Below are 55,000 nucleotides of genomic sequence, written 5' to 3'. Positions count from 1 at the left end.
TCCGCCTGCCAGTGCAGGGGACACGGGTTCGAGCCCTAGTCCAGGAAGAACCCACATGCCGCAGAGCAACTAAGCCTGTGCGTCACGACTACTGAGCCTACGCTCTAGAACCCACGTGCCACAACTCCTGAAGCCTGCGCGCCTAGAGCCTGTGCTCCACAATAAGAGAAGCCACCGCACCGCAACGAAGAGTAGCCCCCCGCTCGACGCAATTGGAGAAAGCTGGCGAGCAGCAACGAAGACCCAATGCGGCCAAAAATAAATTTATAAAACAAACAACCCTACGAGGAAAGAACGATCACTAACTCCATGTTATTTTACAGATGAGGGAAACAGAGGCAGAGAAGTAGAGTAAGTAGAGCAGCACAGCCAAGGTCACACCACTAAGTAGCAGAGCCACACTGTGGACTCAGGAAGCTGGCTGCCATTCCTGCTCACGGAGGTGGTAGTCTTCCCTTCACCAAGGTCACTGAAATAAAATGAACACTGATAAACTATCTTAGGAGTTTTAGGAACTAAGACACTTCGGTCCTGGAAGTGGGGACACTGCTTGCAATAGGCAGAATTCTGACAGAGCCCCCAAGATGACCACTTACTGAAGTACACAAACCTTCCACTTATCCAATCAAACTCTAAATGTAGGTGCTGTAGTGAAGGGATTTTGCACATGGAATTAAGGTTCAACATCAGTTGATCTTTTAAGATAGGGAGATTATTTTAGGTGGATGTGGCCTACTCAGGCACCCCATGAAAAGGACCTGAACTCTTCCTGAATTGAAGTACAAAAGGGACAAGAGGGAGACTCTCCATTGCTGGCTCTGAAGAGGTCCAATGCTGCGGCAGGGAAGGCAAGCGAGAGGCCTCTAGGAGCTGAAACTCTCCCCCGACTGACAGCCAGCAAGGAAATGGGGACCTCTGTCCTGCAACTGCAGAATCTGAATTATGCCAACAAGCCGGAAGAAGCCTGTAAGGCATTCTTTCCCAGAGCCTCTGGACGCTAACACAGCCAGACTGACATCTTCATTTCAGCTCTGTGGCCCACACAAACTATGGTGAACATCCAACGTTTGGGGCTCAATATCTTACACTTAAATTTCACGTGCTTTAACACTCTCAGGAGGGAACCCACATGTTCCCATGTGTATCTGAGCAGGAAGCCCAGTCACGCTGTGCCTGGACTTCTGACCTACAGAACTCTGAGCTAGTCAAATAGGTATTGTTTTCAGTCAGTAAGAGTGTAGTAAAAGAATTAATATTCTACTCAACCTCCAGGTTCGTGAGCAAAATAAATGATTGTCATTGTTTTAGGCCACTGTTTTGGGGTGGTTTCTTATGCAGTGATAAACAATCATAATACCTATACTTATGAAAACAGTAAGGTATATTTATACATGTTAACTGCTTTGAACAATCACTTAAAGAATGAGGAACTCTATTACCTGCCATCATTGGGAGAGGAGCTGGTATCACTGTCTGGACAGTAGCTTTTGGTACCTAACAACAATCCTACATCAGGAGTTTACCCTAAGGAAATCAAAGATGTGGGCAAAGATTTATCTACCAACATGATGTCATAAGATTGTTTATAACCAAACCCTAGAAGAAAGCTAAGAGCCTCCGAATTGGAACTGGTTTAAATAAAAACAGCTCATCGTCTGAAGGAATGCGCTATGAAGCCACTAAGAATGACAAGAGGTCTCAACCAGAGTTCATGAATGGGCTTCAGGAGTGCTACATTCAAAATATATCTGTGCGTTTTTCCTGGGAGATGATGCATAAGCTTAATCAAATTCTCTGATGTAGAAGAGTAGTTAGTGACATGGCAAAATATTTCGGATACTTTTTTAAGACAAAAGAGCAGATTAGGTGTGTGTACATGCAGAGGTGGCTTTTATTTCCTTCAAGAAGTTCATTGTTTTCAAATATTTGCTCAATGAACATATATTTTTATATTCAGAACATGTTTAAAAAATTGAGAGTCTAAGAACTTCAAATTCTTTAATGGTTCATTACTAAAGCCAGTCAAGTTTTCAATGGGGAAAAAGGGAAAAAAATTGCAAAATTCCTCTACTTTTAATATAATGGTTTAATCAATCTTCTAAAACTGATTTCAAAGAAATTCTAAACAAATAAACAAAAAAACAAAAAACCCTCAGCACGGTCAGAGGAAGGTAGATTAAAATTCCTGACTGGTTCTAAATAGCACATCAAAGTGCAATTACATGCAACAGTTTCTCCCTCTAATGGAGGGAATTAGAACACAGTGTTCAATTTTTGTGAAAAAGTGTACCCTCCTCCTACAAAGTATTCAGAATTCATGTCCCTTACATGGAAATATGGAACCAAAAAAGTTAGAAAGTAAAATTGCTTGATATTCTATTACTTAAGTAAGACTAATGATAAGGCTTTGGAATAATTTTCCTTCCTGCCGTCTGCTCTCCATTCCACCCTTCTGTACACCAGCTAGGGTGATTTTTCTGGGACAAAGCTCCCATCATATTGGATATCAAATTTTATGTTCAACTTTTCTCCATTTAACATTGAAATCAATCATTTCTCATATAATCAGGGGATTCATAACCTTGATTTTTTTGTGCGGGCTACAAAATATTCCACTGAGTGGGTTTACTGGTTAACCATTTTACACATTTAAATTCTTTCCAACTTTTCAGTATTATCAGACAAAATAACCGTTTTTATGCATGAAGGCTTTTTTCCATATTGAGAATAACATTCTTACAATAAATCCATAAAAATGAGTTTGAGATCAAAGCAAATGAACATTTTTAAGGCTCTGAGGTACCTATCTCCAGACTTCTTTCCAAAAGATTTCTGAGATTTTACACTGCCATCAGCGATGTATCACTTGGTATATAACCTCTACTATAACTGTTGGCTTACTTCCTCACTTAGAGTGCAAGTTATTTGAAGATAGGGGGTGTATTTTATTAAGTGTTTATCCCCAGCACCTGTGCCTAGCACAACGTAGACGGTCAATAAATAATTGCTTAATAAGGAAAATCCCTGCCACACACGTACATATAAGATGTACGAGTGTGAAAGACAGACTGTGTGTTTTTCTCTAACTGGATAGATGAAAACTTGTCATCTTCTTTAGTGTGCAATTTTTTTGCTTATAATTAGTCATTAAATTTCTCTTTTAGATTATATTGTAAATATTCAGATTCTCTGAGGCAAATGGGCCTGGCACTACCCATTAGCTACATAACCTTGGACAAGTTCTATAACTCTAGGCCTCAACTTCCTCATCTATAAAATGGAGATAAGCTCCCATATTACAGAGCTCTTGTGAGAATTACATGAGTTAAAACACATATAAAATTAGAAGAGTGCTTGGTACATAGAATATGTGCAATTAATGCTGAATGAATGAACATGCGAATGCAAACAGTAGTGAAGGGCTTAAAATGAAACGGTCTCATCCCACTCCCACATCCAGCACTCAAGAAGCGACCGATTCTTTACGCAGTTTTTAATTGTAAAATACGATATGTATACTGAGAAGTGCACAGAACAAAACTGTGAATGTGACAAATAAAAAGAGAATACTTACATAAGCACTACTCGAATCTGAAAGTATTGATACTTGTCAGCATCGCAAAAACCCCCCATATCCTTTTCTCATCACAAGCTCCTTCCCTCTTCCCGGTTAAACACCAACCTCACTTCTTGACAGTCATTTCCTTTAACCTGCATGCATCCCTAACAAAAGAGTTTAGTTGTGTCAACATCTAACTTTATGTACAGGATCATAGTATATGAAGTCTTTTCTATCTTATTTCTTTCTCTCAACATTGGTTTAAAAAATTCATCCACATTGCTGCCTGTAGCTCTAGTTCATTCAATTTTATTGCTGGATAGTTTTCCCACTGTACAAATACACATCATTTATTTTTGACTGTTAATGGACATTTGGTTTGTTTTCAGTTTGTGCTAATGCAAATCATGGACAGGAATCCTGCTGTGCCCGTTATTCTGGTGCATTTACACAGGGCGGGGGTGAGGGCTGCTGGCTCACAGGCTATTTATATACCTTCAGTTGATGGAGAGGGCTAAATGCTTTCCAAAGTAGTTGTGTCGATTTATACTCCAGTATAAACAGGGTAGAAGATTCCCATAGTACTTCAGGCCTACAATACCTGATACTACCAGACTTTTTATTTATGTATTTGTCAATCTGATTGACATGTAGTTTCCTTGGTTTTGACTCACTTTTCACTTATTACTTAATGAAGTTGTACACTTTTCTCTGTTTACTGGCTGTATGGATTTCCTTTTTTATGAGGTTTACGTCAAATATTGTTATTTTTTATTATTTTATTATTATTATTTACTTTTGGCTGTATTGGGTCTTCGTTGCTGCGTGCAGGTTTTCTCTAGTTGCGGCGAGTGGGGGCTACTCTTCATTGCGGTGGCTTCTCTTGTTATGAAGCACAGGATCTAGGTGCGCAGGCTTCGGTAGTTGTGGCACATGGGCTCAGTAGTTGTGGCTCACGGGCTCTAGAGCACAGGCTCCGTAGTTCTGGTGCACGGGCTTCGCTGCTCCGTGGCATGTGGGATCTTCCCAGACCAGGGCTCGAACCCATGTCCCCTGCCTTGGCAGGCAGTTTCTTAACCACTGCGCCACCTGGGAGATCCAACTATTGTCATTTTGAATTTTTCTGCATTTCCAAGTAATACTCTCACATGACTATTTTCTCACTAAATTGGAGGCATTATCTGTTCACTTTCTGAATTACTAACAAGTAAGGGTTTAGTTCCTCTACATTCTTTCCTATGTCCACACTGCTCAGTAAAGTTATGTCATCATGAGTTATTCCACTGCTCATGATCTCTTTGACATGTAGTGATATACTTAAAAACCTACATTGTTGATCAACTAGAAACTCTCTCAACGTCACGCTTTGTAAAATAAGGACATTCATACCATCTTCCCTTTTTTCAACCTCCTGTCTACCTTCCAAACCTAGCTCTTACATTGTCAAAGTTGAAATTTATATTCTATTCTATGTGCAGTTAAGTCTTCTGTTATTTGAGAGTCAGTACGGAGTAAGGTTTAAGAGAACAGGCAGAGAGCCTAAACTCAAAGCCTCGATCCAACCTTAAATTAGGTACAGCCTGGGCAAGTTCCTTCCCTGTCTTAGCTTCCTGTTCTCAAAAGTAGGAATGATATTAGCACCAACCTCATAAGGCTATTCAGAGGATTAAATGAGTTAATATATGCAAAAACACTTAGAGCCTAATATATACTAAGTACATACCAGTACACAATACATTTCAGTACATACCAAGTTAATACTAACACATACTAAGTATAGTTTACTTTAGTTATTTGTGATTACATGCACGTTGACAATAAAAGCTGCAAACCAAGACAGTATTGCCATTATTACAATGAAATTAATATTGCCCACTGCAGATGTACTGTGTCTCTGTGTATAGACTACACCTCGTTCCATACTGTGCCAGTGTCACTGCCCTTGTGCAGGGTGACCACATACCCCAAGCCGCCTTGGGCTGTTCCAGTTTATACCTGTTGTCCTGATGTTACAGCATTAGAGTGCCTCCTTACACTGTTGAAGTGTAAGGAGTTTGGACAAGTTCCGGTTTGGACAACAAATTAGATAGGTGGTCATTACCCCTGTGTGTCACTGAAAAGGGGGACATCTATAGTGTCAAGCTGAAGTGGATTCTTCCCTTCCTCACCAATAGTAGGTTAAAAATCAACCATAGTCTAGTGTGCTTCAGGTTTATGTCCATAGAGCCTTTTCTCCTCTGGAGTTCAAGTTCCTTCTCCTCTTCCTCTCCCTCCTCCCTTCCAACAGTGCCTAACACCTAGTAAGTACGATATGCCTCAAGGTGTTTCGAAGCTCTCAATCACACAATCAATAGAAGCCTCTCCATTCTAGACTAGCTGCAATCTGCACTGAATCCCCTATTACCTTCTTTCTTGGTTTATTGCCTCATTTTGCTGGATTATTTCTATAAATAGCTTAAGGTGTAGCACAGGAAGTCAATTTTTCAAATTTCTTTGGGTACAAAATATCTTCTTCAGCCTCCACGTATGACTGATAGTTTGGCTGGATACAAACCCCTAGGGTGAAAATTATGTGCCTGAAAAACTTTGGAGGTATCTTTCTAATGCCTTCCAGGATCCATGGTGCTCATGACAAGTATGATAAAGTCAGATTTTAACCTTTTTTTTAGGTGACCAGTATTTTTCTCTCTGGAATGGATGTATCCTCTCAGTATTTTATTCTATTTTAATTTATTTTTTCAGTATTTGAAAGTTTCACAAGGAAGGGTGCCTAGGTATGAGTCTATTCTTGCTCATCTTGCATAACTATTTTCAATCTGAGGCCTGATGTCTACTTTCAGCTGTGGGGAATTTTGTTGCCTTTTGACAGCTTCCCTCCATTTTTTTTCTGGGTCTGGAGTTTCTAATAGTAACATGTGGGATCTCCCAGATGCAGCCTCTCTAACATATTTCTATCACATTTTCCATTGTGTCTTTCTTTTTTATATACTGAGAAATTTTTTAAATTCCTACTGAATTTATTTCAGCAACCATATTTTCATTTCCAGGAGAACTCTTTTGCTTTCTGACCATTCTCCTTTTCTTTAATACCCTAGTCTTATTTTATAGTTGCTAGCTCTTTTTAAACCTCTCTCAGGATACTAATTAGGGTTTTTTCTTAAATTATTCTGTTCCCTAAATTGTCCCTGGTCCTACTAGGATATGCTTTCACTCTTTTTCCCCCTCTCTCATGTTGTAAGCTTTACTCAACTAACAGGCAAATGACAGTTATTTTCTATTTAAGAATGAGCGCAGAAAGCTCCCTGAAGTCAACGATTGATAGGCTTCTTATGCAGGAAGAAGCGGGCAGTAACTGTAATAGGATCTCCCCCAAACACAATTTTCTAGCGTGTAAAAACACACTAGCTGCCCCAGTTCTCGCCAGTTTCACTGTTTTCAAAATGAAATCATCTCATTTCAGGAGGGTGAGGGCGGGGCTGGGAGTCCACTCCTCGAAACACAACCCTTCAATGAGCTCCCCTATTTCAGTCACACTTTTAACTAACTCCACACTCTCTCCTACATGCGCATCAAAGCACGGAGCTACTTCTGCAGGTGGGGTCAGAATCCTCCTCAGTTGCACGTGGTCCCTGTGCATATTCTAGGTGATGCTTTTCCTCTGTTCTACTGCTTCAGTTTCACACTCTTCCACCTGTCTTCTCTCTTTCAAAACTATGTTGAAATCTCTTGATTGTTGTGGGCATATATACTTAAACACTTTGATACCATCATTGTAGTGTCTTGTCAAAACAGAGAAGAGCTAAAAGGGTTCTCAGTGTATTCTGAATCTGCTATTCTGTGGTCCCAGTGTTTAAACTTCTTGGACTTCCCCACTGTCTATTACTGCTTTTACAAATACAATCTCGTGGTCTATTCGTGAAGGAAATGAATACACCACAACTAAAAGGACAAGGAATGGGGGTTAGATGCTTTAGGGTCTTGTCATACTCTGCCATTTACTAATAAACCACTTACGTTCTACAAATTGTAGGTGCTCATTTATAAAACGAAAGGGAGTAACTCTACATGAACTATAGATTTCTCCTACTCTAACATTTCATAATTTTCTAAGTTATTTTCTTAAAATTTCTCTATATTATCATTAATTTTAATTAAAAAATAAAAAACTAACTCTTTTCAAAATCAAACAGTAATTCCCGTAGTCCTACAATAATGGGATAATTAGTTCTGAAACCTGTCAAGTGTCATGTTTCATATGAAGAGAAAATCATATTAAATAATTTTAAAAAATTAAACGTGGACTTTGTAGCACAAAGACAAGGTCCCCCCGAAATGGTGTTCCTTTATTTACTAGAAATGTTCAGCTCTGCATTAAGGTTGAAATAAAATAAATATATTAACTTTGAGGTGCAAAAATTTCTTATAAAAATCAATTTTTATTTTCTGTCCATACAAACAAAAGTATGGAATGACATTAGAGGTCAGGTTTATTTGGTAATAGAACGTAGCTTCTTGATATTTTTGATTTTAGGAAAGGAGAATATCAACATCAAAACTTTTTTCAACTTTACTTTTATTTAAAATGAGGCCATATTTTCCTCTTATAAAAAGAGAGTTCAACTAGAACTGTCAATTTTCTCATCTGTAAAACAAGAGCACTGAATCAGCTGACTGTAGTCATTCAGAACTCAATTTCCTTATCTTATGATCACTAAGCTTCTCCCTAAATCTAATATACTAAGCTTCTAAGGAAAGGAAAATATATTACTAACGACATGTTTTGATTTCCGTTTCTTAGAGTTCAAATGTCCACCATTCACCTTGGTCTAAGCTTAAGGAACCATTCAAGGGGATACAATGCAGGTGGGAGGAGAAAACAGAACCCTCACACAAGCTGTGCTGTGTTGCGATCAGCCTTCCGATTGAAAAATAATCTTCTCTATAGCTTTAAAGTGATAACTTTGTACCTGCAATGCTTCTTGTTTCAAACGGATTTTCTCTGGCTCCTCCTGAACACGTTCTGAGGAATCGTCGACCTCTTCGATTTCTGAGGAGGAAGGACTCTCTACTGTCACAGTCACAGGAAATTCTGATGGACCTGAGTGTCACAAGAAGAAGATAGGAAACCACAGAGTTGTTACACTAAAGTGCAAAGAAAGAAGACAAGATTGTATAAAAGACAACACAAGCCAGATACCAAATATCCAAATATTAGAGGACATTTAACAAAAGTGATCTGAGGTATCATTATTTATAAATGTCTCTCACTGCTCTTTAGTGTAAAACAGGCAATGACTAAGTAAAAGTACAGGAACTTATTTTTGCTATGTTACTGTACAGACCTCTGTTGTACGTGGTTAGGATTAGTAATGGGAATTGCCCATATTATTTTATTAAGTTTCTTTCACAGAAGCCAAGTGAAGATCCAAGGTAAACATTTCTTCTCAGATCAACTTTATACTGCAAATGAAAAATTTATTCTTCACCATCAGACAAAAACAGTCTGGAAGAAAATGTAGTTTTTCAGAGGAAAATACATCAGTAAAGGGACTGATGAATAATCAGGAAGTCAACATATCTAAGCTGTGAATAACAGACATTAGAATTTTAAAAGATAACTCACATACACACACACAACTAAAACTGACCCATCAAAAACTTCATCTTCTCACCACCCTTAAGCCAAAACCAGGGCAACAATTCTCCCAGCAAGCTTCACTGCCACTGCAGTGTTGTTCAACAGGACATTTCCAAACATTTAAAACTGACCTGGCCACAACCCCATAACAGTCTACACATCATAAAGAGCTGTGCTGGGATTATATAACCACGCAGAAGACAAGTCACTAGGACATCATGTTGACAACAAGCAGCAAACCCTGCAGCCTAGGAAAACCCTAAAGGAGAACGAGGTGCACACCCCTCTCTCCGGGAACGCAAGGCCAGGACTGACACCCAAGATGCTCTTCTCTCAACCTCAGCAGTGGTGCCTTTCACAGAGCAACTAGGCAGTCTCCCAAGACCACTGGGAAGGAGAATCTGATACTGACAGTATTCACTTGCCACGAGGCCATAAGCGAGGGAATGTGTGTGGCCTTGGTGAGAGAGCAGAGGTTTGGGAGATGTTGCTTTATATTGGCTTTCAGATCAGGAATTTGTACATACAGCCCGCAAACAACGTTTCTTGAAAACATGAGAATATTCTTGAGTATGACAGCTCCATGTGAGGGGTCAGAAATGGCAGTCAAGTTCGTTTCACTGGGTAACAGCTGATTTGCGGACTGGAAAACAGGCTTCCTTGTTTACAGACATAGCCACAAGGCTGCCCGTTGTGTGCCAAATCCACACAACTACACAGTTGCATTGGGAGAGCGACCAAACATGTTTTACATGGATTTATTTCAGAGAGGGAAATGCTTCTTGTAAGGCTCTGTCAATTTAAAAAGCAAGAAGAATGACCATCCACCTTTCCCAATTCAAGCCCTATATATCATAAATATGATAGCTACACACCACCAACTGATTACATACATCACCAGCTTTGATGAATGGAAAGCCCCTAAAAAGATAGCAACAAAACGAAGTTAGATCTTCATGTAAATACATCACCAGTTAAACCCAGTTAATACAACTATTTAGTAGTATGAACAGTATCCATACAGAATTGTGTATAAAAATAAATAAGCTCAAAACAAGGACCTGGAGGGCTCTGCTACGGAGAAAACACAACAGAATTCAGCCTACTGGCTTGGTAATCACTCTCTGAACTGCTGAGAGGCCCCTTCAGCTCCTATGTTCAGGATGGTTGAGATTTCAGTCTCTCTTCTTTAAATGGTGATATTAATCGTTCTCTAATTTACCCCCCTGTGTGACGAGGATGGACCTGCGATTAAGTGTCTCAGGAAGAAGACAGGAAACCACAGAGCTGTGAAACTCAAGTGCAAACACTGGGGATTCAACACTATAGTTTATGCAACAGCAATTCACATTACCATTTGCAAAAAAGTAGTCGGTTGTCCAGTGGGGAGTAGAAACATCCATTTAACATGAGCAACTGAACAGATATTTTACACAGGAACTACTTCAAGTACTATTTAAAATCAATTCTCTTTGTTTTCTTAAGCAATTGTTAATCCCCAATTTCCTGATTACTACCAAGTAAGTCACCTGAAGATCATCTAGAGCCATCTATTTCACTTAGCAAGCCTAAAGCTATAATTCAACCATTTTATTTACTGTTCTGTGACAAAAATTACTATGAACAGCTATCCCCTGGATAAGAAATCAGGTAATGCTAGTTTGACTCACTAAATCTGATTTACTGAGTTAATAAGCCAGTTCCTTTAGAATAGCTCTAATGCATATTTTTCATCCATTCTGCATTAAACTATTTCCCATGCCTAAAATGTCTTTTTTCCCACTCGTACGTATCCAAATTCCTACTTCTGTGCTGTAGGGCTTCGCTCAACTACACCTGCCTTTAATCAAACTTTTCTCACATGCACAATTGGTGATCATTTTAGTCTCCTCAAGACTCCCACGGAGTTACCTCTGTTGTGACACTTGAGAAACAACTTGAAACTCCCAATTACTTTTAATTTTTCTTCCTTAGAGGGCTCATTAGGCAGAAGCCAAGCCATGTGTGAGTTACCTTTTTTCCTCTACACAAAGCACCAGAGACCACCCACATAATACAAGTTCCAAAATAAAGAACTCTAAATGACTGAAAAAGACAGGGAATGCAAACAGCTTACCTGTTGCTTTTTGCACTTTCTGCAGGACACAATGGCCGGAAACCAGACACTCCAGGTGGTAGTGCTTCAGGAGGGTAGCATTCTTTACCAGCAGAGTGTTTCCTTCCATTACTTACAGGCTTCTTTGCGGCCAAGACTACGTTTGACAAAGCATGAAAACAAGGAATCAAGATGCACCAAAGGTCTACAGAGCAACTGTCACACGTGCACACGTCGAAAGGAATCAAAAAGGCACTTGACAATGATGCCAAGCCCATTTAAAAAGAGGATCGGTTTTGTACAAAGGTTTTACATAAGCCAGCATTTTTTTTTTTTTTTTTTTTTTGCGGTACGCGGGCTTCTCACTGTTGTGGCCTCTCCCGTTGCGGAGCACAGGCTCCGGACGCGCAGGCTCAGCGGCCATGGCTCACGGGCCCAGCCGCTCCGCGGCATGTGGGATCTTCCCAGACCAGGGCACGAACCCGTGTCCCCTGCATCAGCAGGCGGACTCTCAACCACTGCGCCACCAGGGAAGCCCTAAGCCAGCATTTTTAAAAAATATAAGTTCTCTACAGTAACAAGTTATTTTAACTAAAACAAAAGTATTGACATGTGCAGAAATGCAAAAATAAAGTTTAAAAAAAGATCCCAAAGTATGATACATTTTATGTATCATGCAGAAACACTCAAGTTTCCTGAATCGTAGAACACCTTTGGCATTTCTGAATCTCAAGGACACAGAAACACAGATATACCCATGACTTCTGCCAAACAGAATCTTCAGAAGTAGACCAAAAGTTAAATTTAAGATGAATTTTTCTATGTAAAAACAATACAAGTTATAAGGCTGCAAGTTGCTGGGGGGTAGGTGAGTCAATTTTACCTTCCTATAAGCCTGTCAACCTTCACTGCTCCTTTGATTTCATATAGAAAACACAAAAAAACCAAATGAAACCCACTGGATGAAAGAGTGAAATGTGGAGACTTACCCTATATTTCAGTAGTAAAGAGGCAAGTATCTTTATATGAAACATTTGGTTGCAGAAACTAGACCTACGTGTTAATATTTTACTTAGAACAAGCCATATATTAAAATTCACATTTAAATATTTAATTTGAATTTACTGAAAACAAACATCATAGGTTAAAATGGTTATATTTATCCTTCACAGCTACTATATTTTATTTTATTTATTTATTTTAATAGATCTTGATTGGAGTATAATTGCTTCACAATTCTGTGTTAGTTTCTGTTACACAACAAAGCGAATCAGCCATATATGCATACACATGTCCCCATATCCCACCCTCTTGAGCCTCCCTCCCACCCTCCCTATCCCACCCCTCTAGGTCATCGCAAAGCACCAAGCTGATCTCCCTGTGCTATGCTGCTGCTTTCTACTATATTTTAGCAGCATTAGGATGCAGGGTAAAATGGAGTGTATGTGGTAATATAGGACAAATATTTCATAGAGTGTAGCTTATTGATAATCACCACACGATCCTGTGTGATTTACATGCCTCTTAAAAATATATAGGAGCTCAGTTCATTTTGTGCTATTTTATTGTGTTTTTTAACTTCATTGCCATCAAAAAAAATGTTTGTATGCATACGGTTTGTATGTGTATACCCTTCCTTTACTTTCAGAAACTAATGCAAATACATTTGTATTAAAATTTTTTAAAATTACACTTTTCTTGTTAGGAGATTAAAAAATTTCTAATAAAAGTTCCCATCTTTTATTAGGCATACATAAGTACAATACAAATGTGACACAATTCACACCATTATTTCACTCCTATACTCACCTGGATCTAGGTATATACCCAGATACTGATTTGGCTTACCTCTATGTCTCCAAATAACTGAGGCAAATACAAAAAAAAGCCCAAGAAATAAAATTACTCTTAAAAGAGCTCAATGAGCTTGTATACTTCAGTTACATTTCCACTTTGTTTAATCATGCTAACTAAAAAAAAATGTTTAACTGTTCTCATTCCATGATGCCCTATTATTCTGTACTAATTTTACAGAATTCCTAATATGTTTTACATATACATGTTTTATTTATATATCTTTCCATTTCTAATATCATAGCAAAAGTCAGTGTAGCTATTTTAAGAATGCTTTACATAGGATATAAATTTTTAATAATAATATCTAATTAGTGTGATATCACAAATCTTAACTTCTTTGAATGTACTATTTGATTATTAAAATATCACTCTCTTGAAATAACAATTGGCAGACGATCATAAGTTTTTTGACTTCATAAACACTCTTAACAACTTATTTAATACACTATTGTCCAAGCAAGTTAATAGAGAATCAAAAACATACAACTTGAAGTATAAAAAAAAAAAAGCTGTATTTATGAAGATGTTTACAATAGTTTATTTGAGGTTATTTCCAATTTTTCACCAATTTAAGAAACTGACCTACTCAATGAAACCTTGTGAATGCAATGTTAAAAAGTATAACTATGAATCACTGAATTTAAATTTAGTATGAAAAGAATGGCAAATTATATTGAAGCTATGTGGAATTATGTTTATAGACAGCAGGAAGAGAAAATTAAAATGTAAATATTGCTTGATAGGATAATGGGATTAGAGGTGGTCTTTTAAATTTTTCATTTTTATGCTAATACATACCTTTATAAAACTCAAAAATCTTCAAACAACACATTTTTTTAAAATTGTGGTAGACTACACAAAACAGAAAATTTATAATTTTAACCATTTTAAAGTGGACCGTTCTGTGATATGAAGTCAACAAATTTTTAAAACTTTCAGAGGGCACCTGAATAAAAGATGTGCTGTCCACTGGTGATTTTAATGTATCTGGTATATAACTAAAGTCACCACAAAACTCTTTCTGGGAAATTGGCAGATCATAAAAATAAAAAATTTATTTTGCTTTTTATTAAACCTTATTGTTTTGCTGTTTCAAAATTCAAATTTACTCACAAGAAACAGTTTCATATTAGATTTGGTTTCACAAATGCTGCTCCTGCCATTCATTCTTATCACCAAAAAAAAAAGACTATTTGTGACTAACGATAATATGTTACAGAAAATAAAAAGTTAAAAGGTTTTCAATCTGCATATCTGGGAACCTAAATTAAAGCATCACACAACATTTTCAAAAACAGAAAAGCCATTTGATTTGACTCAAATCTTAGTTTTAAGATGGCAGAAAGTACCTTGATAATTTTAAGAAAGAAAGAAAACCAAGCCATTAAAGAGAAATTCTTCCGAGAGAACTGAAACATGTTATATACCTCTGACTTGGCACTCCTTCCATCTGGAGAACTTTTTTGGTAACTGTTTTCATCACAGAATGATCTAAAGTAAAATGAATTGAAATTAGAGTAATTATTTTCCAGTGAGTGGCTATTTCCATTTAAAACCAAAAGCCAACTAATTATTGCTTTTCCCATACATTTAAATATGAAATCTACATTATATAATTATACACTTATTTCCCCTTGTGTATTCTAATTTCTTCCTCAGAAACCTAAGATGCCATCTTGCAGACTGCCCACAGTGGCTACTATTTTGGCAGCAGCAAAGGTCAACTTGAAACATTTTGCATCTAAAGTGGCTTTGGATACCTTTGGATACAAAGTACAGTCTGAGCACCGTCCAGACGCTTAGATACCTAAAGAGCATCTAAGATATCAAACCAGGGCATCCAAGATAACAAACCAAGTCCTGATATTCCCTCAAAAGCTGCTCCTCCCATCAGCCCCCTTCTTCTAAGGGATACTACCCAGTTGCACACATAATCATCAACGACTTGTCTCCTTGTTACTATTTCTTTCATACCTCACATCTATCTGCAGGTCTTGATAGCTACACCCTCAAAACACAACCTGAATTCAACCACTTTTCACTTGCTGCAAACTTCCAACCTAACCTAGGCCATAAACATCTCTTATTTGGAGCACTGGGATAGTCTCCTAACTGGTCACCCTGTTCCTCTTTTTTTTTTTTTTTTTTTTTGAGGTACACGGGCCTCTCACTGTTGTGGCCTCTCCCGTTGCGGAGCACAGGCTCAGGATGCGCAGGCTCAGCGGCCATGGCTCACGGGCCTAGCCGTTCCGCGGCACGTGGGATCTTCCCGGACCGGGGCACGAACCCGCGTCCCATGCATCGGCAGGCGGATTCTCAACCACTGCGCCACCAGGAAAGCCCCGTTCCTCTTCTTTATCCTCCCAAGTCCCTTCTCTATACCAGGTCACCTTATTCAGATACGATTTGCATCATGCCTTTTTCCAGTTCAAACCCCTCTACTCATTTAGAATAATCCACATCTTTACTCTGGCCTTCAAGACTTTACAAGAGCAGACCCCTGGCTAGCTCCTTGACCTCATGTCATACCACACTCTTCTTCACTCGGTACTCTGCCCAGATTGGCCTCCTTGCTTTTCCTTAAATACTCCACCCACCTACATGCCTACATACTCATTGCCTCCTTGTCCTGGAATGTGCTTACTCCACATCTTCCATGGCTTGCTCCTCTCTTCATTCAGGTCTCCGTTCAAATGCCACTTCTCCAGTGAAGCTGTCCCCTAACAAATCTATCCAATGGAGTCCTACCTGCTCTCCCTCACTCTCCTTACATTAAGATAGTTTTGCACTTCCTACTCTCTAAAATTATATGACTTATCTATTTACTCATTTCTATCTGATCTCCTTCACTAGAATGTAAGCTCCATGAGGGCAAGACTTTTGTCTGTCTGGTTCACTGCTTTATCCCTAGTCCCTAAACCCGTCTCTGGCACACAGAAGATGATTACAAAATTACTTGTGAATCTGACAAATGAATAAAGTACTCCTGGCAAGAATTCAGAGGTTGCACAGGAAAGAAAGAATGCTCTTGGTGGAAGCAGGCTTAGTATCTAGGTTCACCTCTATTCAGAGTAGAGATAAGAAAAATTGACAAGTATAATTCACTTTAATTAGTACCTTAGCTGCTAAAAACATAAGGGAAGTGCAACACTAGAAAAGTACAGTTGAAGCTTGAACAACATGGGTTTGAACCTCACGGGTCCACTGACACACGCATAGTTTTCAATACATATGTACTATCGTCCTACATGATCCAAGGTTGGTTGAATCCACACATGTGGAACCACTGACTATAAACTTATACCCAGATCTTCAACTGCGTAGGGGTCGACACCCCTAAGCCCACGTTGTTCAAGGGCCCACTGTATATGATGAGGAAAGTTAAACACATTAAGTTTTAAAAAACTGTCAATACCTGAACAAATTTTTTGTTTTGCTATGTGTTTATCAATTTAAAAAAAGTGACCACATACCAACAAGCAGATTTTTTCTTATATCCAGAACGAGCAGAGTTCTGTTGGTTTCAAGGGCCTTTAGGAAAGCCTTTGCTCCTTCACTGGTGAGGCCGCACTGCTGCAGGTCAAGTGCTTTTCGATGAAAGACAAAAGGTCACTTGCTAACTCTACAGATTTAACATATAGAAAACTCTCATTTTCTCACGTGTGGAAGAGTCCTGCACAAGACAAGTCATGGCAGGTTTGTAATTTTGGGTATGGAAAAAAACAGAAACATATACGCACACACATAATGCATAATCCAATTTAAAAACCTCTTCTTGGATGTGCAATGATAACCCTGGCTTAAGTAACAATAAATCAGACAACATATTTTACAATTACAGAACTGAAGAATAACTGTATATAACCTATGAGCAAAAAGCATCACAAAATGAATCTCAGTTCATAATTAGCAAGGGCGGCAGGGGCGTGTAAACCTCACAAGCAAAACCTGGTGGAGCTCAGAAATGCACTGCATTCTTCTGATCATGATCTTCAGCTCCAAATCACACTTGAAACTAGTTCAAAGGGGAAAACAAAATAGAAGAAATGTAATAACTGTTAGTTTTAGAGGAAAAAAAGACAAGTCTAAGAGGATACAAATAATAAAAACTTTCAACAATGTGTGAATACAGAATACATACTAAAAACCTATCATGAAAGTATGATGGTCAAGAACCCTCGCAGTAAAAGGTCAGACAAAACCCAGAAAAACGGATCATGAATTCTAGTAGTTCTGGGGCTGAACAACCTACTACTCATTTAAACCAAAGGGATCATCACTAAAGCCCAGGGATTAAAAAATATTACATGAAAGGAAACTATCATGAGTCTTTTGTTTAAGTGTTGTGTGGACCATCACATTAAAATAACTGGAGTCTTTCAACACCCCCATGACACACAGAAATAGCAAGTCAGACATACGGATCTGACAGGATATGATACAACCCTTACAAGCTCTCACTACAGAAGAATGGACACAGGGTATAATTAACCAAATAGCCAAATTAATACAAACAGCCTGTAAACCTCACCAGTCAATCAAATGAATACAAAATAAAACACAATGTGGTTATTCTCCTATCAGATGAAGCCAAGATTCTGTAAGAAAAGCCTTTAAATAATGTCTATACCCTTTGGATCCAACAACTCTCTTTCTAAGAATTTAACCAAAAGAAATAGTCAGAGATATAGGTAAGGATATATATCAGAGTACTATTTGTAACTGAAAAACTGGGCAAAGCTTATATACAAGAATGGATAAGCTATGTGCACTGTGGCATATTCATATAATGGAATACTGAACAATCACAAAAAATGATGCAGGAGATGCAAATTTACTGACTTGCTAAAATGCTCATACTAAATTAATTGAAAAAAGTTATAAAATTTGGAGTAATCCCACTTGCATAGAAAATGGAGAGGTACTCATTTTTGTAGTTTTACATTTTTTTACAAGTGCTACAGGCCAGTGTTTGTGAGAGGCAGGCTTCGCATCTACTGTTGGGGTGGACTACAAATTGGCATAGCCTTTCTGGGTGGTAATTTGGCCATGTGTATCAAATGTCTTAAAAATAGGTCACACTTAGTCATTCCACTTGTAGTACCTTATTTTACAGAAGTAATCCCGATGGACACAGAGATGTATATACAACGTATTCACATTGTTTCTGACAGGGAAAAGCAAACTGTCTAAATAGAATTGCAAAGAATCGATTAAACTATGGGACATCAATACGACACAATACTACATGATACATCATTAAGTGAAAAAAGCAGGAATATGAAATAGCAGGTATACTACAATTCTATTTTTGTAATCCCTAAGTGTACATATATATTTGTAGAAAAAAAAAAGACTGAAAGTATATACGTCAAAATGAACAGTGATTATATCTGGGTATTAAAATTATAGGTAATTGTTCTCTTGTTACTCTGTATTTTCTATAAAGGATATATGCAACTCTTAGAGAAAGTTTAAAAGCAAAATAAAAGCTATCAGTAAAATGAGGCTTTAAAAAAATCCTATCACAATAGTATCATGCCAAAAGCTAAGCATATTTCATATTAAAAATTCAATATTTTCAATTTTAGAATTTCCCTCTAAGCCATAAATCCTCACTAAGAGATTCTGCCAAAGCACTTGCACCCAGGTCACCAATGAGCATGTTGCAGTTCAGAGTGATGCGCCTCAAACCAGTCATGCAGTCAAGATCACGTCTCCTGGAATGAAGACTCTCAGCCCAGGTTTCTTCATGCCTTCTGGTAGTCTGATACTTCAAAGATTTAATGGGATGAAATTAAGATGCTTGAATAAGGAAACAGGGTGTGCCTGAGTATGGCTTATTCTGTCAGAGGTTTACACACACACACAGATCAAGCATATATGCCAGGAGCATCAACCTGAGAAATTCAACAGTCACTTCTGGTTTACGAGTCCAGTGACCCAGATTCTGCTCGGTCAGTGATTAGATTCTAGCCACTGCATTTCCTGTTTCTGAACACTTATGTAAAGTTGGACAACTCAATTACAGTCTATGAATTATTTTCCTTATCTTCTAAGTCAGGGAATTGGTTCTAAATCCTATCTTTGCTGAGGCCCTATATTTCATCATCCTGTCCTCCAATGGCCTCCAAACACCTCACTGGGCAAACCATAAGAAAACTTTTTAATATGCATCTTATTTATTAACAAATTATATACACAAAGTTCCATACATAGAATTTATGTACATGATAAACTACACAGATTTTTAAAAATAATACAAAGGTAAAAATGTTCTCATATTTTCTTTTCCTAACTCCTAAGGCATTATTTTATTTTATTTATTTTTTTATAAAGATTTATGTATTTATTTATTTGTTTGTTTGGCTGTGCCGGGTCTTTAGTTGCAGCATGCCGGATCTTTTAGTTGTGGCATGTGGGCTCTTAGTTATGGCAGGCACGTGGGATCTAGTTCCTTGAGCAGGGATCGAACCCAAGCCCCCTACATTGGGAGCACATAGTGTTAACTGCTGGACCGCCAGGGAAGTCTCAAGCATTATTTTAAAAACTATATTTACAAAATGTATCTCACATGCTACCTTGGGTGTGCACACAAGCTTTAGAGGCCTGGACTATGCAGAGCCAGTTTGATGTGCCTTGGGAAAATAATGGTTTGACATTTAAGCAAAAGTACTGTCTTGAAGACATTCAATTCTTTTTTTTTTTTTTTTTTTTTTTGCGGTATGCGGGCCTCTCACTGTTGTGGCCTCCCCCGTTGCGGAGCACAGGCTCCGGATGCGCAGGCCCAGCGGCCATGGCTCACGGGCCCAGCCGCTCCGCGGCATATGGGATCCTCCCAGACCGGGGCACGAACCCGTATCCCCTGCATCGGCAGGCGGACTCTCAACCACTGCGCCACCAGGGAGGCCCGACATTCAATTCTTTATGTTCATAAAGTAAATTTTGGTAACAGGGAACACTGACTGTAAATGAAAAAAGTCTTATTACATTCCTGAAAAAGTAAAAGACTCAAAGTGCCTTTGTTACTCTAAAAGGAAAATCATTAGTGTCATTTTTCTATTAACAATAACTTATTAAAGCTCCAAGCAGAAACAACAGCAATCACTTACACAGTGCTTAGTATGTGCCAGGCACTATTTATACAAATAAGTGCATTTAAACCTCATAATGAGGCATAGAGGTTAAGTGATTTGCCCATGGTCACTAGCTATGAAATGGGAGAAAGGAATTCACTCTGTCTACAAGAGGCGGGCAGGTCAGGCGTGGATCAAGGCCGGAGAGGACGACACCTCTAGGCCACAGCAAGTAAGGGCTGAGTGCGACGCCCCAACCGAAGAAAACTGCCCCACACCGAGCGGTCTCCTGACACCCCGAGCAGGTGCTGGCCTCCGAAAACACGTGTGGGAGCAGTGGGGACAGAGCTCCTGAAGCAAAAAGGAACCGCAGTTGATTATGGAAGATTCTCACAAGAATAACGCTTCAGAGACAGCACCTCAGTCTGGTTCAACAGTTCAGGGAGCTCATATTTCTCATATTCCTCAACAGATGTCATTAAGAGGATCTGCGCCAGTGACAATTGTACCTCTTCCTGGAGAGCAAGTACAGGTTCAGGGGGTCATCCAGACAGCTCAGTCTTCTGTAATTCACCCACCACACGTGCAAACGGTATCATCTTTATCAGAAAGTGAAGAGTCTCAGGACTCATCTGACAGCATAGGCTCCTCACAGAAAACCCACGGGATCCTAGCACGGCGCCCATCTTACAGAAAAATTTTGAAAGACCTATCTTCTGAAGATACACGGGGCAGAAAAGGAGACGGAGAAAGTCCTGGAGTTTCTGCTGTCAGTTCTATGTCTGTTCCAACTCCCATCTATCAGACTAGCACCGGACAGTACATTGCCATTGCCCCAAATGGAGCCAGTACAGCCAGTCCAGGCACAGATGGAGTACAGGGGCTTCAGACATTAACCATGACAAATTCAGGTAGTACTCAACAAGGTACAACAATTCTCCAGTATGCACAGACCTCTGATGGACAGCAAATACTTGTGCCCAGCAACCAGGTGGTTGTACAAACTGCATCAGGAGATATGCAGACATATCAGATCCGTACCACACCTTCAGCTACTTCGCTACCACAAACCGTGGTGATGACATCTCCCGTAACCTTTACATCTCAGACAACTAAGACAGATGACCCCCAACTGAAAAGAGAAATAAGGTTGATGAAAAATAGAGATCCTGTAATGTGGAGAGCTGTGATTGGAACTAATAACATAGATGGGCGTCAGCCACACTCCAAGATGATGAAAGTTAAAGCGATCATTATCCATCCAGACTTCGATGTGGAATCTTATGAAAATGATATTGCGCTTTTTCATTTAAAGAAAGCAGTGAGATATAATGATTATATTCAGCCTATCTGTCTACCTTTTGGTGTTTTCCAAAGACTGAACCGAAACACGAAGTGTTTTATAAGTGGATGGGGAAGAACAAAAGAAGAAGGTAATATTACAAAAAAATTACACGAAGCAGAAGTGCATTATATTTCTCGAAGTTTTTGTAATTCTGACAAGAGCTATGGGGATAGAATTCCTTACACTTCATTTTGTGCAGGTGATGAAGATGGAGTTTTTGATACTTGCAGGGGTGATAGTGGTGGACCATTCATGTGCTACTTACCAGAACGTAAACGATATGTTGTAATGGGAATTACCAGTTACGGATATGGCTGTGGTCGAAAAAATTTTCCTGGTGTCTACAGTGGGCCATCCTTCTACCAAAAGTGGCTGACAGATCACTTCTACCAGAACTGGAAGCAGGCTCTCGAAGAGATATTTGCACAGTCATGCTCATGGCAGCATTATTCACAATAGCCAAAATGCAAAAGCAACCCAAGTGTCCATCAACAGATGAATGGATAAACAAAATGTGGTATACACATACAATGGAACATTATTCAGCCTTAAAAAGTAAAGATATTGTGTCACATGATACAACATGGATGAACCTTGAGGACATTATGTAAAGAGAAATAAGCCAGTCACAAAAGAACAAATATTGTATGATTCCAATTATATGAGGTATCTAGAGTAGTTAAATTCATAGAGACAAAAAGAATGGTAGTTGTCAGGTGCTGGGAAAGGGGGAGAAATGGAGAATTACTGTTTAATTGGTACAGAGTTTTGCATGATTAAAAGAGTCTGTGGATGGCTGGTGGTGATGGTAGCACAACAACATGCATGTACTTAATGTCACTGAACTGCATACTTAAAAATGGTTGATTGTAAATTTCAAAAAAAAAAAAAAAAAAAGAAATGGGAGAAAGGAGATTTGAACCTAGGCCATTTGGCTTCCGCACCCAAGTTCCTGACTGTTTTCTACCTCAGGGGTCAATGGACTTGCCCTGTACAGGCTCAAAGAATTTTTCAATTTTTAAAATCTAAATTTAAACATTTCCAGATTTGTGGGCTATACAGTTTCTGTTGCAACTACTCTGCCCCACTGGTGTAGGGTGAAAGGAGCCACAACTACCATGTAAACAATGGGTGCGACTCTGTTCCAGAAAAACTTCCTTTACAAAGCCAGGCGACGGGCTGGATCTGGCCCACCAGCCAGAGTTTACCTATCCCTGATCTGCACCATCAAACTATTAAAAAGCCTTCATGTCAAATTATTAACTAACTTTAGGCCTAAATACAGTCATTATAACCACTGTAAAGTTGTTAAGGCATTATTTTAAAAACTGTATTTACAAATTGCTGATGTACTGACTTTTATTAGTTTAAAAACTACAACAGCTAATAAACACTTGATTCATTTAAGTCTTGAAGACTAAAATGGCATAGTTTCTTCACAGTATTACAATAAATGTTTTCAGTAAAAAAACATACATAAAAGTATTATTAGGTATTATATATTAAATCTCTTATTTCTAAAATTAAGTGGACTATCTTTACTAAATGGTAGAATCCCAAACTGAAAACTGGTCATATTCTTTCAGCAAAATGAAAGCTGCGCTCACATGTATTAAAAGACAAAAATTAGGGCTTCCCTGGTGGCGCAGTGGTTGAGAGTCCGCCTGCCAATGCAGGGGACATGGGTTCGTGCCCCGGTCCGGGAAGATCCCACATGCCGCGGAGCGGCTAGGCCCGTGAGCCATGGCCGCTGAGCCTGCGCGTCCAGAGCCTGTGCTCCGCAACGGGAGAGGCCACAACAGTACCACACACACACACAAAAAAAAGACAAAAATTAACTGCCCTCTGTATCAATATATTAATGTGTTTCAATCACATATGTTTTCATGAAAGTTTAAACATAAAATCACCTTTAAGATCTAGGCCATGGGATCTGCTCCATGCCATGTCAGAACACACCCCGTGAAGTTTACTTAACTTGTCTTAAGTGTGATAGAATTCTTTATACCTTGACAAATAACTAAAAGGAAAAAAAAAAAAAACCCACACACACAATAAGATGAAGAGCCTATACATTTGTCAATCTTGACTTATTTGCTTTTCTTGAGTCAGTTGGAGGTTTATAGCCACATTCTCAAAATCATTAACTACAATCTTCCCAAACAGGTAATTGACGAACAGATGCATTCTAAAACTTGTCAGTAACAAAGTGCTATTCCAGTTTACAGCAAGAGTTTAATTCTATTTAGATACTAAAACTGAATACACTGAATACTGCAAACGTTATTCCCAACCACTCAGCAAAGTACTACATACTTTTTCAGATATAGGAAAAAAAAGAAAAAAAAGAAAAAGCATACGATTCTTCCTATTTTCATTTCCAAAGATACGTCCCAATCTTAATGATCAATCAGCGATTTCAACGTCAACTATAAACCCAGTATACTGCTGCTGTGCAGTGTACTAGAGCAATGGAAGAGAGAGGACCTCAAACCCTCTGTTCCCTCAAATTCAAAGGCAGGCTTCCTGACCCCTCCAGACCACTACTGGACACAGGGAAGGCACACTAATGTTTCAGGACCCCAACCAACAGTCACCTGCTTTGTGATTACTTCCATGACACACCCTCACCAACACCACTGAGTTTGCTGCTCCTACGGGACGTTACATGTATTTCCTATTTTAACACATACCACAGTGCATCATAATTATGATTGCAGATAGATGTTCTAACAATTGAAAGAGAATGATGACTTTTTTGCTCTTTACATCTTGCTATTTCCCTTCCCATAATATTTCTTGAAGCGAAACCATAAAATATAGACAAACACAAAAAACAGAAAATATACAAAACGTGTGCTTTGCACTTTAACGCAAACTTAAGTAAAATTAGTTCTGACAGTATCCAGCATGACAAACTTCCATGGTACAAATGAGAATGGACCAAGGTTTGAGCAGGTACAGGAGACAATCCAGGCATGAACAACACCAAGGCAAGGTAGACAGGAAGTAACATGGTGTGTAGGAAATCACGAGACCAGTCTGATGGGAAGAGACTTAAACAAGACTGAAACTCACTTTCTAAACCTCCATCGCCAACTGGACAATTCGCAGGACACAGGTGCACCAAAGTGGCCAATTTATTCAATCCCTTTAATATGGAGGAAGAGTTTAAAATTTTACTGGTTTAATTTGCCCCAAAAGCAACTCTCAACAGTTATGGCCTCTGTCGTCGGAGCTTTGTATGAAATTAAGTCAAAGTGTGGAGCTCCTTTGCCTTTTTTTTTTCTCCTTAAAAAAGAAAAGAAACAATTGTTCCGAGTAAAATCAAACATATTCCAAAGCATGTGTACATTGAAAAGTAAAGAAACTTTATTAACAACTTCATAAAAACTGACTTCAAATTTTAAAAAGAAAAAAACATGTTTTGAAGTCCTTCCGACTGGAGTCGTGTCTCATAGTGTCCTTTCTTTACAGAAATAGTCGTATTAGGACACATATGCACAAGGATTAACACCATGACACACTGTACACGGCGGGCCCCGGCGAGCTCACCAGTCGTCGTCTGAGTCCAGGTCTCTGGGGAGGATCCACTCCACGGATGAGCCCAGCAGAGTCTGAAGCTCGTTCATGAACTCCACCAGATCTAAGAGCTCCTTACTTTCTGGATTAAAGGACTCTAGGTCCTTGGGGCAAGAGAATAAGAGACTTGCTGACACTTGCCGGTAGATCTAGGCCTCCGCGATGGTGACAATTTCCACATTTGGGAAATTGCAGCGGAATATGCAGGAGGACATTTGCAGTTTCTTGAGCAGGTCTGAGAGCAACAGCCAGTTATGAGGCCTACACCAGAGAAAGGACAGTGGTTTGAGTTTCCGGCAAAATTAGAGGCGCTCCCAACTATGAACTACCCGTCTCCTGGCAGTGAAAGGGCCTGCTACTTCCACTTTGATTACCCCACCCCCACCCCACTTCTCACTGTCCTTAGAAGATCTACTACTTCTTTTTTTTTTTTTAATTTTATTTATTTATTTATTTTTGGCTGCGTTGGGCCTGTTGCTGCGCACGGGCTTAGTTGCTCCGTGGCATGTGGGATCTTCCCCGACCAGGGCTCGAACCTGTGTCCCCTGCACTGGCAGGCGGATTCTTAACCACTGTGCCACCAGGGAAGCCCGGAAGATCTACTTCTAGCGGGGGAACTCTGGACTCAGGTGCATGTGTTAAGAGGCCACCTAGGGCGGATCAGCCAACTTAGACAAAAGCAGGAGCAGCGCCCCTGAACGAGCCTCGTTGCAGGCCACCCCAGTGCTGCCTTGGCTCTGGCCACAACTCAGGTCACCCCTCTCCAAGTAAGTGTACCCCGTTCTAGTCACTGGGGAAAACCAGTCTGTATGCCAACCCAAGGGAGATGGCAAACACCTCTTTGACCTCTCCTCTCCTCCGGCCCTCACGGAGAGAGCATGAGAAACACTCGAGGTCACCTGGCTTTCCTTTCCTTTCCCACACCTCCAAGCCGCCCCTCACTGCTGCCGGGAGTGAGGCTTTTTCGAGAAGGGAGGTGGTAAAATCCTTCCTGATACCCTGCCATGCTTTATGATCTCTATCCCAAATAGAATGTCACCACAAAGGCAGACACGTTCCCAGCCTCAGAGTCCAAGGAGGATGCTACTCCTTAAGCACCAGGGTCAACACACAGCAGAGAAAGGTCTCCTGATGTGTTCACTCCGAAGGGTTGGTCATGGGGCACAGTGGCCCGACCGTGGGGACAAGACTCGATCTAAGCAAATCTGAAGACACATAAGATCCCAGGTGCCACATACGGCTTTCTCTAATCTTATACGAGAAGAGGGTACACATCAGTATCGTCCCGTGGACCTCACGCGCCTTGGAAGGCCCCTATGGTAGCCGTTTGGGGAGGATCCCTTCCCCAAGAGTTTACTGACTGAAACTGTGCAATTGCAGTCGCTGACTCCCGTGTCCTTTGGGCTCTAGGGGTGTGTTCCAATGAGGGCAGTTGGCTGGGGAACCCTCCCACACCCCAAACTTTTCTGGAAAAGTTCCACTGCATTATGTGAGGTCGGTGGACACTTGGTGAGGAATTCACTCACCCCCCAACCCAGCCACCCTCATCTGCTGAAGGGGATTTCTAACTCCTGCCACCCCACAGAGCAGCTGGGCTGGCTCTCGACCACACGCTGGCCACGCTCACCCCTGAGCGACGGACACCTGGACGTTATAACACGGCAAAAGGGGGTCTTCGGAAAATTCAGATTCCAATAGGTCACCATAGGCCTCGTTGCTGTCATCCTGGTCCTCCGGTCGTGGGGGATTTGCTAAAACATCGTAACCACTTTCATCATCTGGTTCTAACCGGGGGGGCAAACAAGAGAGAGGTCAGTAAGCTGGAGCAAGATTCCAGCTGTTCGCCAAAAAGGACCCTGGAAAAATTCTTTCCCAAGCAAGTCCTGCTCACAGCACCACCCCCACCCCCACAAGCCCAACTGAAACGAACAAGGCTGCTCACCACACACACAGCTGCCAGAGAACTCCGAAGAGCAACCGGGGCTACCATCGTCAGGAGCCTGCAGGTTATTTAAACAGTCTGCAGAGAGAGGGGGAGAGAGAGAGAGAGAAACAGAAACAAGATAACGCCTGCTGGTAAGAGGCAAATGCTGCTGGAGTTCGGGAACATCTCACGCTGGGGCTGGTGTCACCTCCTGATAAGTCCCACTGCACACGCCTCCAGGTATCTGACTGAAACCTCCCCACGCGTCCACCCGCCTTCCTGAGGGACTGCCCGCCTCACCGCCCCAGCCTGCCAAACAAAAGCTAGCCTGGCTAGCTAAGAGTTTTCCAGCCCCCCACCTTGCAAAACTCAAAGTATGTATCTCTTCTTTGACAGACTAACGTTGGGCCGCTTTTCCCAGTAAAGGGTCACTTACAGTAAACGGGGGGTGGGGGTAGGGGGAACCCAGGTGAAAGGCTGTGAAGTCACCGTCTAGATGCTTGAACAAGACCGTGTCTTGACCTCTGCCGTACCTGTTAAGAACTTCTCCAGAAGTTCGCTGTGGCTCACTTTCTTGATGGTTCTACCTGAGTACGTAGCCAGGGTAGGATCAGCACCGTAGGAGAGGAGCAAGCGGACAATTTCGAGATGATCATTCTTGACAGCATCGTGGAGAGGCCTAGGAGAGGTGCGGGGGATTACACCTGTGCACGCGACGCTTGCTTCTAAGGACACGGGGCAAAATCGAGCGTGTGCGGCCAAGGCTCGTAGGCGCGCTATTTCACTGAGGAGGTGAGTTTACGGTCGCTGCGACAAATTACTCTGTTATTTCAACACATAACCCTTTACGGGACAGGTGAAGGGACCATCTCAGGCCTAATTCTTCAATGCAAATCTCTCTTAATGCATGGCCCAAGGAGGAACTCAGACAACGATGAAAACGTTTCCAATGAACTTAAACAGTGACAGACTGTAAGAAGGTAACATACGGCGGGGTGGGGGGAAGAACCCCAGCATCAAGGAAGCAGATACGAGAAGCCATTGTTACACCATTACAAACAAAACCCAAAAAGTGCAGTTTGTAAAAGAAACTAGGGGCAAAGTGGAACCTCTCCTGAAACCAACTTGGAGATGAGTGATCAACCCTCTCGCCCAGAAGCAGTCGACAGGCAGGGCGAGTTCTCAGGAGGATACAGAGTCCTCCTGCCCGTGTCCGCTGGGGTCAGGAACACTGTCCGCAGTCCCATCCAGAAAGGATGCTATTTGGAAACCACGAACCACCAAATACCTTACGGTTTTGCTCATTTTATGACTGTCAGGAAAGCCCCAGTGCCCTGCCTCGTGGTGGCATCCCAGGTACAACCGGGAAGATGCTTGGGCTGACTCAGACCTGGGCCTCTGGCCAATAAACCGAGGTCAAGGACAGAGTGGGGGCCAGGCCCGGGGATGTGGGTGGACGTGGCAGGTCCTATCAAGCCAGTTGCCACTGGACCTGTCTGTACTCCTGCAACTTTCAACTCACATATATGTTCAAGATTGAGATTCAACAGACGCTGGTGAAGAGTCCAGGGTCTTAAAAGAGAACACCCCTGATTATTCATGCAGGCTCAACATTTTCAGGGACTTCTGTCCATAAAAGCGTCACAGACTTTTAAAGTTCTATGTAAATTTGCCAGAAAGATCTGTCCGATTCCATTCTAGAGGACTCCGCCATCAGTGTGCTTACATGGCACTCACTCTCCATCTTTCCTTCTGGGGTTCCCCGCACACCCTGAGAACCACTGCCTATGCCCCAGCAGGGCCAGGCCAAGAGCGCAAGACCGCCACTGACCCGGTTCCATCCTGGGCACTGCAGTTGACATCGGCGCCATATTCAAGGAGGTGTCGTACGATGTTGAGCCAACCTCTTGCACAAGCCTCGTGCAGGGCACAGTAACCCGCGTTGTCGCAGTGGTTCACATCACAAATCTTGTTCTCCAGGCAGTACAAGACCACTTCCTACGGGGAGAGGAGAGGAGAGGAGAGGAGAGACCATCAGACCACCATACAGTGAACCTTGTAAGGGTGACCTCCCCATAGCTTGGCGGTGCCCACTTTCAAAGGCATACATCCTTGGGGCCAAAAGCCCACCATGGCGCGGGCAGGCGGCAGGCATCCTGCTGGGGGGCGAGAGTGCGTGAGAAGGGCTTGGAGATGCAGACAGTGTTGTCTAAGGCTCTGCTGCACCAGTGGCCTGGCCATGGGCAAGTTACCCTTGAACTTCTCCAAGCTTCCACAGGGCTGCTGAGAGGACGCATTCGGATAGCGATGAAAGCCCTCAGCCCAGGGGCCGACGTGACCAGTACAGAGGTGTCACGGCTGCTAACATCTTAGATGACACATTGCCAAGCACAGACCATTCTCACTTGATGGGTATGTTCGGTCAGTGGCAGTGGACGATAACACAAGTTTAGATCAAAGTATGGATGACCAACACTTAAAGAGAGCTTAAATCAGCCAGAGAACATTCCCCAGCTTAGAGAAGCAGGGACATGCAGGTCAGCTACATCCTCGCGCCCCTTGTTAAGACCCCAAATCAGAATCTGGGCCTCAGATGCTCTTGTCTGTACGTTAAGTAGAGTTAAAGAGAAGCTCTCTCCCTCCATTCTCGAGGAATGACACAAAATGCCTCCAATAACCCCACCCTCTATTTTGCCTCACTCCACCCTCTCGGGGCAGAATCAGTCTTAATATTCTCATATTTACTCAAGTTAATGACAGGAACCTGATACACCACAGGCTGCAACCTCCACATTTCAAGAATCAAATAAAACGTTCACAACCCACCCCCCCAGAGATGTTCTGTGTCAACACTGTGCATTAGAATCACTGTTATTAACCTTCTTTCTTTGGCTTGTTAAAATATTAATATGAACCACTCCCAGTAAGCAGAGCAGGAACTTATTCAATGTTTTATTACCTTAAGAAAGTTTTCAGACACATCGAAAGCATTTGCCACCAGAAAACACGTTATACTGTTTATACTGGGTAAGTCGTGCCCAGCAGAGAGCCGGCAGGTTCTGAGAGCTGGGAGTAGGCAGAACGTGCATGTGGCCCAACACATGGTCTGCAGGGTAAGGGGGGATGCGATGGGGTCAGAACAGGCCTCCTTGTGACATCTCTCAGGTAACTCATCTGTTAAACCCAAAAAGGGCGTCATTCTAGCCGCCCATAAGTGCGAGATGGGTTCTGTAAAACCTTTTATGCCCTTTGGAGGACACGCCAATCAAAGGTGACCACTCACTTGGGAGCGAACTAGAATGTTCCATTTGCTTACCACGTGAACCCAATGGGGCATGCTGGTAAACCTGGCCATCGGTGCCCTGTTACTTCAGGTCACTGCAGCAGCTCCCTTCCAAAACAAGAGGAGGAAGAGAAAAGGCACGCCCACGAATGCGTTTCTCCATTTACATCCCAACCTGCCAGAAAGCCCACAATCCTCTGGGCTCCCAGGCCACCTGCCCCGAGCCCTGGTATCCAGGATACCGCATGAAGCTGCTGCGCTTTTAGCAGGCCCTCACTAGCCAGACTTGAGTGGACGGCTGCAAGCTAATGAGCTGTGTGCCCCAGCCAGGGAGAGGCCCTGTCACGTGGCTCTGGGATCAGGTCTGAAGGCCACCAACTGCTGTGCACACATCAATTTACTCAACCGCGGGTTTATTTGCTGTAACAATCATGGCCTTCACCTGGAAACCTTCATCACTACTAGGGCAGATTCAAGGGTACCTAAAAATGAAAGGCCGTCCAAGCTGGTGGGTAAGTCAACTCTCTTCTCCTGGAAGATGGCAGCAAAGGCAGCAGTAGCCCCACGGCCAGGTCAGACTTTTTGCCACGGGCTGTCCTAACTCAACCACGTTGATCCCACTATTTACACAGTGCTTCTCATTTCCCCAGATGAGGACGTCTTCTGTCACCCACAGGAACCCAGGAGATAGCAGGAAAGGAAGGTAGTACTATCCTCATTCAACACTTGGAAACTGAGGCCCAGAGATATTAAACCCCAAGTTCAATTAACATGAAGTACTAGACCTATAACTCAGGTCTTTGGTACCTGGTCAGCTGGGAAGATTCAAAAGGCCCAAGAGGGCCCCAGTTAGAGGGATGCAATCCAGCTGTGACGAGCATCCCACAGGCCTTCTCTGTTGGGGGTCAAGTGGGCTAACTACACTCTCCTAGCTAAGAGGGTGATGGCCTCTAAATGGATGGCAACCGTCGCCACCAACACTTTCTCTAACTGAAAGGTGAAGAGGCGGGGCGAGTCTGTCGACGCAACACATTCCTTGGTTTTATTTTCTCCGCTAGAAATAAACGGGAGTGTCCGAAGGGCAGCCCAGCCATTCCCAAGCAAAGTCAAACTGCTTTTGTCGGACAGCTCTCTGTTCAGCGGCTATAAGCCGAATGCCATTACCTGCAAAATGTAACCATAAAGGCCATAAGCCCGACGTTGTTAGTTAATTAAATGCCTCATTAACTTTTTAAAAAAACATGACTTATTCAATTCATAGAAAATCTAATCATCACCGCTAAAGGCACAAGCATGTGGTTGCACATGGGCATTTTAGCCTAAGAAATAGAAGCCTTTTTCCCAGGAGGGAATGGTTTGAGGTCTTTGGCCACACACGTGATCTATTTAACGCGGATCTGAAGCCAGAGTGTGTTTCTAAACTTCCAGAACCAGATTATCATGACATAAAGCTCAGACAGCCTTTATACTGCACATGGTATCTTTGGCTAAGCAGAAGAAAATAACCAAGAATGCTGAAGACAAAACTTCAGGAAAACCCTCCCAAACCACACCCTTATCTGCTTAAGCAAACTGTCCTTCAATTTTAAAAGGTTGAAGCTGCCACATCTCCCAACTGGGCCATCATCCCAACATTTAAAATTCTGCCCAGAGAAATCCCAGAAAGTTGGATTCAAAGTTGAAAGCGTTCATCTACTTGTCACAATGTTCAGCATCAACACTGGTGATCTGTGGAATCTACATATTGAAATTTACATTTGAAGAAAAAAACAAATCCCACCGTAAACATTCCCAAGGCTTCCTGTGCAATCAAAGGCCAGGTAGCCTAAAAAAGTATGGATCAAGTGCCCCTTGGTCCAGGCCTCAGAGCCACCAAACCAAAATGGAAACTGTCTTAGAGGACCAACGAGGGTCTTTTGACGTCTCTGGTCCCAAAGGGAGGCTGCTGGAAATGATGCCAAGTTCACAGGTGGGGCTCGGAGCCCCGCCCTCCACGGCGGGTGCAGCAGCACCCCGCCACCCCCATCTCCAGCATTTGCTGGAAGCGGGAGTCTACTTTCTCAACCCTAACCCAAAAGTTGGGGTTAGGGGTCTCCCCCCCACCTCCAGCGTTTGCTGGAAGCAAGGAGACTATTTTCTCAACCACGGGGGGTCTAGCTCAACACTATGTGCAACATCTGCTCTGTCCTCCTAGGCGCCCGCTCTCAGCTCTTGGGAAACCAACTGGGTGCTCCTTGGACTTCACCTGCAAGTAACTGCGATAACTACCACAAAGTGCTCTCTAGCTAATGGAGAGGTCTCCAAGAGACGTGTAGATATACACAAGAGCACATTCAACCCACAACAACAACAAAACACCCCCAAACTAAGCATAGCCCTAGTGCTTCCAACTTCCCACCCACAGTCAGGCCTTAGGGCCAAGGCAGGCACACTTCCAAGGGCTCACAGCACTATGGACCGGGGTGGGGGGACACGACGGGAGACGGGGGACAGGGGCACAGAGCTGGCTGAGGGTGTGGGCGCCAGGGCTCCGGGCCAGCCTGGGTCCTGCCACCCCAGTGCTCAGCCACACCTCCACGCTCAGCCTGCTGAACCGCGTTTTACTGTCACCATTCAACTCCCAGAGGGCTGATGCCAGCACAGAAAAATGCCTTTGCCCTGTGGGCTATCACATCACAATTGCTACTGACAAGTATGGTGGGGGAACTGCACAGGGCATGGAGAGGCATCTGTCTCACAGAGGTTTTGAACTGTAAAAAGGGCAATTCCAGTGTGAGCCAGTCTTGCTGAGGAGCGTGGTGGGCTGTGGAGCACTGCTGGATTGCTACCTGTACGGGGATCAGCTAACCCCTCTGAGGCTCAGTTTCCTCATCCGAGAGTGGGCTAGTACTCGTTACTCCCAAGTGAAGATGTTAACAGGGTGAAAGGAGTTACTACAGATCACACGGGCTTAGGCAGGTATCAGCTCTCTTTCTATGTTGCTCTAGCAATAGAGGCCATCACTGTCATCAGCCGTGCTGGGTTGGGATACAGCAGTGTGGACAGGGAGTTCTGTGCAAGGCTCAACCCCTGCTCCCCGCCCATCAGCCCTCGGCTCCCGTGCCCTCTCAGAAAGAGACTGCTCAGGTCTGCCCCACTCCCACCCCTACTCTGCACAGACGCTTCCCACCCGCTACCCCACAGGGGCATCACTCTGCCCCAAACAGCACAAGTTAGTAGAGCTAATAACTACTCTCCTTCTTGCTATTCAGAATCCAAAAGGCTCATTAAAATTCCCCTGGTCGCCAAGCCCTGGGTTAGGTCAGATTTTATATCAGAGATAAGTGAGCCAGACTGGCCGAAGCAGCCTACCTGCCTGAACGGGAACGGAACATCAGAGAGGCCTGCCTTTCTTTTCACACCACGACTGAACAAGCCACCAAAGAGCCCGCAGTGTGAGCGGGGCCAACGCAAACACCCTGCTGGAACACCCAGCCCAGCCCGCCACGTGGAGGGGGCTGGGCTCTGAGACCCGCCCCCCATCCCCAGCCAGTGTGTCCCCCACCCAAGGAGCAGCAGCCGGCGGATCCTGATCCGGGGCACCCACAAGGATGCTCACCTCGTAGCCAAGCCGGGAGGCCTGCTGTAGGAGGGTCTCGCCCGCGTTCTTACTGACAATAAGTCTCCGCGCTTCCGGTGGCATCGGGCGGGACTGGGTGGTCTCTGGAGGGGAGCTTGAGCATGTCAGCTGCGAGGCCTGGGAAGCTGGTAACAATTGCTGCAAACGGTCCAAGGGCTTCTGGTCCTGCTTGGCTGGCGAAAGATCATAGTCGGAACTGGGCTCAGGCCGCTTTCAAAATCTCCGGACGGTCACCTATCACGAAACCAGGCAGCGCACACATTTCAGGCTGTCCTTCCAACACCCGCCTGGTTCGCCTCCTCCCTGAGTTACAAACCTGAGTGGAGGAAAGCACTTTTCCTCCTCTCTGTCTGGGGGAGGCGGGGCGCGAGGAAGGGGTTGCATTTTTACTAGCTGGAAACTTCACCACCACCCAGGAGACAGGTCCCCTAGGAAGGGGCAGGGACGTTTTGTGGGGAGGGCTTCAGGAAAAGGAAAGCTTTGTCCCCAGAAGCAGAGAAGCAAGCAGGCAGGATGTGCCTGCACAGGCCCGGGGAGCGGGGGAGAGCCAGGGGCAAGAGGTACCTTGCCATCCGCATTGTCCACGTAGGAGTCCCCTGGCAGCGGCAAGCCCCGCCTGGGCTCCTGAGGGATCAAATGCTTGGTTTTGCACGGTCGCTTCCCGGATGGTTTCTCGCTGTTGTCGGTGTATTTCTGCGGCAGGGGCGAAGGCTGCCAATCCATTTCTCCGTCCGTGCACAGCACATCTGTCAGGGGGAGAAGCAGCGGGCGTTACACAGTTGTAGCCGGTGAGGAAAGAAAAGCCCATTGTTAGCACTGATCGTTGGAGCAGCTTCAGTTTTTAAAGATATACCAATTATGTTTTCAAAGCACTAATATTTTAATCATCCCACATTCAACCGGCAAATAGGCTAACCCACGAAACGCCAAATGGCAAGTCGCTTCAAAGGGCCGCAAGAGAGGGCAGAAGCCAGCCCTTCTTGCGCTCCCGTCCCCACCCGTGGGGGGCCTGGGTGCTCGGGACAGGGCGACTGGGGACAGCCTGAGGCTGGAATGAGGGCACTGACAAGCGCCCGGGGTCACCCAAGACTTCCCTTCCTGCCCAGCCGCGGGCTGGGTGATGAGGAGCAGCCCAGGAAGTCGAGCTCCCGCCTCACTGTCCATTCCATAAGGAAGTGTGCAGGCTGAAAGGACCTCATGAAGAAAACTCCCCGCTCGCCACACGCTACTCTTGTCAACTTGGATGGCGCTCAGGTCCCCTCCAGGGCCGTTTCCCACAGAGGGCGAGTGATCCACCCTCCAGGAGCGCCCCCCGCCCCGTGCGTACCTTGTTCATTGTCACTGCATTTAAGGGACTCCTCCAACCAGCTGCTGTTGCTTTTGGCCTCTGCCCTTTTCCTGCCAGGTTTCTCTTCGGAGATGCTATTGCCCTGGGGGGTGACCGCAGGCTGAACCGCCTGGGTCACTTCCTTCCTGCCCTGCCGGCCAGGTTTGCTCTCTGCTCCCCCCGTTCTCTAAGGTGCAGCAAGCGGCGCTGCTTTCTGGGATGGAGCCCTGTTAATTCAATGCACACCTCAGGTTGGTCAGCTCACTATAATGTGGCTCTTCTAAGTGGTTAGAGGAACTGTTTGTCATTTCCCTCTCAGGCCAGTCAGCTAATGGAGAAGTAACTACAAATTAATGAAGAAGCCCCCCGGGGCAGGGGTGGGGGTGGGGATCAAACTGTCTTACACATCACTAACAGGGGTGGGGGAGGGGACGGGTGTGGTCACTGTGTTGGCTGGAACTTGTCACCAAGTCTCGGGGGGGGGCCTATTTGCCTTTGGCCACCTTTGGGCTCCAGCCCCTGCACCTGGCTTTGGGGGGGTGGGGAAGGTGTGAGTGGCTCCCCCCAGGGCTCCAGGGTGGGACTGGAACTTTCCACTGCTCCGCTCCAGGACTTCCGTAGGGTGCCCTGCGGGCCCGAAGCCAAACCAAGCTCACCTTTGGAGACCCGTCTCCGCTTGGCTTTCAGCAGAGAGTCCTCTGGGAGCCCAGTGGTCTCAGTGTGGTTCCTATCGCCAGACACCTTGCGCTTTCTGTTCAGCCGGAGGGTGGGGCTGCGTGACGCGTCCGGGGCCGCCTGGTCGGCGGGGGACTCTCTGGGGGGCCCCGTGTCCATGTCCTCAGGAAGATCACTGTCTTCTGGGGCTTCAAAGCGGTCAGGTTTGCTTCCATCATAACACTCCCCTAGGGGAGGGGAGACAACCCGGAAAGGAGGGAACAAAGGTCACCAGGAGCAGGCAGGACCCCCATGCCCAAGGCAATCTGCTACCAACAGACCGCCCCCCTTTGGAGACCAGGGGCCTCACACGCCGGAAGCACAAAACCCTCAGAAAGACGTCCCGAAGGAAGGACAGCTGAACACAACCAGCAAAGAAAGCAGAAAATGAGGCGCGTAGTCCACTCACAATCCATCCTTCAAGGGTCAATGTGAGGCATCTACACCATACGTCTATAGGCATGTGAGATCACTCCCTAACTGCTTAACTCTCCAAGGTGGCTTACTTTTAAAGGGGGGTGAGTGACCTCACAGTAAGATCCAACCAATCAGGGCAGAGCTACAAATGACTATGGAAACAGCTGCTAGTCAACAAAAAAGGCTGATGTCATCAAGAGACCAAATAGCCCCCAACTGCCATCTACACAGACATAGCACCAATGTTCACTTGGGTCAGCAGGGGCGAGGGTGAAGAAAAAGGGTAGGGAAAGAATGCTGGGAGGCTGGGAAGCTGGGGAGACCAAGGCAAGAGGAGCCTGGCAAAGGGAAAGGAAAGGCTTCCTGGTGCACACACAAGGGTCAAGGGCAATTTCAAAGAACTCAACCAGATTGCTACAAGTCCGTCTGTCCTCTTTCCACACCCGTGGGGGGAAAAGCATTTCACTGCCATCGAGGGGCTGCTCCTATTTCCTGTCTAGGAAGAAGGCCCTCAGTGACACCAGTCACCCACCTGGCACGTCTCCACGCCTTCCTTCCCAGGCAACAAGCATCTAAGGACATTTCAAAGACAAGACTCCAACCCCCTTCATGGGGATGGGGTGGAGGGGGGGGTGCGGCGGGCAGGGCTGAACTGCTTGCTCCTGCCCCCTCTGCTCAATCTAGCATCCACTTGGGGCTTTTCCTCCAATCAGCCCAGCCTAACATCACTCCTCACTTTTGCTCTAGCCAAAGAAACAGTTCAACTGCTTTGCTAGTCACATTGTTTCTAACACACAAAGAATTCCATAATGATCACTGTGCTGTTAAAGAGTTCCCCGAAGATGACCCTGTGTCCATCACCGGCCGGGGGTGGGGGTGGGTGTATGAGTTTGGTATTTCGTTAACACCTGAGCTAAGCTCCCACAGCCCGTTTTTCTAGATGAAATCATGGACACACCCCTCACATGCTGCTCGCATTTCTCCTCCTCTCCCTAGACCACTTCAAGTATCACTCCCACTTCTGCCCAGCCGGCTGGTCCCCTGATCAGCCTCTCTTGGGGGCATTCCCAGCATTTAATGGCAGCCAGTTGTGGGGATGAACCTCACCCTGGCCTGGGCTAGCCTGACCTGTGTTCTCAATGGTGGAACACACTTAGCTTTTCTCCAAGGGTATCCCAAGGTGGGGCAGATCCCCATCTACTCTTGCCGGAATGGTGGAATCACCCCAACCGCGAGGGTCTCCTGCCCCAAACTCCTGGCCTGTGCTTACGGGTGATGCAGCCCAGGCTACCGCAGGCCCGGTGAAGACGGCGTGCTGCAACTCTCACTCCGGCTGCTCTGTGACCCTCTTAAACACTCGGGCAGGAATGGCGCCACTTTACAACTCGGCCCCCCTCACTTGTAAAGTGGGAATGTTACTGCTAGCCTCCCTCCAGGGGTGGGCTTCATAATCACGGGCCGGGCTCAGCACAGAGAAAGGCTGGAAAAATCCCTTTAACCAAAAGATGCCAAGACTTTCAGACCAGCCTGAATCTCAGGCCTGAAATGTAGGAAATTTTAAGAGGTGAGCCCTGCTGGTTACACCATTGGACTTCTCGGGTCCAATCTGGTCCAATCAGCCTTCCCTAAAAGCTCCGTGGGAGGGCATCCATGGAGGAATGGAAGGGCTACCTTAAGAACCCCCATGTCCAATTTGAAAGTTTCTTTTTCCAAACTAGGTCCATCCACCCTTCCCCCAACCCCGGAGCCTTTTAGGGCAAAGATCTCAATTCCCCTCAGCTAAGGCCCCCCAAGACCTTACGCTAGTGTGACCTTACCCAGGCCACTAATAACCCTGAAGGACACCCACCCCGACTGCCCAAGATGCCCATGGCCACCAGCTATGGGGTAGAGGCTCCGTGTCACTTGGAGCTTCTCAAAGACTGTTCTAACCACGACCCACAGGAGGATGACCCTTGAGGGCAAAGGAGATGGGGAGATAAATAGATACACGGGGATCCTAACCATCAGGCTTTGCCATCATTGCTACTTTTGGCCCTTCTAAAAGTGGGAAGCCATGTGCCCTTGGTCACCCAGTCTAAGCAAGATGTGAACGTGGTCCCTGCAGCATGGTCCTATGACTCACAGCACCTATATCCCAAATGCATTATGGTTGTACCACAGCATCACCTCACAGAAGCATCACCACAGCAACATTTACAAGTCACTGTGGCAGCAAAGCACCCTCACCACTGTTGAGCCATGCCCAGTGAGGCCTAAACGAGGTGAGAGGGTTCTGAGTCGCTGGAAGGCTCCCCAGGATTAAAATCCCCTTCTCTGTAGCTTAACTATAGTAGCACCTCCAGTCAGGGCTAACCTTGATCAAAGTTACACCCGCTACACAAGGGGTGCAGGGGATCTCTGTTCCAAAGTAGTTTACAAACGTGCAGGTGCTCAGCTGGAAGAGTTCCCTGAGCAAAGAAGTTTCATGAAGCCCCTCGACTGAGGCTTCCTCCAGCTCCTGGCCAGGCACTGCCACTGAGCAGGTCCTAGGCCTGTCCCAGCCAAGTGGTTGGCAAGGGAGATGGTTACTCCAAGTTTGAGAAGGAAGGGACCAATGCCTCCTTGCCCCGCCCCATCTTCAAATGCCACTGAGGGTTCCTAGTGATGAACTTCCAAGTCTGAGGAACCTCCAAACTCATTTGGTGAACTTCCAAAATAAAAATTTCACTCAGCCACCCATGTGATCATAAAGAATAAATGAGTGTCTCGGCCACTGTGTTTTCAAGTTAATTTCTTTTTTAAACAAGCCCCTAGCAACAAGATGCACCCGCACCAGGACAACCAGGGCCACGCAAACAGCACCCACCACCTTGGAAGCTCCTGGTCCCTCCATGGGTAGGGGCTGCCTCAGAAGGGGGAAGGCATCTTGAAGGCATCCTGGACCCTCTCTGGGACCCCTGCCCGCCCCAAATCCCCGCCCCAGCTCCCATGTGCTCACAGCTCGGCTCTCGGCCACACCGACACCCATGAGAAGGACCTGAGCCCGTATCAGCTCAAGACATGATGGCCCAAGAACAAGAAGGCCCGTTCATATCCAGCTGAATGGAATGAACACCTGCTGTGCCTTGGATGTGGAGGCCGTGGTAAGAACAGTGGCCCCTTCAGGTGACCTTTCCTGACCAGCTAGTTACAAACCCCACGTCTCTACAAGACAGAGGGTGGGTGGGGAACCCACCTCCATTGCCCCAATCTTTCAAACGGAGCCCCTCACCTTCCCCAACCCTTCTCCTGCCCTCCCATGGTGGCCATTCATGGCTCACTGGGCCATGTCCCGGGTGCTCCAGGAAGAGACCCGTCGGTCGGTCTGAGATTGGAGGCAGGCGGTGGGGGGAGGGGGCTTTCGGAATCATCTGGGGCTCAGGCCCTGCTCCCCATCAGCCACACCGAGTTCTCGTCTCCAAGCTCAGCAGGAAAGACTGGGAAGGACGCACACAAACGTCTCTGGGAAGAAGGGCGGGTGAGGCCACTGAGACATGAAGGGCAGCGGCCACCCTGGGTTTGGCCACGTTGCTGGAGAAAAGGGCGAGAAGACTCGAGGCCGGTTAACTGCCCGCTCCCTTCCTCCAGCCTCCCTCACCGTCCACCCAGAACAGGCAGGTCCCCTCCTCAGAAAAGTGCATCCCCGTGAACTTGGCCTTGCCCACTTTTACCACGTCTCTCTGAGAAACTTCCCCAAGAGCTGAGTCATGAGGCCACTCAGGAGAGTAAGGGCTGCGTGTCAGCTGTGAGCACAGGCAAGGAGGGAGGCCTTCTTGCTGCTTCACTCCAGGGTGGCCTGGACCCTCCGTTTTTCATTCCAATCCCGAGGGGGAGGAGCTCGGAATCGTCTACTCCAGGCACATCAAGAGCCCCATCCCTCGGGTAAGGCCGCCACTGACTAGCCCCAGAAATCCCCTTCTACGGGAGCCACGTAGGACAAACCGGTCCCGGTGTGGCTTACCCAGAACCCTGGCCACAGGCCTTTGTCTGACCCCAAAGATGAGCTGGGGCAGGGCAGTGCTCCAAGCAGCACAGAGAAGCACACGCTGCTGCTGACCACAATTTTCCCGAACTGCATCAGGCACCCACGACCTAAGCATGCGGGCGAACGCCGACCCTACGACTGGGTCCAAGGGCCTGGGCCTCCCAAACGTGCCCACCACCCCCAACTGTCCCGTCTCAGGAGGATTTCACGCCCACCCTGTCCTCGACGTTCACCTAGGTGCCCTCACTCACCATCACCGGTGAGGTTTCTGGGGTCCGGAGCAGGCTGCAGGCCACAGGCCACAGGCCACAAGCATGCACACTGAAGAAAGCGGGAGAAAGACCTCCACTTGCTGCCAACACATCTCATTAGCCCAGGAAGTCTCGAGGGCAAAGCCCGAAGTCAACCCCAGTGGGGGAGCAGCTGATGGGACCGCAGAGTGTGACTCGAGGCAAACACTAGCTTTCTCTCCAATTTGGCCTCCAAAACATAATACACCCCGTCTGGTAGGAAGAACGCCCTCGTTGATCCCACGCCCTTGGAGCGTGCTGTCAACTCCTAATGACTGCAAACAAGCCTGCCACAGAAAATAATTATGCTCATCTTTCTGGTGCCTTCATCAGCCCTCATCTCATCTGAATGAAACCTCTGCCTTTGGAGGGAGAATCCGAGTACTCTCCACTCCCTCCCATAGGAGACTGTCACTCTGGAGGGTCTGGCTCTGGCTGCAAGTGTCATTCCACTGCTACCAAAAACCCGTATCCGTACCTGCTACAAAACAGAACACATACCTGCTACGCTGGAGGTCTTGCACCGCCATTCCTCTGCTCTACTGTATCAGACTATTACTAACTACAGGACTAGCATTGCTCCGGAAAAAGGAGATGCGTGCCAGGAAACAACATTTCATAGGTGCTCCACTCCTGGATGCCACAACGCTCAAAAGGACAACCAGCCTTGCAATCCACAGCTGGGAAGGGTGGCCAGAGCAGTCCGTTCTCCGAACAGCCAGCACCCAGACGCTGGGCCGTCGGAAGCGTATTGTTTCCTCTCACCTCCCTCGGCACTGGGGGAGGAACCGCCCCGTTCCCACCGACGTGGTACCACACGCGAGCCGCCTGGGTTCACTTACATCTCTCACTGTCGTTCTGGTCGGCAATGGCCTCCTCCAGGGCGACCGACTTTGGCTTTTTGTCCTGACTTCCTTTCAGCCTTTCCCAGTCAGCGGGGCTGAATTTGCGCACCTCGGAGTCTTTGGTCGTCGGGTGGCCACCTTCTCGCTCTTTCATCTCCAACTCTGAGAAGCGCATCACTGCACGCTACAAAGAGAACGGAGATGGAAAAAAGACACACCTTACCACCAAAGCTATTTCACTGCCCTTACCTTAAAGGAAAGTATCTGCAAAGAAAAGTTTGCCCAAAACCAACCACAATTTATGATACAACTGAGATATTTTAAAATTGAACGATAAAAACGTAAGAGTGTCTATGTGTAACTAGTCACACACTCTTTATTCGTAAAGCCGTATGTATGTAGAGATATATGTGGTGTGTATGTATAGCCATACATACACTGTGGCATACAGACAGACATTCTCTTTCGAAGGTAAATAAAACAAAACAAAAATACAACGCAAAGAAAGCGAAACAAAAACACAACAGAAAAGAAAACAAATGCACAATGAATAAAGACGACCATGGCCCACAAACTTCCCTTTGTATATTTGGAAATGAAATTTAACTCAAAAGGTTTATGGAAGATTCTAGTAATAAAAATTTGAAGAACTGACCTCACAGTAAGCAGCGGGTAGACATAAAATACTGTCCTCTTGTAATCCTTCCATCTATGTAATTAAAATGGGCACTCAATGGATCATTTAGATAACTTCATCCATTTTTATAAGCATGAACCAATTTTTTTCTTAACATTGCAAAACAATTTGGCTTTATTTGTCTTTTAATTAAAAGTAAAATACCTTAAGGAAATTCCTATACAACATCTATCATTCACTAGCAAGTTAAATACATACTCTATCCCTTTAAGCAAGGTTTGTGTTTTTGGTTTTTTTTGTTTGTTTGTTTTTTTGGTGGAAAAACAAAATTGCACGAATCTCACAGACATGCGGCCGCTACACACCTCCACCAAGTATCACGTGAGGCATTCTGAGCAGCGCTTTTAGGTATATTTGTTAACGTACAGTAACGGCAGAGAAATCAAAGCGACTGATAGGTAAACGTCACGCAGTCTTTTAGACATCCTTCTCAATAATTAAAACTTCCGTTATCAGCATTCGAGTGGAGTTCGCTTAAAATCTACAGAATAACTTCAAGTATCCACTTACGTCCCCTTACTGGACACATTTCAAACATTTAAATTATCCTAAGCTTCATTAACCAAATCAGCCCGGTGTCCTGCCCTATCATACCCCCGGCCCCCTCCTCTTCACACATTAAAAAAACCTGACAACTGGTCAGGCTCCTGAAATTCGGGTGGGGGGGGCTCACCTGCAATGCCCGCTGCTCCCGGCCGAGCTGACTGGAGTCTGCGTACAGTCCGGTAGCGACACACTTGAACCGGGCACCCACGTAACCAGCGGAGTTTGCGATTCTCTTTGCCAGCTTAGATGGCTTTGGTTTCAGAACTTTGCCATCGGTTGATCCTGCCTCGTCAGCTCCGTCTTTGGTGTAGGTGGGGGTGACGTCCACACTCGGTGGGGCACTGCCCACGCAAAATGGTTTGGGATCCTCTTGGGTTTTCCCGAAAGTGACCGCAGAGCCGTCGCTCCCCAGGGTCGGCTCCAGGAATGGAGTCGAGACCGGCGTCGCCAGGTTCTCCTTGTTGGTTACCGCTGGAACATTCTCCTTGCTTAAGCCGGAAACTGGCTGGCCCGGAGCCTGTTTGAAAGTATAGGCTTCGTGGAAGTCACTGATGCGCCCCAACTCCTCTCTCAGGGCAATGAAATCCCGCTGTGGCTGTAGGGCCACATTTTACTTTTTTATTTTTAATATATGTTCACATGTTGCCATAAAGGATCCAAGGTGCCCCATAACGTAAGGACACACAATATTAGCTTTAAAAAAACATGAAAAAAAAAAAAAAAGGTAAATCATGATCCTGGAAATGGGTTGTATCCTTTTAAGGGGTGAGAATAACAGAATGAGTGAGCCAAAGATTTGGGAAAGGATCTCACATTTCCAAATGTCCAAATCTTAAAATTGCACCAAGTGGGAATGTAGCTGTGGCAGTATTAACCTGAGAGAGCTCTATGATCGTTGTCTTGACTCATCACTTGCTTGCAAGGTTATAAATGACAGGGTAAGTGAAGGAGGGCAAGTAGACAGATAAGAGTCATTTCCTCATTCTCAAAAGAAGGGGCATCACCTAAGGAAGGGGACTCCAAAATCCTACAGGAATCCTCTGGATATACTAAATTTTCTAGGTGGCAAAAGTATCTCATTTGACCCTAGCAGCCAGATGGAACTTAGAAAAGTAGTGAAAAGCTACTCAACTGAATGCACGTCATATGACTACGAGCACGTCAGTGAAAAGTTCAAGGGAAGATGCTGTGGAAGAGCAGTTCACCTTGTGCTTGAGCGTCCTCAGAACGTGCAATGGGAGGTGCAGTACCTGCTCTGTCTCACAGGGACCCTCCAACCTCTAAACGCATCTTTCCTGGGAAGCTGAATTCAAAAAGTCAATTTAAAAACAAGATAGGGCTTCCCTGGTGGCGCAGTGGTTGAGAGTCCGCCTGCCGATGCAGGGGACACGGGTTCGTTCCCCGGTCCGGGAAGATCCCACATGCCGCGGAGCGGCTGGGCCCGTGAGCCATGGCTGCTGAGCCTGCACGTCCAGAGCCTGTGCTCCGCAATGGGAGAGGCCACAACAGTGAGAGGCCCGCGTACCACAAAAAATTAATTAATTAATTAATTAATTTAAAAAAGATAAAAGTCTCTAGTAGAGAAATTGTATCAGAGCCTAGTATTAAGAGCTGTAGAGCCACAAGTTTCCCATGATACAGCCTTAGCAGAGGCTGTTAAGGCAGTGACAGAAAATTTGTACCGAGGGAAATAGCAGAAGAGTTTGCCTACAATTCACGAAAAGGATCCCTGCACTTGGCCTGAAGGAAATCAGCAAAATTTGTAACAGCTTGTGTATTTGTATGCGGGATTGAGAATGAATTTCATTTTTTAATTTCTCTGAATTATCACATAAGATTCAGAAGATGCTCTCTCTGCCTAGAAGCCACCCCACTGGGATAACTATGCCTACGGAGTTCCTTTGCCTATGACTCCGACTTGCTAACAGACTGGCAGCCTGGCCCCAGGGCCTGGTCGCTGCTCCCAGTGCAATGGTGGATATGGTGTCAACGGTTGCAAAATCAAAGCCCCTTACATCCTCTCCATGCCTCGGTCCCACCCCCCACCCCACTCACCATTGACGTTCAGGAAGGGGAAGGCGTCCTGGATGGGAACGTGGTGCTGTGACTGGTCCAGCTCATCTTCCTCATCTTCTTCATCCACATCATTATCTTTCTCATCCCAAGGAGCAGATCCAGTGGATCCTACCCGAGAAACACACACACACACACACAAAGGTCAAAAGTGAGGCGCTCACGTTGCACTGTCATCCCTGCAGCTGACCCACTGTTCAAGCTAGGCACTGCCAGCACAGAGGTTCCTTGGGTTCAGTGTGCACCCTCAATGCCAAAGAGTGGGAACCAAGGGTGTTCACCCCACTCCCAGCTCCTCCTACGGAGCCCCAGTGCAAGCTCTCATCCCCTCCCCTATCCAGGAGCTGCAGACCCTACTCCCTTCTCCTAGAAATCTTTTAATTCCTACTCTAAACCCCTTTCCACACATTCGCATCCCTTCTAAGGGCCCAAGGAGCACAGCTTCTCTCCTTTATAAGCTTACTGTGAAGACAGACCCTTCCCTCATGGCAGAGCCTCACTAGATGCACTGGAGGTCAAGTCTAAATTATCTGGCTCTTAGTCGGAACTTGCTAAACATTGAGTAAATATAGGGATCAGGTGGTATTTTCCTAGGAAAAATACCATACAAATTAAATGATCACTTACCCATCATTTATAAAGAGAACTTAACAGCCTTCATAATGTCATGGCAATTGATTCTTAGAACAGCCTTTGAAATACGCAGGAAAGATGAGAACCCAGATTTTATAGTGGAAGAAGCTGAGGCTCAAAACGTTGAACGACTTGATTCAATGTCCCACAAGTAGTGAAATGGAAAGACCGAGGTTTATAACTCAGACCTTCTAAGTTTTAAGCCCTCCTTCTTCTAAACTACCTGGCCTCTCTTCTCAGTGTTGAGTCCCAAGAGAAGTTATTTTTTATAGAACTCAATACCCTCTCTTCTTTCTAATGCTTTACTGTTCCACTGGGTGGGCAGGAAGACTGTGCTGAGTTTATATCTTTTGTTCTCTGGGTTCTTTCTAGGGACAGGATTTCTTGCTTTATTTACCAGTCTTCAACATTGTAAGCGAGGCGACTTTCAAGTCGACTATCGCTTTAAGGGTCCAGCCCGGAACCTGGCACACTGTCCACCTTCTCCCCAGCAGCTGGGGCCTCACCTGGGTTAATGATAGAGCCCTGGGGCTGGGGGATGTCACACACTTGATATATCTTCACTGGGTTCATGGGCACCTCCTTGGTGCCGTCGTACATCAGGTTGAATTCCCTGCTCTTGTTGAGCGCACAGCGGAGCTGGGCCTTCCATTTAGCTGGGTCGGGGTCGTCCACCCCTTCCTGGTACTTCCCCTGTCTCCACAGCCCAGGCCTGAGGGATAGGAAACCGCAGTGCGTGCCTGCTTGTTGCCCAGAAACACTGGAAAGTGTGCCCGCCCTCCCTCATACAGACACAGATACACACAGCCCTGCCTGACCGCCCCATCACTCCAACTCCAATTTACAGAGACTGCAGCAGAAAACACCACGCTGGGGACCAGGCAAGGCAGGGCCTGAGACAAATTAAGCCAAATGCAAATACAGTATTTTAAAAAGAGGAGCCTCATCTCAAGTGCTTGTGCCAGCATCACCTGTCAAGACTACAATGGCCTTAATGAAGGGTTGAAAATAAAGAAAAATCTGGAACAAGTATACACCAAAATACTAATGGTAACTTTTGGATAGCAAGACTTCAGGTAATTTTGTTTTGCTTGCCTTATTTGTTTTTCACATGAATTGCTTATATAGTGAGAAGAGAAAGGGAGGTGGCGTATGATATGAAGAATTTAGGCTTGCTGTTCCCTCTCCCTTCAGTCTTTAATCTGATGCACAAATAACTGTTGAAACCAAGTACCTTTAGGAGTAGCAGCCCATAGGAGGGCAGGAAGCACGCTCTGGGGGTTCAGCTGGCCTCAGTGCGAGGCTGAGGGCCTCAAGTCCTAATAAACTCACACCACCTGCCTTTCCCTGCTTCCTCAAACTCCCACATTGGGAACATTTTGCTGGGAACACCAGGGGCTGGTGGCCTGGGCCAAAACCAGTGGGGCCCCGCCTCTCTGGTTTTCAATTTCCAGGTCTAACAGGCATTTATGTGTCTGTTCACGGGATATCAGCCCTCCCCCACTGTTAACGTATCTCAGATGTCTACACTTTCTTCAGGGCTGTGACGTACGTGCTGGTGCAGAAAAGGGGGATGTCTTTTGCAGAGGACTCAAGATCAAGAGAACGAGATGGACCGGCCAGACTGCTCCCACTTGATGTTAGGAAGATAAGGTGGCCGTGTAGTTAGAATTCTGCAGGGGAACATAGCCTATAGAGTCTATGGGTTTGCGGATCCACAACTTTTATTTTTTCAGTAATGCCAACCAAGCTCATAAGAGACTGACATATAATCCAGAATGCCAGTCTACTCGTTTTCAATGGGGGATAAAGCTGGTCAGTGACCAGCATGGTTAAGTCCAATAACCTGGACGTAACCATGTATGATCTCAACCAGTAACTCCTGTATCTGGTTTCTAATGACAATTCCAAGAACATAAGACCCACTCAACATTTAAATCCAAATTTTCAGATGACTCCAAAGCTAAATGGAAATGATTTGATATTGAACTCTAAATCTGCATTATCTAGACTATCTCTTACCCAGTTGGGTAACCCAGAATCGACAGTAAAAGGCTCCTGCTTTCCCAAAAATCACAGGGCATAAAAATGAAAAGCACTGGAAAGGCAAGACCCCCAGTGAATTTGCAAAGCTGCTCTTGTGTCTTTTTTCTTTTGGACCTTGAAGCCAGGAGAAATTCTAAAAATACAAATGTATTCATTTTTAAAACTTGACTTGACTATTGTTCAGATCCCCAAGCCTACAAAAATAATTTTATTTTTTTAAAAATGTTCCCTGCCCCAAAGGAGTTTACAATCCCTTAAAGGAGACAGATGAGTCAATAGATCAGAAATACAGATACTATGTGAACACCAGTAAAACTGCCTAATCCGTAAAGAGTCGGGGGGTAGGTATGGTTGGCCAAGTTTATCAGAATTTATGATTCTAGGGCTGAATCTTGAACATGGGTAGAAGTTAACCAGGTGAGAAGCGTGGGTCACGATACTCTAAGCAGAAGAAGCTTTATGGGCAAAGGCAGAGGCTGAAAAGCACAGTGCTTAGGGGACCTACAAGCAGTTCAGCTTGCGTGGAGGCAGCATGAGATCAAAGTCTGGGCTTGTAAGTAGGAACCATGCCAAGGAGTTTGGACCTGATTCTTAGAACACTGAGAACCACTGAGAGATTTAAGCAGGTTGTGATGGGATCAGATTTAAGTTTTAGAAAGAACCATCTAGCTGCAGGACTGAAAAGGGTTTGAAGGGAGGCAAGGCATGAAGATAACACATAGTCTCTATATAATCCATATAATAGTGTCACTAGGGCCTGAACTAAGGAGGTGGCAGTAGGGATAGAGGATACAGGTAACGAACGAGCCGTTAAAGACGCTGACTTGACAGAGCTTGATGAGGAACTGAGTCCTTGAAGAAGGTGAGAGAGAAATCAAGGATGATTCCCTGGTTTAGGGTTTGGGAGACTGGGTGGGTGGTGATGCTGGCCACTGAGATAGGAGCAGGTTTAGAAAGATGATTTCCCTTTGGAAATGTCGGATTTCAAATGCCTGTGGAAGGCCTAGGGGAGAATGCCCAGCATGCCCAGGGCAGTTTTTTATCCCCACTCACCTCTCACATCACCTGAGGGACTCTCCCTGCCTGCCTCCAGCCTGGAAGAAGGTCCACCAGATTACTGACATCTCTGCCCTGTGGGCAAGGACCAATTTCGTTTCATTTCTGTATCCCTGCTCAGGCTTTAGCACACAGTAGGTCAATGTGTATTTGTTGAATTGCCTCAAATTTACAGAAATACACTTCTTGGGGAATGAATAAGTTGCTATTACACATGGAAGACCAGAAAAACAGCTATGAGCAGAAGGCCAAGGAGACACTGCAGAAAGTGCTGGAGGAGAAAATGCGTGCAGGACAGCAACTGCAGAGCAAACAGGTGTGGGGATGCTCCATAATCCTTGGGGCTGGGAACCCTGGGGCAGTCTGGGTGGCAAGGGAGCCAGCTGCACAACCCCCTGGAACCCCCAAGGCACCACCCTCTCCTCTGATCTCCCTCAGCGGTCCCTGGCCCTGGCCGAGCACAAGTGTGAAGAGTGGAAGAGCCAGTACGAGAGCCACCCCCAGCATGCAACTGTCCCCGACCCTGCCAGCCCAGTAATCATGAATGCCGTCTTCCTTCTCTTTTTTACAATGTGGTACATATGGATTTTTTTAAATGAGATTTAACCAGCTTTTCAACCTTTCTTCTTTCTAACAATATCAGTACTCTCTGACTCTCCAAATGCGCCTTTTCAAGTGGATTTAATTTATGGAAAAATCACCCTTCATACTTTCCCTTTCTTTTTTAAACCTCCCCATGGTAGTGTAATGTAGTAGAAGGAGATTTGGCCTGGGAGCTTGGACACCAGGGTTCTAGCGGCAGTAACCCACAGTTACACACGTTATATTATTAAAGAAAAAAGTCACTTACAGAAATGTATGAGGCCATTATGCACATACACACAAATATATATTCACTCATATATCCATAAAAAAGTAGTCTGGAAGGTTCTATAAAATGTTAAAGGTGTTCATCCCAGGGTGGAGGAGATATACGTTAACTATATTACCCTCTTAAATTTTTACGGTAAATGTATATTACTTTTATAATTTAAAAAGCCAAACTTTTCATTTTTAAAAACCTAAAACATGAAAGAAAACTGGAAAACCAACAAAATTAAAACAATCCCTAAGTCTGAGGCAACGATTTTTTTATCCGAGTACAAGTGATGAATGAAAATACTAAGTAAGAATGGTGTGTGACACCTTAAAGTATAGAAAAGAATACAGTAAGGCAAGTAGGCATTAAGATAATAGAATATAAAAAGTTACCCAGATATATTCAGACAACGGACTACTATTCCAGTAATAAAAAGAAATGAATTACTAATATGAGCTACACGGATGAGTCACAACAACATGAGGAGCCAAAGAAGCCACGTGCAAAAGGGTACTTGTTGTATGCTTCCATTCATATGAATTTCTAGAATAGGAAACACTAATACATAGTGAAAGAAAGCATGTCAGTGGTTGCCTGATGCCAGGCCTGGGAAACTGACTGTAAAAGGACAAGAAGGAACTTTTTGCAGGTATTGGAAGTGTTCTGTATCTTGACTTTGGCGATGACAATATAGATATACACATTTGTCAAGACTTATCAAATTACATGCTTAGAACGGGTACACCTTGTTGAATGTAATTCATACTTCAATAAAGTTGATTTTAATGTTAAATTAAAAAGTCACCTATGGGTGGGCTTCCCTGGTGGCGCAGTGGTTAAGAATCCGCCTGCCAATGCAGGGGACACGGGTTCGAGCCCTGGTCCGGGAAGATCCCACATGCTGCGGAGCAACTAAGCCCGAGTGCCACAACTACTGAGCCTGCGTGCCTAGAGCCCATGCTCTGCAACAAGAGAAGCCACCGCCATGAGAAGCCCGCGCACCGCAACGAAGAGTAGCCCCCGCTCCCTGCAACTAGAGAAAGGCCACGTGCAGCAATGAAGACCCAACACAGCCAAAAATAAAATAAAACAAAAAATAAATTAATTAAACAAAAAAACAGCAAACCATTAAAAAAAAAAAAAAAAAGTCACCTATGGGGACTTCCCTGGTGGCACAGTGGTTAAGAATTCGCCTGCTAATGCAGGGGACGTGGTTTCAAGCCCTAGTCTGGGGAGATCCCACATGCCGCCGAGCAACTAAGCCCGTGCGCCACAACTACAGAGCCTGTGCTCTAGAGCCCGTGAGCCACAACTACTGAGCCCGTGTGCCACAACTACCGAAGCCCACGTGCCTAGAGCCCATGCTCCACAACAAGAGAAGCCACCACAGTGAGAAGCCGGCGCACTGCAACAAAGACACAATGCAGCCCAAAATAAATTAATTAATAATAATTTAAAAAACAATAGTCACCTAGATGTCTGAGCGAGACAGAGTCCCTTTAAGCTTTCAGTCCCAGCTCTTCTCTGAAGCCTCCCCTCATTCACCCTGGCAGCATGTGACCACTTTGCATCTCTTTAACACCTTATATTTATCGGTTCCATTCAGATTTGATGCTTGAAAAGTTTTGTATATTTTATGTCTATCTTCCATTCAACTTGGTTCCTCTAAGGCAGGAACAATAATCTCTTTCATAAATTGAGACCATTACAAAAACAGAATTATGTTCCCTTTCCTCCCAATCAGGGGAATTTGAAGTAGGATTGATGAAATCCTGGAAATCATAAGCAAAAATGTCATTTCTGCATTTTTATGGCCAGAGGGTCCTGTGTTTTCATCAGATTCTGGAAGATATCACAGAGCCCAACAATGTTAAGAATCTCTGCTTTGAATCCATGTGCTTTCACCCAGCTCTGTGGTACAAGGCACCCTGCCCCTGGGGCAATCTGTCTGTGGTCCCTGCAAAGATGATAAACCCACATCAAAGACACTCACTCGGGCCTCCCTGGTGGCGCAGTGGTTGAGAGTCCGCCTGCCGATGCAGGGGATGCGGGTTCGTGCCCCGGTCTGGGAGGGTCCCATGTGCCGCGGAGCGGCTGGGCCCGTGAGCCATGGCCGCTGGGCCTGTGCGTCCGGAGCCTGTGCTCCGCAACGGGAGAGGCCACAACAGTGAGAGGCCCGCGTACAGCAAAAAAAAAAAAAAAAAAAAAAGACACTCACTCTTCTGCATGTCCGTGGACTCTACTGCCATCTCTTCCTCCACAATGACGTCACTATCGCCATCTTCAAGATTCATTTCTGTCTCATCTAGAACACTGTCTTCTTCCTCTTCCTCCTCCTCATCTTCCTTGGAGACATCCTTTAATGTGGCAAGTAGTCTGTTGTAACCAGAAACTTGTTCTGGTTCACTCTATGCTTCACTTTCAGAACTTGAAGTATCTATAAACTCTCTGACTAAAAGGAAAATGGGGATTTTAAAAACAAAAATTATACTGTTCTTGTTGCTACCCCACGACTATCATCAGGTCCACAGTGGAACCAAGTTCAGACTTCTCTAGATAAAAACTAGCTTTTCTGCAAATACGCAGTCCTATCTATTCAACCAAACCTAGCACCAAATTTGTTTAAAACAGCTAATCTAGCTATGATTCTAGAAGCGCTTCCTCTTCTTTGAACTGCTCATGTTCCACATGGGAAGACAGCAAACTAAACACATGGAGCTTTAGGTTATAAGGCGATCTAACCTATGTGTCAGACATTTGGCACCTTTAAAGGAGCAACAGGAAAACTTACAACAAAAAAGTGTACTTTATTTCTGAGTCTGTGGTAATGAAATAAGACCTTTGATGATTTTGCACTCTATTTTATGTTAAGCAAACACGACATTCCCTCTTAGGATTCACCAAGAGCCCTCTGGTAAGCCTCCTTAACAGGCTAATCTCTCAGGACAGTTTCATACTCTATACTATATTAGTTATCACAATGGCATTTTAACAGACATCTGCACTTAAAACTAAGCAATATTACTAAAGTATAGCTTACATCTAAAATCAAAGAGAGTGGAAATGTAGCCAAACTTTAGTACCATATATAATCTTAAAAGTAACAGTCCAGAATCTACTATCATAAAGAAGGTATAAAGCATTACCAGTTGACAAGTCTGTGGTTTTGCTTCCTTTCTGGAAACCCTGAGAAGAAACAGGCAATGTTAAACTTTAACTACTAGTATGTAGCAATTAGGAAAAGTCTAATGATACAACTTTAAATGAACATGGCAGACTATACCGTTATAAATACATTATATCTATTGTCAAGTAAAAACTCCATATGCATTTGGACAGGTTTTGGAAGGATATGCCAAATAGATAATAAGAGACGAATGAAAAAGTCTAACAAGACCACATGACAAATACTACAGTCACACAGTAACAGGCTCTCATCCAAAAGATGGGAAATTTTGGCAAATAAAAGCCCTCGGGGTTCACCTTTTCTAGCAAGTTTCTTAAGTAGACCATCCCTCTGACTGTTGATAAAGCAGCCCAAAGGGGTGGGATGAGCACTAAGATCATAACTGAGAGTCTGGACACTTAGAGAGGAACCCACAACTACCCAAACATTACTTTCCTCATGGTCATTGAATAGATAGGTGATGTCGAGGGTCCCAAGCAATTCTTTTTTTTTTTTTTTTTTGCGCTACGCGGGCCTCTTGTTGTGGCCTCTCCCGTTGCGGAGCACAGGCTCCGGACGCGCAGGCTCAGCGGCCATGGCCCACGGGCCCAGCCGCTCCGCGGCATGTGGGATCCTCCCAGACCGGGGCACGAACCCGTGTCCCCTGCATTGGCAGGTAGACTCTCAACCACTGCGCCACCAGGGAAGCCCCCAAGCAATTCTTTTTTTATTTTTTTTAACTTCTTTAATTTATTTATTTTGGCCTGCTATGGGTCTTCGTTGCTGCGCCCGGGCTTTCTCTAGTTGCGGCGAGAGGTGGCTTCTCTTGTTGCGGAGCAGGGGCTCTAGGCTCGCGGGCATCAGTAGTTGCACCACCCTGGCTCAGTAGTTGTGGCTCGCGGGCTCTGGAGTGCAAGCTCAATAGTTGTGGCGCACGGGCTTACTTGCACCGCGGCATGTGGGATCTTCCCGGACCAGGGCTCGAACCCCTGTCCCCTCCGTTGGCAGGCGGATTCTTAACCACTGCGCCACCAGGGAAGCCCCCAAGCAATTCTTTAAAAACATAGAAAACGAACACAAGCTTATAAAATCTCTGCCCAGTCGCCACACAGGAGGCGTGCCGTCTAGCATCAAACTACAGGCTCAACAAAGGGTAGGAAGACCGGCGAAGAACCCCATCTCAGGCGGGAAGCCGCCAGGATCCCCGGGCGAGCTAGGCCGGCGCCGGGGCAGCGTGGCACGCGGCGGGAGCTGCCCTGTCACTACCCCCGGGGCACCGGCGGACCAAACGCGGGGACACGCGGGCTCCCACCGGGAAAGGACGCCGGCAGCGCTGGTCCCAGCCTCGCCTCTCCATACCTGTCATAGAAGGGATGCTCCTCGCCGAAATCCCTTAGATGCTTCTTCTGCTTTTTAGTTAGGGAGTTGAGCAGCTGGCTCTGGCTCCGGCTCCGGCTCCGGCTCCCGCGTTTGACCATGGGGAAGACGTCAAGTCAGCCAACCTCCAAGAATCGCGTTTTTCACCTGGAAGTCGTCTCGTCAACCCACTCACGCGGGATTGCCAACGGCGCTTTACGGCGGAAGCAGGGTGCCATAAAGCAGACCCGCTTTACGTCGCGCTTGTACGACAGGCGTGGCTGTGAGAATCAGCCTGCATAAACGTGTAGTAACTGAGATGGTTGAATGCAGTGCCTTTCTATTATGCCATAATACAAATACCAACTAACATTTAAGGCTGCCGGTGCATCTCAACTCATCCTCACAACAGTAAACAAATAGGCCTTGTTAATAAGCCTGATATTGGAGATGAGAAAGCTGATGCTTACAAAAGGTTACACACACACTAGCAAGAGAGGAGATGGAAACCTAATTCTCTCTGATGCGACCACAGGCTTTTCCCACTAGGATCTGCCACATGCGTGTGCTATGTGAAGAATGAGGACGCAAGGCTGAGATTCCCGCCCTTACCCTACCCCCTCATTTTCTGAAAGTATTGCAAGGGCCCTTGGTAACACATCTGTTCTGGCATTTTTCATGTTATAAAAGCAAAAACACATCCAGAGAGGTAAAGTGACTTTCCTAAATCACCCGGAGAGTCGATGTTAGAGAAAGCAGTCAAACTCAATAAAGTGTCTCAAAACTGAATTGGGGCAAATTGGGATGGAAAACTTTTAAAGGGTAAGTAACTTTTCTGTATCTGGGTCGTGGTGGTGGTTACACCTGGTATACAATTACCAAAATTAATCAAACTGTACCTTTGAAATTGGTACATTTTAATGCAAGTAAATAATAATCTCAATAAACAAAGAGGTCAAAACAGCGCAACTGGACTTAATACTCTAGAGAC

General features: G+C 45.0%; 3 protein-coding genes and 1 long non-coding RNA gene across 5 annotated transcripts; 1 reads left to right on the top strand and 3 right to left on the bottom strand.

The window, feature by feature from the left end:
- Positions 1–11,410: 11,410 nt before the first annotated feature.
- Positions 11,411–16,941, bottom strand: LOC309807250. The gene is made up of 3 exons (XR_014294547.1): positions 16,623–16,941; positions 14,577–14,640; positions 11,411–11,449 (listed from the first exon to the last, which is right to left on the bottom strand). It is a non-coding gene; the product is annotated as an uncharacterized lncRNA (long non-coding RNA).
- A 3,231-nt stretch (positions 16,942–20,172) lies between these two features.
- Positions 20,173–22,029, top strand: LOC309808910 (uncharacterized protein; the record flags this gene model as incomplete). Its single annotated transcript, XM_082629479.1, has 1 exon — positions 20,173–22,029. Exon 1 carries the CDS (start codon positions 20,605–20,607, stop codon positions 22,027–22,029), a length of 1,425 nt encoding a protein of 474 aa, XP_082485605.1. The 5' UTR covers positions 20,173–20,604.
- Positions 22,030–24,940: 2,911 nt separating this feature from the next.
- LOC309807231 (BCL-6 corepressor-like) lies at positions 24,941–42,338 on the bottom strand. Its single transcript, XM_082626576.1, is given in 12 exon segments — positions 24,941–25,301; positions 25,305–25,413; positions 26,780–26,936; positions 27,095–27,172; positions 27,610–27,755; positions 28,908–29,074; positions 33,958–34,191; positions 34,195–34,212; positions 34,543–34,724; positions 35,962–36,207; positions 41,575–41,761; positions 42,233–42,338. Coding segments are annotated over 12 exon segments (1,758 nt in total). The 5' UTR covers positions 42,287–42,338; the 3' UTR covers positions 24,941–25,121.
- Positions 42,339–44,752: 2,414 nt separating this feature from the next.
- Positions 44,753–54,215, bottom strand: LOC309807235 (interferon regulatory factor 6-like). 2 transcript variants are annotated; one of them, XM_082626583.1, is made up of 3 exons: positions 54,013–54,215; positions 46,033–46,238; positions 44,753–45,004 (listed from the first exon to the last, which is right to left on the bottom strand). In XM_082626583.1, the coding sequence occupies exons 1-3, from the start codon at positions 54,129–54,131 to the stop codon at positions 44,832–44,834; spliced, it is 498 nt and encodes a 165-aa protein (XP_082482709.1). In that variant the 5' UTR covers positions 54,132–54,215; the 3' UTR covers positions 44,753–44,831. The 2 variants fall into 2 exon arrangements, with proteins under 2 accessions (XP_082482709.1, XP_082482708.1); XM_082626582.1 differs by lacking the exon at positions 54,013–54,215 and adding an exon at positions 47,549–47,867 and having other exon boundaries at positions 44,754–45,004.
- Positions 54,216–55,000: the final 785 nt, after the last annotated feature.

The sequence above is a fragment of the Mesoplodon mirus genome, assembly GCF_964341445.2.
Source record: "Mesoplodon mirus genome assembly, chromosome: 7".
Classification (NCBI taxonomy): Eukaryota; Metazoa; Chordata; class Mammalia; order Artiodactyla; family Ziphiidae; genus Mesoplodon; species Mesoplodon mirus.
Note: the sequence above shows the minus strand (reverse complement) of the source record. Positions and strands in the feature narration are given on the sequence as shown.

What these genes read in the sequence shown, in the direction of transcription:
- LOC309807235 (XM_082626582.1), bottom strand. Translation starts at nt 47,727, where the DNA reads ATGAATACATTTGTATTTTTAGAATTTCTCCTGGCTTCAAGGTCCAAA. An exon ending in ATTCTGGGTTACCCAACTGG is followed by an intron (nt 46,239 to 47,548) that starts GTAAGAGATAGT and finishes CCTATCCCTCAG; the next exon opens with GCCTGGGCTGTGGAGACAGG. An exon ending in GGGCTCTATCATTAACCCAG is followed by an intron (nt 45,005 to 46,032) that starts GTGAGGCCCCAG and finishes TTTCTCGGGTAG; the next exon opens with GATCCACTGGATCTGCTCCT.